At 31.5% G+C, this 51502-nt stretch overlaps 7 protein-coding genes and 1 long non-coding RNA gene across 12 annotated transcripts; 4 read left to right on the top strand and 4 right to left on the bottom strand.

Moving 5' to 3' along the window:
* Window positions 1–528: 528 nt before the first annotated feature.
* On the bottom strand, window positions 529–6109 carry LOC114176587 (kinetochore protein NUF2 homolog). Its single transcript, XM_028061669.1, has 12 exons — window positions 5830–6109; window positions 4583–4799; window positions 4284–4502; window positions 4125–4215; window positions 3870–4049; window positions 3231–3320; window positions 2184–2291; window positions 1871–1924; window positions 1557–1671; window positions 1213–1370; window positions 1038–1133; window positions 529–782 (listed from the first exon to the last, which is right to left on the bottom strand). Exons 2-12 carry the CDS (start codon window positions 4750–4752, stop codon window positions 693–695), a joined length of 1371 nt encoding a protein of 456 aa, XP_027917470.1. The 5' UTR covers window positions 4753–4799; window positions 5830–6109; the 3' UTR covers window positions 529–692.
* A 770-nt stretch (window positions 6110–6879) lies between these two features.
* LOC114175842 (probable 3-hydroxyisobutyrate dehydrogenase-like 2, mitochondrial) lies at window positions 6880–8062 on the bottom strand. Its single transcript, XM_028060670.1, has one exon. It carries the CDS (start codon window positions 7984–7986, stop codon window positions 7060–7062), a length of 927 nt encoding a protein of 308 aa, XP_027916471.1. The 5' UTR covers window positions 7987–8062; the 3' UTR covers window positions 6880–7059.
* A 7872-nt stretch (window positions 8063–15934) lies between these two features.
* Window positions 15935–22438, top strand: LOC114177676 (phosphatidylinositol 4-phosphate 5-kinase 7-like). Of its 4 annotated transcripts, XM_028063129.1 has the most exons (11): window positions 15936–16207; window positions 16296–16336; window positions 17080–17245; window positions 17374–18435; window positions 18636–18803; window positions 19378–19543; window positions 20317–20427; window positions 20565–20752; window positions 21358–21512; window positions 21623–21791; window positions 22019–22438. In XM_028063129.1, the coding sequence occupies exons 3-11, from the start codon at window positions 17229–17231 to the stop codon at window positions 22305–22307; spliced, it is 2325 nt and encodes a 774-aa protein (XP_027918930.1). In that variant the 5' UTR covers window positions 15936–16207; window positions 16296–16336; window positions 17080–17228; the 3' UTR covers window positions 22308–22438. The 4 variants fall into 4 exon arrangements, with proteins under 4 accessions (XP_027918932.1, XP_027918930.1, XP_027918929.1 ...); XM_028063131.1 differs by having other exon boundaries at window positions 15935–16336; window positions 17369–18435; XM_028063128.1 differs by having other exon boundaries at window positions 15936–16336.
* A 151-nt stretch (window positions 22439–22589) lies between these two features.
* Window positions 22590–23669, bottom strand: LOC114177677. Its single transcript, XM_028063132.1, has 2 exons — window positions 23179–23669; window positions 22590–22997 (listed from the first exon to the last, which is right to left on the bottom strand). The coding sequence occupies exon 1, from the start codon at window positions 23587–23589 to the stop codon at window positions 23185–23187; it is 405 nt and encodes a 134-aa protein (XP_027918933.1). The 5' UTR covers window positions 23590–23669; the 3' UTR covers window positions 22590–22997; window positions 23179–23184.
* A 3737-nt stretch (window positions 23670–27406) lies between these two features.
* Window positions 27407–30536, top strand: LOC114176172 (transmembrane emp24 domain-containing protein p24delta4-like). The gene is made up of 4 exons (XM_028061119.1): window positions 27407–27711; window positions 29361–29573; window positions 29977–30053; window positions 30160–30536. Exons 1-4 carry the CDS (start codon window positions 27499–27501, stop codon window positions 30302–30304), a joined length of 648 nt encoding a protein of 215 aa, XP_027916920.1. The 5' UTR covers window positions 27407–27498; the 3' UTR covers window positions 30305–30536.
* Window positions 30537–37505: 6969 nt separating this feature from the next.
* Window positions 37506–40339, bottom strand: LOC114177055 (F-box protein At1g10780-like). 2 transcript variants are annotated; one of them, XM_028062282.1, is made up of 4 exons: window positions 40231–40339; window positions 38615–39352; window positions 38005–38285; window positions 37506–37918 (listed from the first exon to the last, which is right to left on the bottom strand). In XM_028062282.1, the coding sequence occupies exons 2-4, from the start codon at window positions 39348–39350 to the stop codon at window positions 37682–37684; spliced, it is 1254 nt and encodes a 417-aa protein (XP_027918083.1). In that variant the 5' UTR covers window positions 39351–39352; window positions 40231–40339; the 3' UTR covers window positions 37506–37681. The 2 variants fall into 2 exon arrangements, with proteins under 2 accessions (XP_027918083.1, XP_027918084.1); XM_028062283.1 differs by lacking the exon at window positions 40231–40339 and adding an exon at window positions 40055–40204.
* A 4400-nt stretch (window positions 40340–44739) lies between these two features.
* On the top strand, window positions 44740–46052 carry LOC114177164 (pathogenesis-related protein 5-like). Its single transcript, XM_028062419.1, has 3 exons — window positions 44740–44860; window positions 45139–45802; window positions 45897–46052. Exons 1-3 carry the CDS (start codon window positions 44800–44802, stop codon window positions 46030–46032), a joined length of 861 nt encoding a protein of 286 aa, XP_027918220.1. The 5' UTR covers window positions 44740–44799; the 3' UTR covers window positions 46033–46052.
* A 3846-nt stretch (window positions 46053–49898) lies between these two features.
* LOC114177165 lies at window positions 49899–51001 on the top strand. The gene is made up of 3 exons (XR_003603103.1): window positions 49899–50305; window positions 50419–50471; window positions 50725–51001. It is a non-coding gene; the product is annotated as an uncharacterized LOC114177165 (long non-coding RNA).
* The last annotated feature ends 501 nt before the right edge of the window (window positions 51002–51502 follow it).

The raw sequence follows: 51502 nt of genomic DNA, 5'->3' as shown, positions 1-51502 counted from the left end.
AAAATGGAATATGCAACTTTCAATCCATTTCTAAGAAAAACCAGAAGAGCTTTTCATTTTCTTTCTAATCAAAGTATATCGATCCACGAAAATATTTCTTTAACCGTTCAAAGTTTTAAATTCGAAGATGGAAAACAACCTGGAGTAGTTAAATAAAAAACTTTTATTATGGAATGTATTAAATAATTTAAAATTAATTATAAATTATATATTTTCGATGTATTTTAAAATATAAACTTTTTATCAATGTTAAAAAGATGCGTAATAATGTGGAAATTTTGAATATATTCAACTAAAATTTCCAAAATGTATACAGATTTTAAAAACATATTTTTACTATTTCATTGCCATGGGATAGTGGAAACAACTTTGATTGGAATCTGCGCCACCTATCGAACAACTTCAACTTTTCAATCTATATATACCCTTTTTTGCTTAGAGGTTATAGAACTGCTAAAAAAATAAATAAGCATGGCAGGAAGAAATGAACCCAGCAATCCCGCTCTTCTAAGTGTGCCTCCATATTTTAAGAATTTTAAATTTTTCTTCTTTTTTTTAAATTCTTCTAGAACAGAAAAAATATCATTCAGAATCACATACTTTCAATTTTTTGAAAATTTTTTATCCAAAATTACATAAATACAAATCAACTATGTAGAGTAATTAAGTGTAGTACGTCACTAAACCGAAACTCAAATGTCAGATCCAACTCCTTGAGTAGCCTCGAGTCTTTTTTGCCCAGATTCAATCACATCTGCAATCGGATTTGCATACTTGTGAAACTGCAAAAATCCAAACGCGATAATTCAATTATTTCTCATTCATTATGACACCATTATTTCTAATTCAAGCTACTCAAATCACAAAAAATAAACAGTAAAATAAAAGTAGAGTTCACGTGAAAGAAGATGTAACTTATTGACCAACTTCTAAAAATTTTGTTCAATGCAGGAACTATGGATGCAATTTTGAAGATTTTTAAGCCAACCATGATGATTAGATAACACATCTCCGGAATATAAAAAGTGGCCTATTACCGCCTCAACTAACTCTTCACATTTGCGGCGTAACCGCTCTACTTCAACTGCTGCAGATTCTTTTACTGATGCAATTTCACTATTTACTGCATCCACCTGACCATAGAAGAAGAGAAATAAATATTCATTCTTTCATCTATTATATCCATTTATCATGAAACTTAAAAAATGCAACCTCAGATAGCACAGCCTCCACATTTCTCTGCCTTGTTTCTATAGTAGAAGAGTTAGATTCCACCTCTGATTTTGTATTGCTTAAATATTTAGTGGCTTCTTCCCCCAGAGTATTGCACTCTTTCTCCGTTTGCTTCATTAATTCTTCCATCTGCTCAACTGGGGAGGGAAACACAGGTCAAAAAAGTTGAAGGCAAAACACAACAAATATGCAACCTTAAAAGCAGTTTATGTGAGACAGTTTTTGCAGATTTGTGTTTCGTAAATGTTACCATCACTTATACTAAAACTGTTAAGCCATGAAGCCATAAGTAGAAACACGGCATTGTTTGGATTAGAAGGTACCTTTACTTTTTGTTTCAACCAGTCTAGCCTCAAGTGACTTCTCCAACATTTCATCATCGCTAATTTTAGCTTTCAATGTTTTAAGTTCCTTTTCAGTAGATTTACCAGAATTTACCTATAGAAGATACAACTGACATTAAACAAGGTTTTGCATCGTAATAATCTTTGAAGGAATGTGAAGGAGTCCATAATAGATTCATATCTCTAACCATTCCATTTTAAGCTCCATTAAAAAAAAACAATTATTCCCCAGTAGATTTTCAATCATTATGACAAATGCTAGGGAAGAAGTCAACTGACCAGAGTATGTTTACCTGTTCTTGTATATCCTGCATCAGCTTGTAGTGTTTTGACATTTTCTTGTACACCTAAAAAAGTGATAAACGATAAAGTGATCAACATCCAAGGAACAAAATATCGTAAAATAAACTTGATTAAAACTGCTATGATAATGAAACGTGGAAGAAGGGGCGATAAGAATAGACCTAGTCTGCAACAAAAATTCTGTGAATTAAGCTTCTCAACAAGTGCACACTATTCACATGTAAAGTATGCATAGAAGTGTACTGTGACCTAAAGTACAGGTGATGAGGGAATGAGAAAAGATCCTATATGCCGATAAAATACCTTGGAAACAACTTCAACAACGGTCGTCTTCTCGTGAAAAGCTTGCCTTGCTAATCTTTCGGCGTTCCTTGCCTCCTCTCGAGCTAGTTTCTTTTCCTCTAAAGCTCTCTTCATGGCAAGTCAAACGAGTAAATTTACATGAGTACAAGCAAAAATCTCATAAGTAGAAATGACAATGGATTAGATTAGGCATGAATAATGCCTATCCACTATCCGACATGCAAAAGAAAATATGACCCGCTACCACCCAGATAGTCGTTTAAAAATATCTACGAGGTTTTACAAAACTTACGAGTATCCACATACACTCATGGATATTTAAAAGTAGATAATTTATAGATTTTTGAATAAAATCTAAAATAAAATTACAAAAAAAATTAAAATATAATGTAAATTAAATTAAATTTTAATTTTAATTAAACATAACCTAATAAAATATAAGTTAAATTTCAAATTTTAATTAAATTTAACCTAATAAAATATAAATTATATTTTAATTTTTTACGGGTAATGGATACCCAAACGGTACAGAAAGTATGATATCTACATCCAACCTATTTATAAGTAGATATTAAATTATCTGTTACCTGTGGATACCGTTTAAAGTATCACTTACTACATGTAGCAGATTTTATCCGCATACACCGCAAGCACGGATATTTTTACCATCCCTACTCATAACTCTATCAAAGAACACAAACAACTAAACCAAGCATTACAATAGAATATTTTCCACCGTTAGTAAAAATCCACTACAAATTGCAGGAAAAGGAAAAAAGCTTAAAACTGACAACAACGTTCTCAAAAATTAGAAGATCATCAAATGTGGAGTGGGGAATCAACACGAAGGTAGCCAGTTAATCAGCAATATAATATTTATACAAGCAAATTGGTTGGAGAAATTCTGAGTATGCCACAATTTTGTAGCCAAGAACACAATTAAAACCAATTAACTTGGATTATAATTGGAATATAAGAAGAAAAAAATGAATTAATTTGGATATCCATGCTACCAATTACAGGAGTGAACCAAATAAAAAAGATTACCTGTACTTTATCAGGTGACTGGGCGATCTGTGAACGTAGATTTGCATTTTCTTGAACACTTTGTACCAATGTAAATTCAGCATTAGAAATCTGGGCTACGAAAAAGGAAAATAGTATGAGAAAGTATTTATATAATATATGCACCAAGTAGTCAAACTTTGACGATCAATGGGGTTGAAGTAAGTAGACCAAGGTAGGAATTTCAACACCAAACTGAAAACAATGCTTAAACAGTCAGATCACAAATGTAATACATAGAAAAAGTAAAGACCTACATAGCCTCAACTAATTAAAACCAAAGCCATGTCCAACGTCTATACTCTACACAAATTAAGAAACATTTGTATCCAACTAAACTAAACATAGTCCGTTTAAAGCGTGAATTGCTGAATGTTAACAGCAGAGAAAGACCACCTTAAAAACTAACGTTTTCCACAAACTGCAGCTCACAATACACTTACAAGCTACATAATCCAAAGATTCAGCTCTTCACGTTTATACAAATTGTTTCAACCTTTTACTCCTCTGCCGTTGTTTATTTCACACACCATCCAAAAACACCAATATAAGACATACAAGATTCAACAACTAGGCTTCCATTATTGGTCAAAGAGCATTATATGGTAAATAATAACTGACCTTTTCATCCATTTCCGCAGTCCTATCTTTCAACTTCCTACAAGTACTCCTCAACGAACTCTGGTGTTTGTTAAGTGCCACAATCGACTGTTTCAACTCGTTAACTTTTGCCTCCTCCTCTTGAACAAGAGGCATTTCTCTCTCCCTCGCCTCATTGCATTCCGCAATCTCCCTTTCCAACTGCATCAAAACCACACTCACTCAGTATAAACAAGTTACAAAATGAGATGAGATGAAATAATATCCAGCACAGACCTGCAGCATCGTGTTCTGCAACTCCTCTTGCTGCACCTCCAGAGCGTTAAATTCGTTCACGATCTCCGATACTATGTTCATTTTCGTGTCCCTGGGATGGAAAAAATCAACGACAGTTAGGTTTTCGCTTAATCGAGCAAGGAAGCTTAAGAGACTGACCTGTAAAGGTAGAAATTGAGAAGAGCGCCGAGGAAGAGATCGGTCCGGTGAGGATCCGGCACGAGGAGATCGGCGAAGGTGAATTTGCGAGGGCATTCGATGTCGGTGAGAACCTCCTTTATCCTGTTGAAGAGTTTGACGGCGCGAGCAGATTCAACGTGTAAATCAGGGTTTTCGAGATGCTCTAGGGCGTCGAAGTCGAGTTGCTCGTTGTCTTCCCTGCGAAAAAAGAAGGAGAAGGAGAAGGTGAGTGAGGAATGTAGCGATGAAGAAGAGGAAAAGAGAAAACAGAGATATACTCGAGGAAAACGTCGAGGTGGAAGAGGACGCGGGTGTAGAGGTCGGAGATCAAGTCAGGGTTGGGTTTGGCGAGTTCCTGCTCCGTCACATTGGCGATCTGAAACTGCCCTAAGATTGTGACTATTTCCGGCCGCTGTAGCCTCGGGTATTCGTAATTCGATGCCGCCATCTTCTTCCTCCGCTCCAAAAGCCACCACGAATTCAAGGTTTCAAACCCTTCGTATACAAGTGGAAATTACGAACCCAAGCAAACCAAGAACAGAAACGAACTCAAACCCAAAATTAAATTAAAATTGAAATAGTCACAATTTTCCCGCCAATACTTCTATTAAAATTCGAAATAATTAAATTCAAGAATAAGAATTTCCTCTTAATTTTCTCTATGTATTATGTATTATAATATTAATTAATAGGTTTTCCTTCTTTATTCATTATATCTTTTCAACTCACCATTTTCAAAAAGGTTTTAATTTTAATTTTTATTTAAAAAAGTGTGTTTTTTGTGTTAAAATTTAGCTTAAATATGTTTTTTATTTCCTGAATTTTAAAATTAGTTTATTTTAAAAAATTTGATCAATTTTAAAATTTTTTAAAAATAAATAATTAAATTAGTTTAAAATTTTAAAATTGACTAATTTAAAAATTCAGTAAAAATAAAAAAATAAAAAACATATTTAACTAGTTAAATTTTAATTAACTTCTATATTTTTTGTTTTAATAAAGAAATTTGAATCTCTTTTTAAATTTATATTTCTCATCTCAACTTTATATAATAAAAACAATAACTCTAAAAACTATCTTTCCCAATATTTTTTAAAAATATTTAGTATAATTTAAACAAGTAAATCAAAAAGTTATTCTATTGTTATTAATTTTTTTATGAATTATTAATTTTATATGTAATCGTAGTTTATGGAGGAATTTTCTTTAACTATTAAATTTATTTTAGTTTACCATATTTATTACTATTTTATTTCAATTAGATTTATTATTGTTTATTTTCTTGTACTTAAAAATACAACTTCCATAAATACATGATAAAGACAGAATAAATGATGCAACTCTTACTCTTTTATTCTATATTAACTTAAACAACATATTTGCCATGGAAAACTAAAAATTCGGAACAAATTGAAACCCTTTTCTCCCCTGCACATTCTGGCTACCACTAAATTCCAGAAAACAATATGACACAGCATTCAACAAAACCTTCAACTCACATTCTGTACATATTTTTAAAACATACCTTTTCAAATGAAGCAACCGTTGCAGCAAGAGGCGCGACATGGAAGTGCACCACTGAGAAACCGGGGGTAGCACGAAAAACAGAAAACAGGGGAGTGACCTGCAGAAATCGACGGATGAAAGAGGAAGTGCAGGAAAATTCAAATGAAAGTGTGAGAGTTGCAAGAGGTGCGGCTCAGTGAATGAGGGGAAAGGAGAATTAGGGTTAAGGTTTTGATAGAAAGGTAATTTGAAAGACATTTTGACTGAATATTATTTCAATATTGTGTTGGATTGGATTATAAATTTCGGAACAATCTCCATCCTTTAATTTTATTTTTTTTCAGTATTCTTTCTTTCTAAAGCATATATATTAGAATAATAAAAATGTCATTATTTTTTTAGAAAACTACACTTTTCTAAAAGTATTTATTTTAGTAATGTCTTAATAGAAACTTCCTAAATATTACTTATTTTACATAATTATGAAGTTCTGAAATGAATATTTTAGAATAACTTTTATTAATATATTATAATATTGTATTTAGAATGCATGATTGAGGGTGTGCGTGATACTATTTTAAATTCTTCATTATAAAATACAAGTCACTCCTTTATTTCTTACTCAAATTCTTCATTCTGGAAGCTTTTAATATATTGGGTCTAACTCTTCAAGAAAATATTGAATTTTTCAAAAGGATGTTTTGTTTCGATCGAATATATTTGTGTGGAACTACTAAACCGGGTGAAGAACAAAAATCCCCAGAAACCTTTAGAATGGAGGTTGGTTGTTTCAATAAATTTTAATTCAATGTATGCATTAATCATGAGAGTGTGAAATATGTTTGTTTTATCTTCAATTTTTTTGGTAGTTGACCATAAACACGAGAAAAAAAACAGCCCTAGCTGAACTGGAAAAATTGCCACCAATGAATCAAACATAAAGAACCTTCTTGTAGTCAGGACCCAACAAAACTTGTTCTGTCAATGCATTGTAATTGTATTTGCTAGGAACCACTCATGAATTTGATACCTTATGATGACTTTGTTTTCTAGAGAAGCAAAACCAGTAGAATCAGCATTTTCTGTGGAGTTTTAAAACCAGCATGAATTTTGATAAGTGGCACATAAAAAACACAATCACCATAACCAAAGAACCAAAAACCTTAAACAAAACACAACACACTTGCTCCACCTTAAGCATTCTACAACATCAGCATTTTATTTGGTTACATAGAACAGGGATTTTGATTCATTGATTCATCCCATTGATGTTCTGAATGACAGAGATAACCCCTTGCGTACCAAGCTTCCCCTGTCCATTGGCCACCATACTAGTAAAAAGTTGTTTCCACAAGGAAGCCCCAGGCAACACAACAACATCATCGTCTTCGGCTCCTTCAACAACATCAACTCCCATTCCCAAATCCTTAACCTGGTACTCTGCAAACCCACCTGGTCGGAAATCCCCTTCGATCATTCTCTCCCCAAATATCTCCAACGCTTTAGAACCCGCAGCACCCTCTCTGATACCCTCCACGAACTGCTTCAAGTCCAACCCCGCGTGCTTCGCGAAAACCAAGCCCTCGCTCAGCCCAACCAAGTTCGCGCCGATCGTTATCTGGTTCGCGATCTTGCAGCTCTGTCCACACCCCGCGGGACCCACGTAGGTTTCCTTCCCCAGGACCGAGAACATAGGGTGGAGCCACTCCACCACCTTTTCCTCCCCCGCCGCGAAGATCGCCAGAGTGCCGTCGCGCGCGCCGACATCGCCGCCGGAGACGGGGGCGTCGATAGCCCAGGCGCCGAGTTCGCGGGCCTTGGAGGAGATTGTGCGGGCGAGCTCCGGGTGCGAGCTGGTGGTGTCGACGGTGACGGAGTTGGGGCGGAGGGCTGGGAGGATGGAGTCAAGGACGATGGTGCGGACGTCGGACGGGTGGCCCACCATGGTGAAGAGAACGTCGGAGCGTTGGGCCAGTTGGGCCGGGGACTGGGCCTGGGTGGCGCCTCGGGATTGGAGAGCGAGGGCGTTGGGGTGGGAGGGGTTACGGGCGTAGAAGGTGACACTGTAGCCCGCCGAGAGGAGGCGAGAGGCCATGGCAAAGCCCATTACGCCGATTCCGACCCACCCAATTCGGGTTTCGGATGGCATAATCGGGTTCGGGTACAGCGTTCCCATAGTGGTTCCTCTGGAGAGTGAAGAGAGTGAAGAGAGTGAGTGAGTGACTGCGATAATACGAATGAAGCGATTGAACGCTGACTAGTTGTTCTTTTTACTGAATCGCTTTTTTTAAGATAATTATTGTTATTTTTATTCTCATTTCCATAAATATTAAGAGTGCATTACAAATACAATTTTTTGTAATTTAAACACTCCAGCAAGTTTTTGAATACATTTCACAATAAAATTTATATTTACTATTTATTTATTTATTAACTTTAAATTATTTTGTTCCCAAGATGTAAAATTAAGAAAATTATCCATACCATTATTTCGGGATAGTTAACTTTATCGATTACGACATCCACCAGTTTGTGGATATATTTCACAAAGTCTATCTTTGCAATTGAGATAATGTAACACCTTAAAAATTATATCTCTATGTGAGTAGTTAATATAATTTAATTGAGTGTTTTAATTTAAGTAATTAACCCTTTCGGCCACAACACCTTAACACACACATAATCCTCTTACAAACTTTCACTTAACACCAACACCTAGTATCACTCAACTAACATCACTAACAAACTATCTAATCGCACTTTGGCACAAAACAACACTTTACTTTTTTTATTGTTGTATGCAAATTTAGTGTTTAGTCTCTTTAGATAAGGAATTTCTAGAGGAAATTTTAGACAGAACTTAAAAATCCTTACAATAAATATTTTATTTATGTAATTTTTTAAGAATAACTGAAATTTAAAATTTTTATGAAAGTAGCTTTATTTATTAAAGTTCAAGATTTTAAAATATAGATAAATGATTTAAAAAAAAATTGTATTTCAAATTTTATGTCAAAATTATTATAACAAAATGTATTTTCAACATAATACTATGAAAACAATGTGAATAAAATAATGACAAATATAGTTATGATGATTATATCAATTTGATCATTGCTTTCGTAAATTTCTTTCATGAACTTTTGTTCTATTCTTGATAATTTATTTTATTGCATTTACATTTCTTGCACTTAAAGTTTTTTGTTTCTCAAACACTTATTTAATCAATCTCCATCAACATTCTCATTCATCTTAACCATTTATATTCAAATCATTACATCTCCATCCACAACATTTCATTTCCATCTAAAAGTACAAAAATGCAATTATCGAAAAAGATGCATGAATTTCTATTTGATAATTAAGTAAATGGAGCATATTTCTCAAATAAATCTACAATATAAACGCTTTACACATCAATTTTGTATTAGTTGTGAAACTTTAAATTAGGTTAAAAAACAGTTATTTATTATTCTTGTTACCTGGAGTTTATATCAAGATGATTTGATTCATAAAAACATATTAGACGCATATCAAACCAAAATCCTTATAGACTCTAGTATTTTTTAATTATATCTATTATCTTCAAACACGAAAGCATGATAAATGAACATATAAACAAAATCATTTTTTTAAACTTTAATGTTTGGGGAAAAATTATTTATTAAAGCATGCCAATAATAGTTGAAAATTTTTCCATAAGTAATTTAATTTCAACCTTAAAAAATGAATTGTGTGTGCAATATAAAATAATTTAATATGCCTTGTTGAAAAAAATATAAACTTTGTTGTTTTAAAGACATGAAATTAAAGTTTTTTTATATTTATTAGTGAAAATATAGAAATTAAGGATTAAATTTTATTAAATTGAATTAAAATATTTATTTTTTTAGTTAAAGGAAATTAAATAATTGTTTTTGTTAAATCTGTTTTTAGTTCTATTTTTTAACTTCAAATTTGAATTCATCTATAAAACTGAAACTTTGATATATTTTAATCCCAAATTTTAAAAAATTAATGGATATTGTCATTTTGACTTAATCACGTTAAAAAAAATTTATATGTTAAGCGCATTTTTTAACTGATTTTAAAATAAAAACGTGTCAAATAATATAAATAACTGAAATATTAACAAGAAATATATCTAATACGTAAAAAAATTTAAAAGAATTGAGATAAAAAATTATTTACATTCATTTTTTAAAATTTGAGGATGAAAATAAATTAAAGTTTTTAACACGAACAAATTACATTCGTGCAAAACTTTAATACTAAAATATATTTTTTTAATCATGTTGCTCTACACTTTTTGATATGAAATGTTTGACCAAAATTAACCAAAATATTCTTTAAAAATGTATTAAAATTTGTATACGCGTGTATTATAAGTTAGAAATTGTAAGTGGAGAATGAGAATGCAGTCTTTATTTTTTATTTTTTCATTTATATATTCTTATTCTTTTCTCACTCCGTACACTATTATAGGAACTAGGGAAAAAATTCCTTTCAGTCATCTCAAACTATAATAACTTCATAGTTTATGTTTTTAATCATATATAATTATTTGTTTTCTCTCCTTCGACTCTATCTCTCAACTGAATCTCAATAATTTGTTAAAGTTTTTTTAATTAAAGATAAGTCTATAGTACAACTCAAATTGTACAGTATAAATTAAAATATCTTTTTACTTCTTAAAGATATTTATTTATTGTGAATTTTAGTTATGACATAAATTTATATATTAAAAAGTATTTATTTGGTGAACAATATAAAGTCAAATATGAGCATAAATGGAAGTATGAAAAAAAGGAATGAGATGCCTTTGTTGAGTAGGAAAAGAATGAACACCAGCTATTGATTCCCATAATAAACAAATACCTATGCATATGCTTTCTTTTGGGAAAGAGAGTTTTCGAGATTTAAGTTTTCTTTTTAATTTTCTAATTGTTGGGTTAAATGTTTTCACCTTTTTCTTTCTGTTTTTTTTTATATAATTATACAATAAACACTTTTCATCTCCTATGACTTTTTTTTTTAAACTTAACTTAATATATCTATCATAGGATACAAAGACGTATCTAATGAAATTAGTTATGGATTGATTCCTTGAAGAATTGTAGTTACTTTTATCATTTAATACCTATGTTTCTTTCATATAAATTCATTGAAGAGGTTCATCCTTTTTAGGATTTTATAATTATGAAAAACGATGGTTAAACACTTTACATAGTTAAATTAAGGAGACACAAAAATCACGATAAACTAATTAAAAATCAATAATTATTAAAGACGAAAATTATTTATAAAATAAAAGAAAATCACGTGTTATGACGAAATAATTCTATTATTATATGACTATTTTGAAATATTATGATGAATCTAAATGTAATTTAATAAATTTAAGGATTAATTGGTTATTCTGGAAAACAGTCATAATAAAATAAAATAATGTTTAACTCAATTTAATTGATGTTGGTTTATTAAAGGGATTAGGAATTATCTCTCTTGTCATGAAATTCTTTCATATTAAACCATAAAAAAAAAGTGTGAGAGGAAAAGAAAAATTAAGAAATAGAGTTAAAAAACAGAAATTAATAAATGTATTTCATTGAATCTCTCATAAATTAATATTTATATTTTATTATGATTTATGTTCGTAAACGAACTAGATTTATTGATGTTGAAATACTATAATATTTTTTTATAATAACTTATGGTTGCATAAAAATTACAAACTAATTTACATTTATCACAAAAATACGAATAATGAGAAAATAAAATAAAAAGAAAAAGCGTTCCCTGATATCTCTGTTATCGTAAGATTTATTATTAATATATTTTTGTTCGTTTCCTTCCCACTTGAAATAGAAAACGTATAATATGATGGATTAAGTAAGTGAAAACGAAAACAATTAAAAATTAAACAATACATTATACAATTACTCAACAACACTTATTAAAGTAATGTAATGTAATTATGGATTCGAGTAATGTAATTATGGATTTAACACACAAACAATTATAAACAATAATAAAAGATTTAGAAAAAAAAACTTATGAGTTTTTCTTTTCTTAGATAAATACGTTTACCTTTTAGAAATAACATGAACACGTGTCAAAATATAAAATAATATTAAAATGTCACCTTTGAGCTGAGGTTGCTTTGGCACGTGGGATGACAAAGAAATATAAATTATATACATTGGAGGCAAGCTACCAAAAAAAATATATATATATATATTAAGTTGTGCACAATTTCTCTTTTGTGGGGCATGTCTGGAGAAGTGAAGTAATAATTATTGTGTGTTAACTTTCTTTTAAGAAAATATATATTTTTAAGAAAATTTCCACTTAATTAATTAAAAATATATATTTGAACTATTTTAGCTTTCTACTATCATATTTTTAGTATTCATATTATTATTTAGAATATTTTATAAAATAGTTTTTCGAAACTAAAAAAAAGTATAAAATACAAGTAAACAAATTTATTCACTTAATTTTAAATAATCAAGGGCCAAAGTAGCTTTGTTAACCCTCTTCCACCCGACACAAAAGTGCAAAATATTCGTGTTGCTTTCAATAAAGGGAGAATATATACTACTTTGACATAATAATAATAATAATAATTATTATTATTATTATTATGATTATTATTGTTTATTATCCCTTTATAAATTTTGTATTAGTTTATTAACTCGTTTTTCTTTTTTTATTGTTATTGTTGTTTACAAATTATTGAAAATATCATACTTTTGAATTGTATACATCAATATGGTCCGTGAAAGTTTACAATTAAAAGGGTTATCTCAAGATAGGAAGCAATATGAAAAATAATTAAGGAAATGTCAAAAAGAGGGTGTGAAAAATGCATGTCTTTGACTACATTTTCTTGAAAGATGTATCATTTTGATAAACTAGAAGGTTCATGGATATCATGTTAATTATTTATTCTAGGTTTCGAATCTATTTAATTAATTAATTAAATATGCATTTTAGTAGTATTACATTTTCAATATGTAATTTTCCAAATTTATTTGTTGTGAATGATTGAAGCATATACCTCATTTTTTAAAAATATCTTTACATAGCATAAAACACACATGCTAATTAAAACAGGAGACAAATATCTTCCTCTTTTGTTTTTTTTTTTTTTAAAATTCAACCAACAAATGTACTATTATTATAACTTTCATAGACCGAACAATGAGAGGCAAAAATTCAATGGCATGAAATTATTAATTAGTGAGTTGGTCAAAGATATTCTCGATAACTCTGCATTTTTTTATTTGGCAAATTAATAAAATATATTTTTGTTATGTATGCACCCGATAAAAAAGAATAAGGTGACACATAATACACACACTTTGTTATGATATTGTTAATTAGTGGATAAATTAATTAAAGATATTTTTGTTAACTTTGCATCCTATGAAAGCCATGCATGGTGGAAGAATAAGATGCGAAGCTACATGGACGGTTCTTGGATTATGTATTGATAGAGAAAGACTCTTAATTTATATATTTGCAAACTAACTTTCTGAATCACCATGTAATAAATTATTAATAACATAGGTTGTCACAACACAATTCATCTAAACATGATTAGCCACTTTAATTGTCTTAATTATAATAATAATGGTTCCAACGTGACTTGAAGTTTGGGGCACAGACTAATTAATTAATTAATCCATTTAATTAATTATTTGTTCCAGATGTTTGGCAGGCTTTGGTACAATAGCCCCACTTCCTACCTCTCCCTTAGGGCAAGAATCTCTCTGCATGCACTTATTCTTCATGCACAATTTATTTATTTATTTTTATTTACAGTCCAATTGTTTATAAACAATATTTATATTGTTTTAATAATCTTAATTTTATCAAGATAATAATGTTAGAATTAATTAATGTATTTTATATAAAGTTTGTTTTAAAGTCTGAATTTCATTCTAATTTTATTATTGAAAGATATATGAAAAGAATAATGATATGACATTTTTATACAAGTATATATTATTGGTTGAAGCAACTTCTTCATTTAAAGCTTTTCCAAACAATATAATAAACATGTACTTTAATAATTTTAGAGTATCTAAAGATGATTAACTATATTAATTGTGTGTTTTTCTTGAAAAAAAATGTTATTTTTTATGTGACATGTGATTTTATAAGTTGCTTCAAAAATTAAAACGAGTTGTTTGTATTGTATGTATAAGTAGTTATTCTTCACGAGTTGTTTAATATTTGTATTAATTACAAGAGAGAATATAAAAGGTTGGAGAAAAAGAAGAAGCAACTTGTTGATATAATCTTGTTTGAGCATTTGTAATATCCAAGACTTACTTAACTGAGTTTATCAATAAATATTATTTTTTTGCTATATATACATTTTTTTTTAAATTTTAATATTATATATATATATATATATATATATATATTTGATATTTCAAAATTTTTATACATTTATCTTGATACCTCTAAAATATTTTTTAAGATTTGTCACTGTCTATACGTAAAAATCTTAAAATTGACATGACTTTTTTTTAAAAAATTCTTAAATTTATGTGGCGACAACACAAGTTCAAAATCAACAATATATTTGAACAATAATACATTACAGATGTTTTGATAGAAAGAGTACTTTCTTAGTTAAAATAGAAACTCTAATTAAAATAAAAACTATTTTGATATTTAAAACAAGTAGATTATCTATCTATATATATATATATATATATATATATATATATATATATATATATATATATATATATATCAAAAGAACTAATAATTCTCTTAACCTTAGAATGCATTTATACGTTATACATATAATTAAAATAAACAAAATTAAGGTAAAATTGATTTACCTATAACTCTAAGTTCCCACGTTATTCAACTTTTGCATTTATGTTGATGCACATGCCCATATGACATTTTCATACTTCATTGCTGATGTAATTCTTTCTTGACCTATATCATCAAGTGGTGGATTGATATTGATGCATCATCAAGAAAATGCTGAGATTTTTAATACTATGATTGAGATGTGGTAAAGTGATTTTCTTTTTAACAATGGAGTTATTAACAAGTTTTTGATTCCCTGATAATTGAGAAAGGTAGACCTACGTTGGATGCCAAATGCCAATAATACATCATGTGACCACGTTACATGTTTCAGAGGGAAAACAAACCCTAATTTTTGGTCAAAGTGGGACCAAAATTCCAGAACCCACGTAACTCTGTCATAAAACGTTTTAATTAAACCACTTCATCTTAAAATGGAAAATTCAAGACCAAGAAAAGTTTATCATTTCAAAGTTTCAAAAAATTAAACCTACATTTTGACGAAGTAACATATATTAAATCTAAAATAAAACACCAAGAATAGAGAAAACAATCATTAATGTTGATGTTAAAACCAGGTATGTTTTTTCTACACACATTTTAGATGAAATTAATATTTTAATGTCTATAGAAAGGAAACTCTGCAGTGTTCGTGGGCCATTATCCTTTTCGTGAGGGATACTGTTGGTACCTTGCATCACCAGCACTTGTGTAATACATTTCACAATTTTATGTCTTCTCCTGTTATAGTGACATGTCCTACATATATATATATATATATATATATATATATATATATTATATAATTAATATTTAACTTTTCTAACATGCATAATTTGCGTTATGACTTTTATAAAAATTACGTTAAATGTTATATTTATTAATTTCCTGGTCAATGATTGAATTCATCAGTTGACTGTGTAAAAAAAAAAACCCTTTAGGTAATCATTAAATAATTTAACATCGTTTGCACTTTTATTTCCGAAAGTTTCAATTTTTTTTTTGGAGTATACAAAATCTGAATCAATTAGCACATGAATAATGTTACAGCACTTGTTTTGTACTTTTTTTTTACTCTTGTTCATGGTATGATGCAGTAAGGAAGTGGCACGTGTTGGAGATTCGAAACTTGAAACTGTGTGTGCCCACACCGAACCGTAGGATTTTCAGGTGGGTGAAATTAAAAGGGGCATTTTTTTTTCCCCTTTGCATGGGAAGGACAAACACACCCATTACATAGTACAGTGCTTATGTTTTTTGTTAGTTAAAGCACAGAACAAAAGTCATAATATACGAGCTAAATTCGTTTCATGTTTACTGTTCTCACTTCTCTCTCTAAGTTTAGACAGAGAGAGAGGGAGAGAAAGAGGTGATGTGTCTCTATTTGAGCACAGTACATATATAGTAGCTGGAGGTATAATCAGTTGCAACTATTCTATAGAGTAATCAATTCTTCGGGTGGTGGGGTAGTTGCCGGCTGAGGCAGTTGGACAAGGATTCGTGAGCTTTGTCTCAAACTGTTTTAGAAAGGGTTCAGTTTTGTTTTGATTATTGGGGTGGGGTGCTTCTTCTGCTTCTTTTTCTTCTTCTTCTTCTTCTTCTTCTTTTTCTTCTTCTTCGTTTCACTTTGTTTTTGCTTCACAGAACAAGATAGTATTCATCGTTGCCGCTTCAATCTATCCGAGGTTAGTCAAGTTGTTCTTATCTCCAATTTTTGTGGTGGTGGTGGAATTTAGGATTTTGTGTGGTGCGTTGTGGTTTAGTCGCGTAAATGGCAGATTCTCTTGCTGGATTGGATGCCCTTTTACTTAAACTGACCCAGATAGTGTTTCTGGAAGAATATAAGCGGAGTTACGTGTTTTATGCAGATGGTGAAATGCAAATGGGGTATTGATTCGTAGTATGTTAATGGGGGTATTGATTCAGTATGAAGATGGGTTATGCGTTGTTTATCTGCAGGTTGCGTGATTCTAATTTTAGCAAGTAATGAGAGAGTAAAGAAACAAATTATGCAATATTTGCCTCCCTCTTTATTCACTAAAATTGTACATAAAGAAAGGTTGGTTCTCTGTTGTTAGTATATGATTGAAACAAGTACTGCATCGTAATCAACATCTTCAATATACCAATGGAGAAATATTTTAACGATATACTGTAAATGCACATTATTAACCAACTTCACTACCTTTCTACCAGCAGTGGTTGAAGTCTCCCTTTACAAGCTTCTGAATTCCAAATATTTAGCTTCATCATACCATAACAATTTTGAACAGGAGCGAAGAGTTTTTCTTTTTTCCTTATTCTTGTTATTTTGTTTTTGGGAAGATTCCGCAAAACATTCTTCACTGTAGAAACCTGCTAAAGGGTTTATTGTGACTTTTTGTACTGTTGATTTTAAGACTGATAATGGTGGTTGTACCTGTTTCAGAGATCACCACGGGGCACAATAGTGTCATAAAGGCGCTGAAGGCAGAGATGAATTTCCTTATTATATCAGTGAGTGATACATTTAACCTTTTAAGGGAAATAGAATCTTCATTGGAGCTATCCAAATAAATCGGTGAGAATCTGCTAGACATGGAGGACAGTGAAAGGTAATATTCATAGACACTCCTTCTCTGCCTCATTTATGCCCTTGTGTTGTGTATATTTTATGTTGTTCTGATTAAGCGTTTTCTGTTCTGCGTGTCTGCATATGTTGTCTCTGTCTTGTAAAGTATAGGTTTGAAGAGAAGTCCTTTCCAAATGGGGATGTCTACATTGGTAAAATGAAGGGCATACTTCCCCATGGAAGAGGAAAGTACACATGGTCAGATGGGGCAGTTTATGAAGGTGATTGGGTAGATGGGAAAATGACGGGGAAAGGAGTGATTACATGGCCAAGAGGATCAAAGTACGAGGGTGAATTCTCTGGGGGTTACCTTCATGGTCATGGCACCTTTACACATTCTACCGGTTGCGTTTACACCGGAGGGTGGAGGATGGATGCTCATCATGGGATTGGCCGGAAAACATATTCAAATTCAGATATATATGATGGTTTATGGAAGGAAGGAATTCGTGAAGGGTGTGGAAGGTATTCTTGGGAGAATGGAAATGTATATATTGGGAATTGGAAAAGTGGTCAGATAAATGGAAGAGGGGTTATGAAGTGGTCTAATGGTGATATTTTTGATGGTTGTTGGTTAAATGGACTTAAACAAGGATCTGGAGTGTATAAATTTGCAGATGGGGGGCTTTATATAGGGACATGGAGTAAGGGCCTAAAGGATGGAAAAGGAACATTCTATCCTGCTGGTAGTAAACAACCATCTCTGAAGAAGTTGTGCTCTCTTAACAGTGATGATAGTAGTTTGTTATCTAACACAGAAAATCATAAGCCTCCAAAACAAAAGTTTACACGCAGTTTTTCTGAAAAGATTTCAGTCAGTGGTAGATCAAAAAGTTCACGTCAAATATCACATAGGACTTCATCATTAGATTCAAATTTTAGCCTCCACAATCCTTCTGTAGATTGCATATGTCGTGACTCTTCATCCTCGTTATCACAGACCTTTAGTGAAAGTCAATCTGAGACCTCATTATCACCCTCTTTGGTTTATGAAAGGGAATATATGCAGGGAGTTCTAAATATGGAGAGAATTAGGCATTATTCAGAAATGCCACATAAAAACAAACGGCAGAATAAGTTTAGTGTGAAGCAGGTTAAGAAGAGTTCATGGATTGATATTTTTGGGGGCCGCCGGAGCTATTATTTGAAGCTTAATTTGCAGCTTGGCATCAGGTAAATTACATGATCTAACATTTCCATTCTAACCTATTTCTAAACAATTGATATAGTATCTGTTGCCAGTATTATCACCATTCTTTCTGCTGCATTATACTTGTTGTTACTTTATATCAATGTTAATGTGTCTGGTTTATTCCATTTGGTATTTTGTTCAATATCAAGGTTTGATTAAAGAAATTTGGCTGAATTCTCAGGTACACTGTTGGAAAGATCACACCAGTGCCTGCACGTGAAGTTCGGTCATCTGATTTTGGAGATCGAGCTAGGATAAGGATGTACTTCCCCAAGGAGGGTTCACAGCTGACTCCTCCACATTGTTCTATAGATTTCTACTGGAAGGATTATTGCCCTATGGTCTTCAGGTATTTATTAACTACATGTACACCTGAAGAGTTGTATTGTATGTTTAGCATAATTTATTGGAACCTTTTCCATATGGCTACAGTGGGATCAATTAATTTCGAAGTTGTAAGACATGACAGCATTAGCTTCTCTTAAATTTTTGTTTGGTGTGTTAGCTTATAAAACTAATAGTACATCTTAATTTATTTCCTATGAAGAACTTCCCAAATGGAGAATCAATGTTGAAAGTTTAGCCCAACCCCTTCCTTAGGTATAAATAAAACAAGGAAATTTGACCAATTTTAATGTAAAAATTGTCATTATCAAAACAATATACATGAATTCTTGATAATATGAATTTGAGATTATGGTGGTATATTAGAGTGAAAGAGTGCTCAGTCAAGGCTATGGTTAAGAAGCACATTATATTTCAAGATGTATTTATTGGCTGAATCAACATAAACAACCCTTTATTTTTAAATTAGCATTTTGACCATTAATGAATTGAAGGTTTCATGTGCTTGATTTATGTATGCCTCCCCATAATTTTTTCTTGTGCTTTCTTTGCATAATTACATTAGCATATATTTCCAGGAATTTGAGAGAGATGTTCAAATTAGATGCTGCAGAGTACATGATGTCCATTTGTGGTGATTCTGGTCTAAGGGACATATCTTCACCCGGAAAAAGTGGCAGCATCTTCTTTCTTTCTCAAGATGATAGATTCGTGATAAAGACACTGAAAAAATATGAACTAAAGGTTTGCAATCACCCATTTTTCTTCCTTCATGGATCAAGAACATTTTCGCATTAATCGTCTTGTGTTGAATTCAACAACTGGTATATGAGTTCAACTTTTTAAGAGTTCTGAAGTTGTATACATAAGCATATTAGAGGGCATATACACAATAGAGTGATATACAATTCCATTGGTACCAGCTACCCAACCCCACAAGACAAGTAATGCTTGACAGTGCCACTAATCTGATTACAAAATTTAAGGACAAGATTCAACGAAATCCATACCAAAAGGGCTTGCTTAAGCCATTTGGATGGAAGTTTTCTGTAGAGAAGTATTTTTTTTGTTATATGGAGGAAAGATAATTTGATGACAATTTTCAAGGACAAAGTTCATGAAATCCACTGCCAAAATATCTAAGAAGGCCACATTATAATGCACCTTTTCTGGATAGACATGTTTTTGGGGTGAAAAAATATTTCTAGACTGAAATAGATGATGGATATCTTTCTGACTCCTGTAGTTCCGTAGACACCATAAATACTTCTAGTTCTAGTGCCTATAACCTAATCACAAGTAAAGGCAAAGTTAATCCAATTCCAAAATGGCTCATCAAAGGATGGGCTCTTCTGGTAAAAAGTTGTTCATATGTTTGTTAAAAAGTCACTTCTAAGGAGAAATTAATGATTGCCTATGTTTCCATCTTTCACCATAAATTATGAACTTGATTTACCCAATTAAGTGAAAATTCCAAAGTTCATGGTTATGTAAATACACTTTTTCTTTTTTTGTAGGTTATGCTCAATATGCTTCCCAAGTACTACCATCACGTAGGAAGTTATGAGAATACTCTTATTACAAAGTTCTTTGGTCTCCATCGAATAACACTAAGAGGTGGGAAAAAGGTATTACCAAATATCCATCTCTAGCTTCTTTTTAATTGGTACTACATATATAAATATCCTTGTTTTCCACTATGGCAAGTGAGAAAAGGATTGGTTGGTGTTGCTGTTGGATAAATATTTCCTTCTCTCTTCATTAGGTGCGCTTTGTGGTCATGGGGAATATGTTCTGCACAGAATTGCATATTCACCGTCGTTATGATCTGAAGGGGTCTTCTCAAGGAAGATATACAAAAGAAGAAAAAATTAATAGCAATACAACACTGAAAGATCTTGATCTAAAATATGAATTTCATATGGATAAAAAGTTACGAGAATCCCTATTCAAGTGAGTTCCTACTATTTGAAAGCTATTTCTGTTAAAAGTTACTATCTTACATGAAATTCTGGTTGGTTTCTATATCTACTCCCCACTTTTGAAACAGATAATGATTTTTCAAAGTGTTAATGCAAAGATATGGTGGATTATCTCTAGTTTGAATCAAGCTTCTTGTTTGATCCTGCTACCATAGCTTTTACTGATTAAAATCTGGTTAATTTCCCAGATTTATGAAAGTTGTCTCTGTTCATATTTTCAAATTGGAAAGATTTACTTCTGAACTTTTACATTAGGATCGGCAAACCAAATTGTGATCAACATGGAGGTGTTGCATTAGATATAATTAGTGTTGGCTGATTGAATTTGTTATGAAACTGCTGTTGAAGATTCTACTTCTTTCTGGGAATTTTCGTGTTTGCCTAAGCGCAGTGACAGATCTACGTGTACATGAGGGTGTGTAAGCGCACCTGGTTTTGTTAAAATTATTACCAAATAGGCTAAGCGTATATGTTCTAATATATTTATCAGGACAGTTGTTTTGGAATACTCATTGACTGAAGGATCTGTAAGCTGAGCTTCTAGTTATGATACAAATCTGTTTTTTTCTGGTGCAGACAAATTTCTGTAGACTGCATGTTCTTGGAGTCTCAGCACATAATTGATTACAGTCTTCTGTTGGGATTACATTTTAGAGCCCCGGAGAATCTGAAGGCCTTAGTTGAACCTTCCAGACTAATGCAGCCTCAATTGAGCTTAGCTTCTGAAGATGGTAAATACCTTCTAATGATGTCATTTTAGAGCTTAATATGGAAATTCTCCTTCAAAAATTAGTGATTTTAGAAGACTCCTAGTTCTTTCTGACTTGGTTTTCTTTACCAGATGCACACAAGCAAGGGGAGCAGTTGATAATTCCCAAAGGCTTGTTATTGGTTGCTCATGAACCCAGCTTTGTCAACACTGCACCTGGACCCCACATTAGAGGAAATACATTGAGAGCATACTCCATAGGTGACAAGGAAGTTGATCTTTTACTTCCTGGTACTGCAAGGTATCTTCTGTAACTTTATTCTCTATGCTTCCTTTTTCAATAATATTCATTAATCTATCACCTTTACAAGTATCTTCTTTCACTGCACTTTCTTTAGTAACAATTCTTAGCAGAAAGAGTAATGGTACTTTGACACACATTAGATTCATTTGACACACATGTTCTGTTGTGTTGCATTGCATTGCAATGATACATATCATATATGAAATGGTGTGTGTGTTACTCAGGCTACGAGTGCAATTAGGAGTAAACATGCCAGCTCAAGCGACACGCAAGGTTCAGGAGGACAAAGTGGAGGAATCAGAAGTAGAGCTTTTTGAGGTTTATGATGTTGTCCTATACATGGGCATAATTGACATATTGCAGGAATACACTGTGAAAAAGAAACTTGAGCATGCCTGCAAATCATTGCAATATGATCCTATGACTATATCAGTCGTCAAACCCAAGACTTATGCTGAACGTTTCATCAATTTCATGGAGAAAAAAGTTTTTCCGGAGCCAGAGACTCCTTGAAATGTATATTTTACCTTTTCTTTTTTGTTTAAATACTTCTTTGTAATCATTTTGTTACTTATATTTTACATATTTCTTCATGCAAATGTGTATTCACTTCAATTTCCAAAGAATGAAATTAAATTACTTTTTCTTTTTTTGCATTACTTCCTGATAATGCTGAAATATTTCTTATATCAAACATTATAAATAACCATTGTCTTTCATATTGATATACTCTTCTTATTACCATGTACGACATGTTCTGAGGGTTGTCGGAATGAGAGATGTTGGGAAAGGAGAGAAAAAAGGGAAACAAGTTCCACTGAATAGTAGTAATAAAAAAAGTTCAACACTAAAATCTGCTATAGTAAAGGAGAAACTAAAGCATGGATTTAGGAGATATTTGTTTACACGAATTAGTCAAAGAATTGGGACCAAAGCAGTAATAAAAAACAAGAACAGAATGTGCTAAAACCACAAAAATACAGTTCTCAACTTCCACAGGTTAAGTTGCCTGAATGCTGAGCCTTTGTTAAGATCTACCGGAAAAAAACAAAATATGGATTTCCATTTAACAAGAATAATTAATCTTCTTTCTTCTGTAGTTGCTGAATAATCAGTATATCTTCATTTTCATCTCTGTTTTGACAAAATTCAGATGTAATGTAATCCCTCTCCACTTTTCTGACAAAAGCACCAGGACAGGAACTGAAGAAACAAAAGCAACAAAGGTTAAAAAGATAAGTATTTTACAATTTACTGTATATGTATGCACCAGTTTCGTTATAGAGATTCTTTGAAGAAAAAAAAAATTAAAGTGAACTTCTTTACAAATTAATTTGTGCTTTTTTGTATAAATTGTTAAATGTTTTTATAGTTTCTAAAATACCTGTTGTTAAGAAGGATGAACCTTGCTAGAAGAAATGACTGAGTTAACTGAGGCCTCAATGGTGTATCTCTTGGAAGCAACAGAAGTATCACTTTCCTCCATTTTTCTTCCACTCTCAGCAGTTTCAATGAAGCTATCAACTCCAGTTTTTGAGATTCTCTCAACCTCTTCTTCAAAGTACCTAAACTCTTCCATGGCACTTTCCATGATGATCCTATCAAAATGATCCTCTGCTTGCTGCATAATAGCCTCTGCTTCTTCCACCTCTTTCTGTAGTTCCACAGCTACCCATGCCTTGTATGACTCAATCTCAAACAGCTTCACTAGGTCTTCTGTTGTGAAAAGATCAAAACTTTTGTCATGCAAAGGTTGATCTGAGAGAAATGTGAACTGGGAAATGAGGGTTTCCATTTTTCTTGAGAGTGAATTGATGAAGCAGATGTCAGTGGTGAGTCATATATACAACAAGCATTTGTCTTTTTACAACGTTAAAAAAAAATTGGCACTGTTGGGTCACGTGGTTCCTAACACATGTTGGACAAAATCTTAGTGTAAATTCTTGTGGGACAGTGAAACCAGTAACATAAGACATAATCATTAGCTCTTTTTATTTGGATATATTATAAGAAAAAGAATTTCACGAGCTTCATTTTATGTTAGATAACATAATTTTTTCATGCAACAGACATTATTATTATGATGTGAAAAAGGCTTAGATAACCGTTGGAACACCTTTTCTTCTGATTTATCAAAGGCTAGTGAATGAAGCTTTCTCATTTATGAAAGACTTGACTTTTCTGATATAAGGGCAATTTTATTCACAACTTGATTTTGATGGATTGTTAAAAAATATATAAAATATCTAATGCTTTTTGTTATTTTCATGAAGTATAATAATACTTTCGATAACTTCTCAAAAGATCTTATGGTTTTTGTTATTAAAATAACCCAATCTGTTTCTTAATTACTTAAACACAGATTCTAAAATGTTTATTAATGAACTGCATAAAGTAAGGCATAATATGCCTTTTTAATCAACAGTGGTATTCACAAAAATGTGAAGAGCAAAAGAAGCTATTTTCAGCAACAAGCAGTGCGAGTTGCTTTTTTTAAATGCTCTAACGGTTTTATGCTATTTTTTGTGTTGTTTTATCCATTAGGGTAACCACAGCAGTGGAATATCTTAACGATGTGCTTGTAACTGTTATCTTATCTCTTAAATCATTAATAAATTTTAATTTCAGTTTTCTTTTCTTATAGTTTTCAAAAATAGTCCAATAAGAACAGTTTATTAAATAATGGAGTAAATTTTTATTTTCAATTAGACTAAATTTGGTAAACAAACTTGAATAAGAATTAAGAAAAAAACAGTAAAATTGATTATAATCTTGTCAAATATTATATTATGATGAAATTAGAAAAAAACAAAAACAAATCTCACGTATCTGATTCACTCATAAACTACTATTATTAATAAGATACGTTTTACGTTCCTATAAAAAAAATAAAATAAAACATTAAAGACGGGTTTTAATTTTTTATATTATTTTTGTCACTCTAAAATTTAAACTTACTTTTTACATTTATCTGCAATCTAAATACATTTTCTTTTATGTTATGTTAGTAATATTTATATATTAAAAATCTAACGTTGATAACAATCTTAACATATTGTTTTTAATTACATAATTTACGTGATAAAATTTGTATTCATATAAATTGTTTTTCATAGTTATTATTTACATGACTTTAAATTTTAAAAGGAAAATATATGGGATGTTTTTGTAAGATATGTAATATATTTACAATTTTAGTGAAACATGAAAAACATTTTAACAAATTATTATTATTATTATTATTATTATTATTATTATTATTAAAGTATTTACTATATATTTTTATTTTAAAATATATAGTTTTATGTTAATTTAAAATTTTCTTTAACTTAAATTTGTAACGATCAAGAAAATATAATATTTCTACTATTTTAATTCATACCAGTTAAGTACTAAATAAATCTCATCATATAAATGAGAGAAAACATATATAATCATACAAGTACAAGTATAGTGTGGGAACAAACCCTTAAGATTTATAAAAATACATAACTTATCAACATATTTTTACTCCCATGAAAACTAAATAACTACATCATCTTCTATGTCTATATACATTAAACCAAAATACATAACTTCAAGTATCATCCTCAACCTACTTACTAGCATCACCATCACTTATAGTCTCGTTTGCTCACCTAATAAAAATAACCATTACAACAAACAACCAACAAACAAAAAAGAGTAAATTAATGGTAACTTAAGCATACATAAACATTTATGGCATAAAGATCTATAACAATAATCTAACAGACCAAGCTAGCCAAACAACAATCCACACACACACGCAATCTAGTAGAGTATAAGGATAACTTCTAAATAAGTATCATTAGCAAATGCATAACACTACACTCACTTGTCATATCCTTCCTCCTTACAACATTCAATCATTGTATCACATTTTATTGACCTTGGAACACTTCCTTGAATCATTCATCTCCATCACATAACTTATCTCTTAATAATTTCCTTTTCAAATAGAGCATATTTGAAACTTATAAGCTTGTCTAGTGAGAACAAACATTCAGTTAACGAGCAATCCTTGGATGTCCACTTGCTTAGCAACCAAGTGTCTCATTAAGTGAGTCCAACACTCGAACTAAATTTAGGATAATTCGCTAAGTGAGAATAAACTCGCTCAGTGAGTAAGTCTCCCTTCCTATGACTTTCCACCAAACTAGTGGTTGGCGTTCACTCAGTGAGAGTTTGCTCTCTCAACAAGCAGGCTTCCTCTAACTCTCTACCAAACTATTTTTTGATCGTCACTTAGCGACAATGGGGTTCGTCGAACAAGTTTACATAACACTACAACAAAATTATGCAAGTTAGACTATGCCAAAATACCAAAAACCCATCCCATGTTTCACAAAGTCATAAACATACAAATTTCATGTTGAAACACCTCAACTTAGCCAGAATCATCACATTCACCATACATACAATATGAAATCCTAAATTTCATAACATACACGTAGACATGAAATTGAAAACCTACATTTCAACTCACTCACAACACATTAACATGATAATTGGTCACACAATTGTCATCTCATAGACATAAAAAATTAATAAGATGAAATCAAACATTAAATAGTTAAAATTAGCTTCCATCACCTCAGACAAACCCTCTTTCTCAAGTTGTTGCTCTCTATAGCTCTATATAACACAAGTTCACATAAACAATCAATAAAAAACATCAATTAGAGTTATAAACATAACATCATGATCCCACATGCAACCCAAGAACTAAAATGCCTAAAAAAAGACAAAGCGAAAACTTATTATATTCGACTTTTCGAATGATTATGTAAATCTCCTCATTGGAAATGATCCTACGCCTATGATTTTTAATAAAATGAAGATTGGGATAAGAATTGAAAAGAAAATCCAAAGAAAATGTTTAGAAATGAGATGATGGTTTTATAGAATTAAACTTCAATAATTAAAATTTTTTGTTAAAAGATGTTTTTCTTTTTATAAAAACTATCACTATTCTAAAGTCAATTTTTAATTTCTCACAAAATTTAAATAATTTTATTAATTCATTATTTAATATATTAAAAAAATATACATTTAAATATTATTTATTTAGTTTTAGTATAGGGACAGCTAAACCAATGAACTATTAATCAATAATTTCAGTTATTCAATTATCGACCCAATTTTTTCAACAGTTTTACAAATTGATTATCAATTAATTGTTTTGTTGTTTAAAATATTTTAATAAATATGTAAAATTTTAAAGAAGTTATTGAAAAATTTAACCCTATCAACTTTCACAAGACACAAATAAGTATATACATTTGAAAAAAATATTAATTTTAGGTCTCCTTAAACTCACAAGTAGTTTGTTTTGTTTTTTGTAATTTTAACTTTTAAATTTTAGAAATTTAACAATTTTATTGACATTAATTAATTGAATTATTTTTAACGATATCTTAAATCAACATGTTAGATCCAACATTATAAAAAAAAAGTTTAAAATAAAACAAAAAAAAGTACAATTTATTTAATCAGTGATAGATAAAAAATAAAGATAAGAATTAATTAACAAAATATACAAAACGAGAGGGAAGTAACGTAAAATTGAGATTATAGAGCCAAAGCGCACCCTAGCTAGCTCCATGGTACAAAGAGATCGAAAGAGTGGATAGAGAAAAAAAAAAACATTGTTGTTTTGTGGAGAGAGAGAAGAGGCAACGCAATGCGGAACAGAGGTGTGTCAACGTTGTTACTCCTGTTTTTCTTCTTCTTCTTCTCAATCAATTTGGTTCCTTCTGCTCTCGCTATTTGGCTTACCGTGCCCGCCACTGGTACCAAGTGCGTCTCTGAAGAAATCCAACACAACGTCGTCGTTTTGGCCGATTATGTCGTTATACCCAGTGATCATTCCCAGAATCCCACCCTCGCCGTCAAGGTACCCTTTTTCCCTTTCATTCTCACACCCTTTTCCGATTTATTTCCTGGGTCTTTATTCAATTGCTCGTTGCTTTCTTTCCCAGCCAACTTTTATTTCCTGATTTTTTTCCAATTTGTTATTTGGTTAAGAAATTTTAGGTTCAAGTGAATCTGCTTCCTTGATTTGCGTGTCGTGTGCCTGTTGTGAATCTCGATTGTTTTGGAGGGGGGTATGTTTTGTCGTGGATTTGTTATTATTGTTCGGTTTGGAAAATTATCATGTGTGTTGGTTGGTTGGCTGGTTGTATTGTTCGGTGGTCTATGTTGATTGCTGTCTTTGGTACTTTGGAGAGGTGAAAAAACGTTTGACACTTTGCAGAGGAGCTGTTTGCTTAATTGATTAGTTGGGAGTTCATTTTTATTTTGATTTGTGGACGTTAATTTTATGTTTGTCTTTAGGAATTTGTATCCTATTATCTATTATCTTGTGTCGATCATGAAATCTTTTATGATATTTTACACCGTGCGTGGTTATACTTGTCTGTGGTGTTATAATGCTATGAATTTCGAGTACATTGTTTTGTTGAATGTAGTTTTTGTTACGTAAAATTTCTTGGAATATGGTTGTGGAGTGGAGCCTGAACGGTTTAGGTGTTTTCTCTGGAGAATACACTTGCTAAGCAGTCCTAAAGTTCACAAAAACACCAAGTGAGTGTCAATTATGTGCAACGTGACGTGATCCACAATGATCATGCCTATTTAATGGGTCTGTTCTATAATGATTGGCTACGGGCTTTCTGGAATCTAGAATTTTGAATTCAAGGAGGACGTGGGGATAATGGAGCCTCGATCACATTTGAAAAGAATCTAGAATCTCTATTTACCGGGCCTGAAGAGGGTTCTAGACTCACAAGCCCTTTAAGCCCCAAGAGGGATGGTCTCAGACTGTGATGTAATGTGGTGGTGAGGCCAGCCCCTATTAGACATTGCTCGTGATGGACACTTCTTACATAGCCATTTATTCTGGTTTGATTCTTTGCCTGACGTCTCTAATGAATAATTTGCTTCTGGAGATCTGGTGGTAATGGAAAGGCGAAAAGACTTAACATATATGGTTGCCTACATAATGGTGATAATGTCTTCCGACATGGTTCCTAGAGCAGTATTCTTGCTATGCTTAGTGGTTGGCAAGATGAAAGATGATAGCAGAGTTTAAGACTTTAATGCTGTTTGGAACTGATAATATCTGTCATGTTAGAAGTATGTAGTGTGGTACAATAGGGAGTTACATGTGTCGTAATTTATGTTTGGACAGAGAATAATCTCTATAGGAGTCATAACACACCCTTTGCTGCATTGTGTGAATTCTGTGATTCTGTAATAAAAAACCACCAATTTGTCAATTTGTGTTCTGTTAGATACCCTAGCTACATAAATTCACACAAAAAATTCCTAGTCCGAACAGAAATAAGGTTGAATAATTATGAAAAACGTTTACTTCGAAACATTCTACAGTTCTACCAAGTAATGTTGTTTAGTGTTGCTTGTGTCTCTTTGTTATCAAGATGTAATTCTGGATGGCTCTTGAATGACAACCTTCTAATTTCAGCTTGTTAAAAAGGTCTATTTCTTCTCTCTTGGTTTCTAATAGTAATATGTTTTCTTTAGGTAACATCACCATATGGAAACAATCTTCATCACAAGGAGAACACAACTCATGGTAATATCGCATTTACTACTCAAGAGGCTGGAAACTACCTGGCATGCTTCTGGGTGGATAGTCATAATCAAATAGTTGGTGAGGTTAATGTAAACCTTGATTGGAGAATTGGGATTGCAGCCAAGGACTGGGATTCAGTTGCTAGAAAAGAGAAGATTGAGGTAAATGTCCAAGGGATATGCATAATTCTTTTGAATCTTCCTATGCTATGAATATCTAGTACAAAAACAAATCCTAATCCACTAGAAATATCCCGTAGATAGAACTTAATTGTTGGTTAGCATTAGTTATAATAAGAAATCTGTCAAGCCACTGTTTTAAAATACATTAAGCTGAAAGCATTTAGTAATTGCATGTGAATCGAAAAGATTTGGATCCTGTCATGTTCCGCCCAAGTTATGAGAACAAAAAACACTAAAGAATGTGTAATAGGCCCCACACAAACAACGCTGAGTTCACTACTGTTGTTTTTGTATCTTTCTCTCTCAGAGCATAAGAACACGAGAGGATCCAAATCTGAATGCTTCTCTTTTCTAATTTATGTATCATGTGATTGACGCCTAGGGAGTTGAGCTTGAGCTGAGAAAGCTAGAAGGAGCAGTGGAGGCCATCCATGAGAATTTGCTTTATCTCAAGGGCAGGTAATTCCTATTACATCAACATAATCAATCCCCTATGAAGAGTTTATTCCAATTTCCTTCCTAAACTTTTCATATATATGATTTTTCTTTCGGGTTATTTGTTCAGGGAAGCTGAGATGAGGATTGTGAGTGAAAAAACAAATGCTAGGGTGGCATGGTTTAGCATTATGTCTTTGGGTATCTGCATTACTGTTTCAGGTTTGCAATTGTGGTATCTGAAGCGGTTCTTCCAGAAGAAGAAGCTTATATAGATTATGCTATTGTTAGTTTAGTGGTACAAAGAACATTTAATACTTATTTTTTTTTTATGAACACTACTTCAAGTGTTACACAGAATTTTTTTATACCATAAGTAGAGTTTCTAACTTTTGTCATCCACGGATGATTACTACAATGAATTGTCTTGTATGATTGGGATATGAAAAGCGGCTGATAAGAGAAGATTTTTAATGAATGAACTAGGGTATAAGGTGGGCTATCATATCTGTTTGTTGTTAGTTACCATCTTTATGCAGGGAATTACTGGGTAGGATAAGATCAGTAAGGAGAATTGCGTTGAAGCTTGACTGTTTCCATTGCTACTGCTGTTGAGGATATAAAGGCCTTTTGGGTTAATTTAGTGATAATATTATTTTGTTTGTTTGGCTAGAGGAAAGTAAACTATAAATACTATAATTTAGTGATAATATCATTCATTAGCATTGTTTTTTGTCTTGTCATAAAATTCTTTCGGTTCATTTGATCAGATACTACTAGTGCTCATGAATTAAGTCACAACAGATATTGAACACAGAATTCTATTAAATAGATTATGTTTTCTACTGTCTTGGATCATATCCAACATTTACGGCGATCTTTAGATTTGCATTAGAAATTCGTTGACGGGTTTATTTAGATTTATAATAATGAAAAAGTTATTATTAAACGTTAAATATATTTTTAGTTCTTAAATTATTTTAAAAATCATGTTTTATTCTTAATATTTCGTTCTTATCGACGAAGTTCATGTAAAATAAAAGTTATATTATAATTTATTGTAAAATATTCTGGACGAAGTTCATGTAAAATAACACATAAATTATATGTGATATAGTAACTGCTCTCTATGTGTTGTTTATTAGAGTGAATATTTTACATGAATTCATAAAATATAAGGATGAAATAGATGTATATTAATTTAGTAACTAAATACAAATTTTGATTTTGGAAGTGCTTTGAATATGAAAACCATGATAGTGCATATTTTCTTATAACTCTATTGGGATTTAATATGCAAAAATGAATAGAATAAAACATTGATATTAATAATAGCACAAATATATTTTATTCAAATTAATTGAAATTGAAAATACAAGTAAAAGTATCCTACAATTCAATTATACAACAAATCCAAATTTGAGAAGCCTTTAATCATTTAAATGTCAAGAAAGACGTCATATGATAAAGTCATTTGATGAAGTTTGAAAACACTTTCAAGAATTGTCTAAAAAGGTTAAAATCTTGAAATACCAATTCACCTCCTTTCTTGGTTTGTATATATTAGATGTATCATTTTTAACAATAACAATTATTAGGATCAAGTGCTTATTACTAGGCCAAAAGCTACAATCATTTGTCAAGGTGCAACTCTTTTTAGTTAAGAGTGTAATAGTTCAAGTACCACGATTCGATTGTAACTCGACCTACTTGATACATCAGTGTTAATAGATTATTTCAAACACATTAAAGATAGCAGTAAAGGTAAGAAAAGAAAAGGCAACAATTTTTGTACTAGTTCAATTCAAGATGAATCTACATCCAGTTTTCTTCTAGAAACCCGAGCTAGAAGATTTTCACTATATCAAAGAGTTTACAAGAATTACAAGTGCTCCTTAATAACTCTAAATCCTATGACATCAAGAACTTGATAACCCTATTAAGAATCACTCTTTAATGCAATGCTACACACAATTGCATCAAAAACATCACCTACACATTGATAACAATATACAAAATTAAGAAATACAAAAAGTAAATGAAATGGTTACACTTGGAAGTGGAGATTTCACAATCCAATCCTATTACCAAGCAAGAACTCTCAAAAGCTTATCCATCTTGAAGACTTCTTGGAAGAGCGTATGAAAACTCAGTAGATTGTCCTCCAAGAACTCAAGAATGTGTTTTTCCAATCTCCCAATTTTCTCTGATTTGAACAATAGCTTCATGTTTTCAAAATGAATCAAAGCTAGTTTAGAAGGAAGTCGTTGCTACAAAGATTAATGGATTATGATAGTAATCTAATCCATTATCGAGGTTATATTTTAAGTTCAATGACTCCGTCAAACAACTTAATGGATTAGATAAGTAGGTAATTCATTATTGTGCTTTTCTTACTTCCAGACTTATCTTAATCAATTGTGTTAACACTCTTAGGCTTTGCTTACATTGATTCTAAGCATGCACTACCTATTCATATGAATGGTTTAAACTCATTATTAGTTGCAATGTTGAACCATGTTACTTGACTTTAGACGTCTTCAAAACTTCAATTGAGTGGGTCAACTCCATTTTTCAATAATCTCCCTCTTTCTTTTTTTTTTTATGATGGCCAATCCTACAAGAGAAACACAAGTACTTTTCTCCCCCTTTTGACATTAGCAAAAAGAACACAGGGGTGTGAAAGAACCAAACATGCAGGTAACAGTGGATAACAAAAGAATATGAAAGCAGAGATCAATATCAACTCTACATCAATAACAAGTAATCAACACAATGTAAGGCAAATATTTAACGGAGTACAGAGCAACTAATCATCAGAGTGCATACAAGTAGTTAAGGGTATTACAGTACAAGATTACTAACAAAGTTAGTGCAACGTAAGGATTAAAATGCGAGAGACTAAGCCACTAAACCTTGTGAGGCAAAAAAGTGAAAATCCAACTAAAACATCTAAAAAAACATTCAAAACCGTTATTTACATTTGCTCCCAATAATTAGAACCCTCCTGTAATATTGAAGAGGCCATTGGAGAAGAGTGGTATTTACATGAATGAAGAGTAGGGATGAAGAGAATGTGATAGTCATGGTATGCATGCCATCATATAATTTTGTACCAGAGTAAAATGTAGTAGGTGTGGATAGGAAGATGGAATTTCAAAGTACAAGCAACATTGTTCAATCAATTTCCCAAAAAAAAAGAACATCATATACTTAATGTGCAAACCAAATACAAAAAAATTATATCATATTGGCTCAAAGTACAATCAATAATAAAAGAACAATCTTGATTCTAGAAGGTAGATGCATAGTTACTCCCCCTAGGAATAAGAATCAACACACCTATAGTCACTTTCTCATCATAAATTTTCAAAGATTGTAATGTAAAGAGTGTAAGTGAGAGATTGATTATCAAGGCATAATTTAACCAATTTAGTAGAAGATTAGTTGATTTGGAACTTGGCATACACGATTATAACATAGAAAAAACATACACACAACAATTTTGAGTAAGCAGAATTTTAATAGGTTATCTAAATAATCTAATCGATTATTAGAATAATCTAATTGATTAGTTTGTGCATACACACGAAAAACACACATTTTACTTCAAGCAAGTTATGTTTAGTATGTTAAAGTCATGCTTCTTTCTTTTTAGTGAACACACATGCAATAAATTCAAAATATGGAAGTACTTCAACCAACAATTATTCTCAATCACAATAGAAGAGAAAAGTTTCACCTTGGCAATGCCCAAAATTTGACCTTTGTTACTATCATCTTATGTAACATTACCATTGACTTTGTAAGATATCTTGCATAATTTTTTCACATCTCCTTTCATGTATCTTGAACATCCATTATCTAGATACTACATTGTGTTTCTTGCATCAAGAAACAACTACAACATAGGTTAAAGAGAAGATACATGTACCCAATTAAATTTGGGTCCTTTCATGTTAGTGGCTTGAAGTGTTCCTTTACTTATTTGTACTTTCCTTTAGGAACCCCAAAATTCTTAAAATAGCAAGAACTAGATGCATTACCACTTTCACAGTAGTAAAAGCAAATAACAAATGATCTTTTTCTCATATTAAGAAAACTTTTGGACTCTAATAAATTAATCTTGCCAGAATAGCCTATTCTTTCTCTATTAAGAACACTCCTATGGGAACCTAGTACTGCATCAAGATTTGATCTTACCATGGTGAACTTAGCAAGAGTCTTCATTAGGTATTCTATTTTTTCTAATTGTTTTGGACAGTTTCACATATTGGCATACTTTTCCCATACTTACAACTAGAGTTTTTCACAACTTTTCTAACTCTTCCAAGTTGACTTTTAGATTTTCGTTTTCCTCTTATTTTATTTTCCAACCATTTATTTTCTCCTTTGTACTTGTTATTTGAATATTGTATTTTTGTGGTTTCCTCGTGCAATTCTTTAAATACTTCAAGCAACTCACAATATTTATTTTCATCATCATTGGAATTAAAGTTACTTACACTGCTCTTGGAGGAACTTGATCCAGCCATCAGACATAGGTTTGTTTCTTCCTTAGTGCTCTCATCATATTCACTGGATGTGTTGGAGCCATTATCTTCCCAAGCAATGTAGGCTTTCTTTTTCTTGTGCTTTTCTACCTCATTCTTCTCTTCTAATTTTTGCTTCAACTTGAGGACGGGACATTCAGGTTTGTTGTGTCCCATTTTGCCATACTCATAGCATGTTGAAGTAGTAGATTTTTCTTGCTTCTTGGAAGGTCTCTTATTTCCTGCAGAATTATTGTTAGTTTTGTTTTTATACTTTAGAAATTTTGAGAACCTTTTTACCATTAGTCTTAGTGCTTCAATGTTAGAGTTATAATCATCATATGCAGATTCAAACTTTTTTGAGTTGGATTTTGGAGCAATTTTTACAGTAATCTTCAAGACAATGGTGTGTCTCTTCTCTCCATCTTCTTCTTCATTGAGTCTTCCTAGCTACAGTTCATGTTCCCTCAATTTTCTAAAGAGAGCAGCTATGCTCATGCTATTGAGATCTCTTTATTCAGAAATTGCTGTTACTTTGGGTTGCCATGTTCTGCTTAAACTTGTCAGTATTTTGATGTTGAGTTCTTCCTTATCAAATGTTTTGCCAAGTGTCAAGAGGTGATTTACTATATGTGTAAATCTCTTCTGAACATCACATATGCTTTCTCCAATCTTCATTCTGAACATTTCATACTCTTGAATGAGAGTATTCTTCCTTGATCTCTTGACGTCATTTGTGCCCTCATGAGTCACTTCCAAAACATCCCACATTTCCTTAGTTGATTCATAAATAGAGACCCTGCAAAATTCATCCAAGGTTAGTGTAGAAGATATAATGTTCTTGGCTTTAACATCATAGTATGCCTTTTTGTTTTCATTAGAAGTCCAAAGAGAGAATTCTGTAGGGATAACTTTGCCTCCCACTATCTTAGTTGGTTGAAAAAGTCCATTTATAATAGCATCCCACACACCTTTATCATCAGCAAACAAAGGTGGTATGTTAATAGAAGCCCCTTCAACAAAGGTTTGAGATATATTAGCCATATCCAGGATTTTTCTAATCGATTAATATTCGATTAACTAGCTTTGATGCCAATTGTTAAAAATGATACATCTAATATATACAAACCAAGAAAGGGGGTGAATTGGTATTTCAAGATTTTAACCTTTTTAGACAATTCTTGAAAGCGTTTTCAATCTTCATCAGATGCTCTAATCAATTAACTAATACAGTGTTAATGGATTATTTCAAACACATTAAAGATAACAGTAAAGGTAAGAAAAGAAAAGGCAATAATTTTTGTACTAGTTCAATTCAAGATGAATTTACATCCAGTTTTCTTCTAGAAACCCAAGCTAGAAGATTTCCACTATATCAAAGAGTTTACAAGAATTACAAATGCTCCTTAATAACTCAAAACCCTATGACATCAATAATTTGATAACCCTATCAAGAATCACTCTCTAATGCAATGCTACACGCAATAGCATCAAAAACCACTCCTTAATGCAATGCTCCACATAATTGCATCAAGAACATCCCATACGTAGTGATAACAATATACATAATTAAGAAATAAAAAAAGTAAATGAAATGGTTACACCTGGGAATGCAGATTTCACAATCTAATCCTATTGCCAAGTAAGAACTCTTAAAAGCTTATCCATATTGAAGACTTCTTGGAAGAGCGTATGAAAACTCAGTAGATTCTTCTCCAAGAACTCAAGAATGTGTTTTTCCAATCTCCCAATTTTCTATGATTTCATCAGTAGCTTCTTGTTTTCAAAATCAATCAAAGATGGTTTATAAGGAAGCCACTGCAATAAACAACTTAATGGATTAGATAAGTAGGCTAATCCACTATTGTGCTTTTCTTACTTCTAAACTTATCTTAATCAATTAAGTTAACACTCTTAGGCTTGACTTACGTTGATTCATACACTACCTATTCATATGAATGGTTTAAACTCATTATTCGTAAGAATGTTGAACCATGTTACTTGATTTTGGACATCATCAAAACTTCAATTTGAGTGAGTCAAATCCCCTTTCAACATAATTAATAATGTTTAAAATCTTGATAATACTCCATACTCTTTTTATGTATTGTAATTGGAAATAATTAACTAGACACTTAACAAAATAGACATTTGAGCGCAAGTTTTTAGGAAAATGTGTGCAGCAAGAGATTGTAGACTCCATAAAATAAATAAATAAATAAATACCTACACTACACTCATAGGAGTGCGAGTTTTTAAGAAAAAGATAAAAATCCTAAATGAAAAGGTTTTGAAAAATGACAAACTCTTGAATCAACCGAAGGATGTTTTAAAGCTCTATGAAAAAGTCGTAACTTTGAAGAGAGTGCTAGCCAAATTTATTGGTAGAACTAAAAAAATATGATTAAGTTGTTAAAATATAATACAATTCCTACAGAAAGATTTGACTTAGGTTATGAAAGCAATGTGCACGATAAGATACCTTGATTTTTCATTATTGTGGAAAATTGGTCTTGCACCCAATTACTTTAGAACCTTTTTAGGAAGGTTTATCCAATACTTCTATAACTAAAAAATGGCCCAAAAAAGTGTAGAATATAATGATAAGGACTCGAAGAATCTAAATGTAATTAAAAAATAATACACAAAAAACTAAAGTTTAATCAATTATAATATAAATGTACAAGACTTTATATCACCACAAGTAGCTAAAATCTAATTAAGTATAATTTCCAAGGTGATTATTATCATAGTTAATAAATCACATATATGTATGATAACTTGTAATTAGATTGACTGCAAAATATATACGCACACACTATGAATGCAACTTTTTTCTCTGAAAAGAAGAATAAAATTGAAAATGGTGCAATGTAACCATGAATAATAATCCTTTAAACAGGAAAAGAAAAACATTAGGATCTTCAGAGCATCTGCAATTTTCTAGAATCATGGAAGGGATGCTAAATTTATTCTCCAAATTTACTAAACCAAGACTCAATTTTCAAATGAAATACACCAAAATTGTAAACCAGAAAAAAAGTTAACCAAATTCAGAAGAAAATCGTCTTAAATTATGAAGGCATGAAGAAATAATAATAGCTTCTTGGTGAGCTTTATTTATTCTATTCTAACTACGTTACGGTTCATGTATCTGAACCTGCAAATCTCGTCAAAAAAGTCTTCGACACTTCTATGGCAGCTTTTCATCTCCAGAATCTTTATAACCATGCTCCTAAGACTTTTCCCGTACTTGAGCAATGATTCAAGTGTAGTCAGTTTCTGTTCAGCATTGAGAGGTGACCTCACTGTGATCACAACCTCCTCAAGAAATGGAATCACAAACCCTGAATCCACCTGTGAAATATTCCCATTAGATGAATTGAAATATAGAACAAGAACCCTTAATCAGAAGGGTGATGATGATGATGTTATGAACTTACATGTTTCAGACTGTTCTTCTGGCATAGTGCTGCAAACATGGCTCCATGGATATCAAACTTTTGCAGCTTTTGATGACTGTTGAAGAAGTCAACAAAATCAATCTCTGGAAAGGGTTGAAGTGCATCATAGTCCCCACTGAATTCAACCTTCATAAAGAGGTGTTTCACCTCACTTGCCATTCTCAACATTTTGCATATGGCATCCCAGCACCACTGAATTCCCCTCATAGACAGGAATTCCAGAGCTGAAAGGTTCCCAAAATCAACCATGTATACTCTCCCTGAAACCATATCAATTTAAAGGAAAGTTAATTAAACTGAAATAAAGGGGAAAAAACATAAATGCTTTTGGTATATTCTCAAATTAGAATTTCACCAAAATAATGTAATTATTCAAGTAATAAAGTTTTGCATAGAAGATCAGTATAGGTTATCAAAGACAAACTAATTATAGATAGAAAAAACTATCTACCTTTTTCCTAATGAACAAACAATCCAAGAACACAAGTAGAGACACAAATAGTTTCATATCATATAATTGAGACAACAGTCAACAACAAACATATAAACATTAAAACAGTAACAACAACAACAACAACGAGTTAACTACCTGAGGTGTTGGATATGGAAAGTTCCCTCAAATGCTTGGTTTCAGGAACCCTAATCCAGCTACAGCCTTGTACCTCAAGGGACTCAATTTTGGGTGAAATCAGAATGAGAGAAGAGTTCCCCATCCCGTAAAAATCCAGCTTACACTGCTCCAAATATGGCAATTCGATAGATAAGGATCTAACTCCTTCACATCCAAGCAGCAACAATCTAGTGAGAACCGGACATGTGTGAAGCACCGCAATCAGCACATGATCCTCAAATTTCGCACCAATAATCTCAAGGTTCTTGAGGTTTGGAAACACATCCCAGTTGGGGGTACGCACCATCAACACTCCCCACAGTTTCAGAGACTCCAAATTCTTAGCAAAGGCAACATAGTCCAATTTGGAAGGGGTCTCACGATTGTCATTAAGGTTGTCCATTCGGAGCTCAAGCTGAAGAAGAGAATGCCCCACCAATGAGAGCCATGATGCAAGGCCATTAGCGGAAAAGGGGCTATACACAATTAGCTCCTCTAACTTCACCACTCTTGACACCATTTTTTTGATGACGATGTCAGCAGCACCCTCAGAAGACAATGGGGAGTCAAATGAATTGCGAGGAAAATAGAGGGTTCTTACATACGGGGTGGAGTCCTTCCATCGCTTGGAAACACAATTGCATGATGAAACGTCACGAGCACTGGTGATTCGGGATAAGATACATTGGAGAATGGCATCAGGGAGAGCATCCATAGCTGACAACAAGAATGAAGAATCAAATAGATAGTTGTCAACATGTGCACGGAATCAACACCATCTTTCAAAATCAAAATGATGCAGTTAAAATTGGTCGCATGCATCACACTATATCATTCGGCTTGAATGAGAAAAAAAATACACAACAGCAACAACAACAACAAAACAAAAGTTTTATCTCATTAAGCGAAAAATTGACCACATAGATCACACCACATTATTCCTCTTTTGTTATGAAAACCACACACAACACAACAGCAACAACAAACCTTAATCTGTGGTTGGTTACATGAACCACACCACCTTATCTGGCCCAGATACTATAACAAAAACACAACACAGACAACAAAACATTGTTTTTTCACAATTTTAGTAAACAAAAAAACACACGAACTTGACATGCACAAGTATTAGAAAAGTCCATAAACCACAAACAACAATCTCCCTCAAATTTCATACATCCTATGACCAACCTACGAGGAAAATAAACATCGAAAAACTCAAGACAAGAAAACACTGATTGAACGGTGAATTTTACAACTTTCTACAACTTCAGCTGTCAGATTAACTGTCTAGTAACAGGGAAGCCAAACATCGAAACAATCTCTCCTTCTTTGAACGAAGCACTAACTATAAAAACAATACAGCGTGTCAACAAATTCCAGTCCAATGTAGCATATGGGAATGCAGAAGAAGAATACCCAGATGCCAATTAACGAAGGTTCTCAGATTTGCATTAAGAAAAATGACATTTTTAATCTAGCATGATATAGAAAGTAAATGAAACATTGAGAAAGTGAAACAAAAAAAGGTTTGTGTAGATAGAACTGAGAAAGAGAAGAGTGAAGAGAGTTAGAAGTGAATTGAGGAAGCTTACCTAATAGGAATGGAAAAAGGGTAGCATGGAAGATCTGGATGGGATGGGGTGGCGATAGAGGAACCCTTTTTCTCTCTCTCTTAATTGGCAACAGTGAGAGAAAGTGATAGAGAAGGGAGCGGGAGTTTAAAGAGGACATGGTTTTTATTCGGTATTTCGAAATTTGAAAACCATACTCTCACAATATTTTACTATTTTATCTCATTCATTATGTTCAAATACAGTTTAACCTGTTAAAGAATCTTGATTATGATGAGTTTAGAGTTCAATTTTAGATTGAAGTTATCAATACCACGATGAAGACAATAAGTTATGAGTATTGGATAACACTAAGTTAGGATTTAAAATACTTAAACAGAGTTATCAGGGTGATATAGACTGTAGATTAATCTTCAAAGTTTATCATAAACTTATTGTTAGTATTTAATGCCTTACGGTTTAAGTGAGAATGAGCTTTTTTTTTTATATTAAATAAAGTTTTATATTTTGAGCTTTTGAATGAAAAATGAGTTAAATTTAAAGTTGTTTATTATGTCATTTTTGTATATACTTTTTCACTTTGGATTAATTATAGTCGTTATCGATTATCGAGTTCAAATTTATTGTCGGATTTCCTCACATCATTTTCTGTGTTAAGCATTTAAAATACGTTGACATTGGTATATTATTATTTTGTTAATATATTTTAAAATATTAAAATCAATATTCATAAATATATTTTAAAAAATAACATAAAATTTTTTAAAAATAATTTGTCCTTATCAACCTATTTAAAAATCACATCATGACAGTTAATAATTTTTATCGATTCTTCTTACTATATTGTTTCCACATAATAATAAAATAAACAAAATTGTTACATATGTATATTCCTTTACTTTAAAATAATTGTGGCAATAAAATATAAATCTGATCTTCCATTTCTGTAAAACTCTATTATTAGATTGAATCATGTTGGTCTGTTATTTACCTATTTATGTATTGCATAAATTTTCAAGGGTGATTATTTTTTTTAACCCCATGGTTTTTTATTGAACTTTTGTGGAGTTATTGAAAATGTCAGAAATATTAATGCTTGGATCGGAAAATTCTGTGAAACATGTTATAGATTAAATAATTGAAAACACTTTTTTTATCAAAAAATATCTTATAAAAGATTTTGCATGCAATATTTGTATGTAAATTTTAGAAGAAAAAAATTCTGGCAAAAAATTGAAGAATCTTATATGAAGGGTGACTACAAACACATCCTCGGATTTGAGAAAGATAAATAAGAAATATAAAAGAAGTAAATGTTGATAATTATAAATATTTCATAGTTATTCTCTCAATATAGTCTTTTAAACTCAGCAAGACATTAACTACTTTACTTATTATTTGTCTTTCTCCTTTAAACATTTCTCTTAATCATTTATGCAAGTTTTGGTCTAGATCTAGGTTTACTGGTCATGTCATATGTGACACATTTGTCAACAATATGAATGAAACTTTCAATAGTATCATTGTTAATGCAAGAAGTAAACTCTTTATAATCATACCAAACGAAAATAGGCTTTATATGATGAAAATGTGGGCTACCAAAAAATTGAAGGTCACAACTTTATAAGGTTCTATCTCCTTAAAGATTCATAACATATTTCAAAAAGAATCACATATAACAAAATATTGGATCCCGAGGTAGCTATATATGTAATTTTTTACATTTTTTTAAATATTCCACCTTTGACTTCTTCTTTTTTACTTAATGTGTACTTATTATATTTGACAGCTGGTCAGGACAAAAAGTGTTTGAAGTAAGGCACATCTCCATGATTGGAGATAAATATACACTCAACATAGACACTTAAGACTACAATTGCAAGAAATGGCTCATCACTGCCATGCCTTGTTACAATGCAATTGTAGCTATGAAATTCTTAAATTTGAATACAAAAGACTACATACCAATTTGGTTCATACGATCCATATATGAATAAACATATGGGTCCATCATTTATCGAGTAAATGGCCACCTTATATGGGGAATAACTTGTTTTCCTGATGTTCAACTCCCACTTAAAATAAGATTGTCGGGAAGACCAAAGAAAATAAAAAAGGTTTGAAGATCGGGAGTTAAGGAAGAATGACACCTAATTGAGGAAATGTTGCATGTACTTAGGCATTTGTGGTCAAATACATTAAGCACTTTGTATTATTTTTGTCAAACATTAATGTTATTTACTATTTAGCAAATTATTTGGTGTATTGTTATTATATATTAATTCACAAGTTTTGTACAATGAACTACATAAACAAGGATTACCATAACAATTTTACGAAAATTGAAATTTATTTGAACAAAACATAAACATTAATTCATTTATTCATTTTTTAACATATATAACAAAACAAAATGAAGATTGCAAACATGAACACCTCAAATTTTGAACATTAAAGACACCAAGACTATGTTCATTGCATTAACAATACAACCCACCCCTACTAATAATTGGATCCTTTTTTTCGAAACCCTAAGTTGAATTCTCCAGATCAAATATCTTCCTCTTTTGTCTGGCGATAATAGCATCCTTTCATAAACATTTTTTTCACAACACAATTTAAATTAGTTGCACCACACCACATTAGAAGAACCACTTTGTTATTCAACACAAAATAATAGATATTTCTATTAAATGATATTATTAGTTGGAACTTGTAATTAGGACGACCCCAAAATTGTTTACCAATGTTCTTTGAAATTTTCATTATTCTCATGGTTACCAGCTCTCCAACTACAAATCAGGTTAAGCAGATTCCCTTTGAACCACCACCAGGAGAGGAACTCTTACAACAATGCTACCCCCAACTATTACGATAAGAGAAAAAGATTGAAAAAGAGACATACCTCCCGAAACAACGCACATAGGGGGATGAAGGACTTTGCAGAACCACTTTCTTCAAGCCACGAAAAAACCCACATCCACTATCTTTCATGCATTGCAAACCCTATTTCCCTATTTATCCCCAATTTTCATTTCAAAATAAATTAAAATTTGTCTCATACAATACATTAATGAGTCTCGTAATAAATACAGAACACACAATGCAAACAGTGTCAGGCTGTAGTGTTCCATTAATGATTTAAACATTGTTACAAAAAAGGACCAAATTGACCAGAATTAGGATTTTATTGAACAAAAAAAATGAGGACCATATTGACCAAACTAGATGAAAATTGGGACCAATATTGTATTTAATTTAAACTTTAAAATTTTTGTTCTAACTTTAAACTAATTATAACCCTCAACCAAAATATTTAACAAAAATGTGAATTTTAATAAAAACATCATTATAACATTTATATAAAAATTAAATTTAGTTTTAATAGGAAGAAGGACAAAATTGGTTTATTTAAAAAAAATGAGACTAAATTAAACAAAAATAACGAATATTTGCACCAAATTGAATATAAAATATTAACTTTGATATATGGCATAAGATTGACACATAGACATTTTTTTCAAAAATAAATAATTTTTTAAAATAATAATAATAATAATCACGAAATAACACGTGACCGTCACGATTTATTACTGTTAATTATTTAAACGATATTAACAAAAATGACCAAATTAAACAAAATTAACGAAAATTGAAACATTTAAGTACTGAATTGTTGAGAACACAAAATTTTGTAATCTAGCTATCTGTATCAATAAACTATAAAATAGAGGCATCACTGTAACCTTTTCTTGATCTTTCTTTACAGGAACCGTTTCAGATCAAAATCAAAGTTATGGAACGATTTAAAAAGCTTTGCACATTACTGATTCTATTATATTGCAGTTAATGTTATGCAGAACCTGAAATTTGGAGAGAAAAAGGGAAATGGAAGGTTCCAGAACAGTCCTTGAGAGTTTTCTTGGATTTCTTATAATTGAGCTATATAGAAAGTCCTTGAGAAACCTCAGCTATAGAATGTGAGTGAACAAATAGATCCATGACGTGCACAGTTTTGCAATGCTTTGCTTTGAGATTCTATGTTCTAACTGGAAAAGTTCCTTTCGGAGGAAGAAAAGGTCCTACGTGCACTTCAGAAACAAGCATCCCTCAGGGCAATTCGATTTTGAACATTGTTAATTTTTTTCATGTCAATTCTGCGATTCTGCAGTATATGCGTTATATATTGTTCTGCATCTTAAGTGGTGTCATTTTCCCATAATTTGAACGAAACAGTTGAAAAAGGAAAAGATAATCCATCTTTATCTGACCAACCATGTCAGTTAAAACATGATCCTCTAAATGAGATATCTCAGTTACTTTGATTCTCTTAAAACAGGAGAAAATTAAAGAAAAAAAAGAAAAGGAAATGCTTGTAAGATTAGTGAAAAGTGCGTAAAGGTGCATAACATATGAAATTTGAAGATATCAGTGTTACATAAGCGGGCAAGGTATTTTTGGTCTGATTAAGCAAGGAAGCTTGTTTAGGTTGTCAGTATTGTTCACAAACTCTCTTCCTCACGTATTCTTTCACTGTCCTCTTAAATAACAACCCTTCACACCACATCAAATGTCACACACACAAGGAGCATGGCTAATCCACACACTGCACTGCTCAAACTCACCTCCATCTTCATTTTCATTGCCTCAGGTATTTCCTTCTTCAAGCTTTATGCGTTTCCAACCAAATACTGTAAACCTTAAATACAATTCCTTAAATGTTTCTCATGATGTTTTCCAATTGAAGTTCCACTTATATCACTTAGTAAAAAACTTTTATTACATGTTGAAGATCCTACATCTACATCGAGATAATGCAGATTTACAGTATATAAATAGCTATAAACCTTACTTTATAAGTTGGTTTTGTGAGGTTAAATTAGTTTTAAAATCCATTTTTTACGGTTGTTTTGATGTTTTGGTTGGCAGCACCTGAACTTGGAGGAAGCAGCAAGACATTCACCTTGGTAAATTACTGCAAGGAAACAATATGGCCTGGAGTAACACGCAGTGACAACCACAGTGGCGATGGATTCACATTGAAATCAGGACAATCAACTGTTTATACTGCTCCTGATGGATGGAGTGGGAGGATATGGGCCAGAACAGGATGCAACTTTGACAGTGGCGGCAATGGAAAGTGCCAAACTGGTGGGTGTGGCAGCAGCATGAACTGTTCTGGCCCTGGAAACCCTCCTGCAACAAGTGCTGACTTCAGCCTTGGTGAAATTGATTACTATGATGTTAGTCTTGTGAATGGCTTCAACTTACCGATAGTAGTGAAAGCTATGAATGGCACAGGAAACTGCAGCACTGTTGGGTGTGATGGAGATTTGAGGCAGAATTGCCCCTCAGAGTTGGCTTCGAAGGACAGTGACAAAGTTATTGGTTGTCGGAGTGCGTGTGATGTCTTCAACACTGATGAGTATTGCTGCAGAGGGACTTATGGAAACCCTGCAACATGTTTGCCTTCAAACTACTCCAAAATTTTCAAACAAGTGTGTCCTGCAGCGTATAGTTTTGCACTTGATGATCCTACGAGTCTGATAACATGTTCGAAAGCAGATTTTGTTGTCATATTCTGTGGATCGAGGTAGGTTTGGTTTTGACAGTTAAATGTTTCAACACATCATAGGATTATACATGATGTTTTTCATATTTCTTTTGATTATTGTTGTTGAATGCAGGAATCAAACCACATGCTCCTATCACGACAAACAGGTTGCATGTAATCGATCAAAAGGTTATAAAGCCATACCACAGAGCTGGTGGATCCTGATGTTACCATTCACATACATGTTCACTTTATGGATCATGCCTTAGCCAATTATGTGATTGAAGGCCTTTTTCTTTGTAAAATTCTTTTGCATGCGTGAATTTTTTGTTGTTGCAATCAACTAGTTCAGTTTAACAACTTCTTATACTCATTGATTTTCTTTGAGCTGTAAGCACAAAAAGAGAAGATGCTTCTCACTGTAATTTCTTCCACCTAAACACATGAGAATCTCCTCATGCATTAACACATGAATGATGTAAAGAATTTCTTATCTGAATCTTCAAATTTTTTATCACTTATTTTTCCAGTTCTTGTAAGAATACTGAAATAGAAGCCACCTAATAACCGAGTTGTAACAGAAAAAGACAATTGAATGAAATTGGCGACACCAATCACACTATAAAACCTGATAAATTTATTTAAAAATTTGTATACTCATGGATGCATGTGGAACTATTTGTGTACTACTAAAATAAAAGTGAGTCTAAATCTTACATGAAATACAAATAGCAAAATGAAACACCATATAAAAAATTCCATAAATTCAATGTTTTGAGATAATTAATAAAAACAACATTAGTAACACAACCATAACAACAAACTACAGTGGTGTAAACTCAATGTCTCGAGCTATTAAGTTAAAAATAGTGTCAATATCTTATATTTCGGTCACATACAGAAAAGAAGCATATATCAAAATTCAGCTTATGGGGAGATACCTTTCTCTTTAAATCAGACTTCAAATGAAATGCAATATTTTGAATGCAGTGGAACATCAGCTATCTTTTATCATGGGATGGGACCTGCAGTTGCAAAGAAAAGAGGGAAAAGGGCATTGGGTGGCGAAGCAACCTTATGAACTAAGATGTGTTGTCACATTTTGTTGTCTCCATTGGGGTAACACTTTGAATATGTATAAGAGTTCCATTTATAACCCTCATTTCATTGGAAAGAATTAACAATGTTCAATTGCTTCAAGCCATAGTACCACATTCTGGAAAAAGATCCAAAATATTAACCACATCAAATTGCTATAACTTCCTATCTCTGGCATTCCATATAACAAGGTATTAATTAGAATAAGTTAAGAAAACTATTGAATTTTATTTCAATTACTTAAAAAGGTGATACTAAAACAATTTCTAAAAAGTTCAATTTGTATATTCATGGATGTATGTGAAGCTAATATGAATGTTAGAATATGTGGTTCTCATTCAATTCCTATTACCACACGTTACTTAGTTATTTAAGCACTAATTATTAATCATTATTCTGCTTAAGTTTTGAAGACTCTTCAGATGACCTATCTACTAGTGCAGTTTTTGAAAACTTTTCATATGACTTATTAACTGGTTCAATTTTGAAGCCTATAAATAACATCTCCATGACTTGAAGAAATATATAAAAAAACATTTAGAGAGACACACTTTGTAATATACTCCCGAGTGTATTTTGATGAGAATTCTTGTTCCCATTCAAGAGATTTGTACTCTTCTTTTCATAGTGGAACTTTGTTCATTATCGTCATGTGATTTTTTCTCTTACATTCAAAAGAGGTTTTCCACGTAAATTCTTGTGTGTTATTTCTCTCTTGTTCTTTTACTTACTTTTCTTTAATTTTCCATTCTTACGATCTTGTGCTTCCGCATCTACGATACCATAACACTGCATATACAAAAGTAGCATACTCAGAGTTAAACTTACGAAGATACCTTTCTCTTTAATTCAGACTTCAAAAGAAATGCAATATTTAATGAAATGGAACATCACGCATCTTTTATCATGGGATGGGACCTGCAATAAAAGAGAGAAAAAAAAAAGACATTGGTGGGGAAGCAACCTTATGAACTAAGATCTGTTACCACATTTTGTTGTCTTCCATAGGGTAACACTTTCATTATGTGATATGGTTCAGTTTATAACCCTGATTTTCATAAAAACAATGAACAATGCTCAATGTTGTTTCAAGAAATACTGGGAAAAGATCCAAAAGGTTGTTCTCCAAAGTAGCCATATCAAATTGCTGAACCTACTTAAGTTTAAAGAAACTTTAATTCTACAATATATTATGATGTAATTCATAAGTTACCAATATAATTTAAAATATTAAATAAAGTATTTTAAATTAAATAAGATATTATATAATGTTATACAATTTAAAACTAATATTTAGGAATGAATAATTATTTTAAAAGTAAATATGACTTGCAATCCGATATTATATTCATAATTAAAAAAGGAATATGTAAAAGAAAAATGATCTCATTCTATTCGTATTATATTATATACTAGTATAAACATATACGTTATCGTGCATGTGTGTATGTATTTTTTAAATATGTATGATATTATAGTAGTAGGTGATGATAATTAATATAAATAAAATTATATTTATTAAAAATAAAGTGAAATATATAAAAAAATATGAAAGAATAACTGTCGATAAATAAAAAATAAGAAAAGAAGTGGAGATAAACGATTTTAAAAAAAGTTTGTAAAAGTAACTATCAATTTTAAAATATTTAATAAATAATTATATTTTAAAGAATAAAATTGATATTTTGAATGTATTTCGTCAAACTAGAATTTTTTAAATTAAACATAAAACTTTTAAAAAGTTATATAAAAGTTTTTTATAACGTAACACATGAATTAATGCATAAATCCATTTCAATTTTTATTTTTGTCTTAGAAGTGACTATAAAAAAACTTGTTTAAGGTATTATAATTAAAGGAAAATCGATAACATAACATATATATTAATCTTATTAATCTAATTGTCTTATTTTGTTATCCATTAATATTAAGAGCTGGGCAACCAATCTGTTTTGAAAAACCACGAGACATTTTTGGTGAACCAGCATTTCAGACAAAAACCTTGTTTAGTTTTTCCTTTGAACGAGTAAAATTAGCCGTAAAGGGATATGATTCAAACGAATGAGAATGTTTTACACTCCATAAAAGTGTGTCATGATTATGTAATAGAAAAAATGATTATGAGACAATTTTAAAACTAAAAGAAAATTTACTACAACAAAATTTAAATCATTCACATTAATATATCTTTTGAATATATATGTGCATGCTCTTTCCATGGTTGATATTTTATTTTATATATATACCAACCGAACACTTCTTATCATTATGTCTAGACATTCAGACTCCAAAAACTGACCAAATATCATTCAATCAAGCCAATTTAATAGTTTAACTGACGTATTTATAGTAAAAACTTTAATACATAAAAAAATATAATATGACTTCAATTTTTTTATTTTCACTTTTTACTTTTTTTATGTGGTTTGATGTGAATCATTAATTAATATATCATTTTATTTTTGATACGATCAACGATTCACACTAAATCATGTCAAGAAATAAAGGATGGTAAAGGATGAAAGTGAAAGTATAATTTTCCTTAATATAAATTATTTAAACTATATTGACATTAAGAATTATAGATTCTTTATTAGATATTTGATGTTATTTTTGTTGCATTGATATATTAAAAAAGTTTTTAACATATTTCAAAATATATACTAAACTCATTATATTCAAAAATTACAACATAAATGATACAAAAACTAGTAAAAAATTAGTGTGTGACAAATTAAATAATTAGAAACTGAGTGGGGGACATGGCGAGCCCATTTTGCTTCCTCCTTTGGAAGCAAGTCAAAAAAGCATAGTGAAATCACAGTGCAAGCAAATTACAACATAACAACCAAGGTCAAAGAATTAACCATTTTCAAGATATAATTAGAAGCAAAGAGTGTTGCATTCTAAGGGCACAAAAGTCTTAATTCAAAAAGAGTAGACCATATTTTTGTCATAAATGTACAACACCTAAGCAGATATATATATATATAGCAGCAATTTAAACTTCTCTAAAGAAAACCAAGGGATTCAAAGTCTTTGAAAGCAACAGAAGCACCCAAAGGCCAAAATATTCCAACAGATCCATGCATGCTACACCTTTCTACAAAAGGCCACTCCCATTTCAAAACTCATCATACAAAACTATTCCTTCCTCATTGCTTAGTCAAAACCTATCTCTCATCTCATCATCTTCAAATATCACCCAGAATTTCCATTCCCTCTGCTTTTCTTTGCTCTATATAGCTTCTAGGGTTTCTCAGAGGTCTTGTTCCATAGCCATTTTGGCATTCTGTCCACCTCCATCAGTGTTGACAATTGGAGGTGGCCAGAAGACCAAACGGGCTATGTGAATTCGTATCTAAGAAACCCTGTGGGCTCAATTCTCCATCATATTATTCCTTCTGAGTTCTGCATAATCATAGTTTTCCTCATCATGCACATGTTAATTCACTTACACTCATAGCATGATTCCTTTAACTTTGTTCTCAGAATATCTGCAGTCTGCAACTTCTTATATGTCTCAGCCTAATGAGTTTCCGTTTACATTTTTGCAGATTATTCCTTCTTTATCTGAAACATGCAACTTTTCTACAAGGAACAACATAAGGTACTTAGTTTTTGCTTTTATTTTTCCCAGTAAAGAGGATCTATAGGGGTGGAAGTAAGTGACTTAACTTATTTGTTTGGTGTTAGCTTAAGTCAACCAGCAAAGGTGAAGTTGAACGTGAATAAGTAAATGTTTTATTTAAGTTCCCCTTTTGTTAGTGTCCTAAACTTTTGTCTTGGCTTTGATGGCAATGTTGGACCTTTTCAATGGTCTAAACTGAAAAAGTGTTGTGGATATTTGCATGCGGTTCCAGTTGTTGAAACTCCATTGGGTTGTAGCAGTTGCAGCATTGGATTCCTAGAAGCATTAGGGTATGATTAATTTAGACTTGGCAATGCTGTTCTGAGGCCACCATTATGAGTTGTAGTGTTTTCAAATGGAAACCAAATTCCTGCACTCACATAGCATAGCAGCACCAACCACCAATTCTTTGTCAATGGGAGAGGAATCTATTAGTGCCCTTTGGACCTGACACATATCATCATCATATCATGCAACAATGAATCACTGTTCACTCTTCCAAACCAGAAATAAACAGTTTTCATTTCTCATTATAGCTATATATATATATATATATATATATATACCAGTACATATATTTACTTATAATATTATACAGTGCACTTCAACTTACACAAAAAAAATACAAGGCAATGCACTCAAAATCTGATGTACGTTCAAACTATTGTCTCTTTTAAAGTGCGGATAAATTGTTACGATTTTATTTTTAAAAGACGTTTGAATAAATAAAAAAAAATATATATATTTAAATCGTTTTAAACTTCAATTCTTAAACGGTGTAATAATAACAGTAATGTATAGATGAACCCTACCTAGTTTTTTTATTTTATTCTGCATATGCATGACTTTACATTTGATATTATGATTTAATTTGTTTTGGCGGGGCCAACCCTTCATCTTTCATTTTGATGGACACTGGGGTCAGGCCTGAAAGAAATTAATGGCAGGAAGTTCCTTATGTTAAAGTTTAAAATGATTACTTGATTATGCAATTGCCAATTTTCTTCTCA

This window comes from Vigna unguiculata, chromosome 3, assembly GCF_004118075.2.
Source record: "Vigna unguiculata cultivar IT97K-499-35 chromosome 3, ASM411807v1, whole genome shotgun sequence".
NCBI lineage: Eukaryota > Viridiplantae > Streptophyta > Magnoliopsida > Fabales > Fabaceae > Vigna > Vigna unguiculata.
Note: the sequence above shows the minus strand (reverse complement) of the source record. Positions and strands in the feature narration are given on the sequence as shown.

Excerpts from the sequence above, each read along its gene's own strand:
- LOC114176587 (XM_028061669.1), bottom strand. The coding sequence starts at position 4,752 with ATGGCGGCATCGAATTACGAATACCCGAGGCTACAGCGGCCGGAAATA. Across the intron at positions 4,216-4,283 it reads CTCAATTTCTACCTTTACAG|GGACACGAAAATGAACATAG; the intron begins GTCAGTCTCTTA and ends TTTCCATCCCAG. Across the intron at positions 1,925-2,183 it reads TTGTTGAAGTTGTTTCCAAG|GTGTACAAGAAAATGTCAAA; the intron begins GTATTTTATCGG and ends TCACTTTTTTAG.
- LOC114175842 (XM_028060670.1), bottom strand. The coding sequence starts at position 7,986 with ATGGGAACGCTGTACCCGAACCCGATTATGCCATCCGAAACCCGAATT.
- LOC114177676 (XM_028063129.1), top strand. Across the intron at positions 18,436-18,635 it reads AATTTGCAGCTTGGCATCAG|GTACACTGTTGGAAAGATCA; the intron begins GTAAATTACATG and ends CTGAATTCTCAG. Across the intron at positions 19,544-20,316 it reads TGAAAAAATATGAACTAAAG|GTTATGCTCAATATGCTTCC; the intron begins GTTTGCAATCAC and ends CTTTTTTTGTAG.
- LOC114177677 (XM_028063132.1), bottom strand. The coding sequence starts at position 23,589 with ATGGAAACCCTCATTTCCCAGTTCACATTTCTCTCAGATCAACCTTTG.
- LOC114176172 (XM_028061119.1), top strand. The coding sequence starts at position 27,499 with ATGCGGAACAGAGGTGTGTCAACGTTGTTACTCCTGTTTTTCTTCTTC. Across the intron at positions 27,712-29,360 it reads ATCCCACCCTCGCCGTCAAG|GTAACATCACCATATGGAAA; the intron begins GTACCCTTTTTC and ends TGTTTTCTTTAG. Across the intron at positions 29,574-29,976 it reads CTAGAAAAGAGAAGATTGAG|GGAGTTGAGCTTGAGCTGAG; the intron begins GTAAATGTCCAA and ends ATTGACGCCTAG.
- LOC114177055 (XM_028062282.1), bottom strand. The coding sequence starts at position 39,350 with ATGGATGCTCTCCCTGATGCCATTCTCCAATGTATCTTATCCCGAATC. Across the intron at positions 38,286-38,614 it reads TTCCATATCCAACACCTCAG|GGAGAGTATACATGGTTGAT; the intron begins GTAGTTAACTCG and ends ATATGGTTTCAG. Across the intron at positions 37,919-38,004 it reads AGAAGAACAGTCTGAAACAT|GTGGATTCAGGGTTTGTGAT; the intron begins GTAAGTTCATAA and ends AATATTTCACAG.
- LOC114177164 (XM_028062419.1), top strand. The coding sequence starts at position 44,800 with ATGGCTAATCCACACACTGCACTGCTCAAACTCACCTCCATCTTCATT. Across the intron at positions 44,861-45,138 it reads CTTCATTTTCATTGCCTCAG|CACCTGAACTTGGAGGAAGC; the intron begins GTATTTCCTTCT and ends TTTGGTTGGCAG. Across the intron at positions 45,803-45,896 it reads GTCATATTCTGTGGATCGAG|GAATCAAACCACATGCTCCT; the intron begins GTAGGTTTGGTT and ends TGTTGAATGCAG.